The 62,237-nt window shown below is 33.7% G+C and overlaps 7 protein-coding genes, 1 long non-coding RNA gene and 1 other non-coding gene across 16 annotated transcripts in view; 5 read left to right on the forward strand and 4 right to left on the reverse strand.

Annotated features, from left to right (window-relative positions):
- The first annotated feature begins 3,235 nt into the window (after positions 1 to 3,235).
- Positions 3,236 to 5,308, forward strand: LOC107466373 (1-aminocyclopropane-1-carboxylate oxidase). The gene is made up of 3 exons (XM_016085351.3): positions 3,236 to 3,416; positions 3,515 to 4,075; positions 4,731 to 5,308. Exons 1-3 carry the CDS (start codon positions 3,312 to 3,314, stop codon positions 5,025 to 5,027), a joined length of 963 nt encoding a protein of 320 aa, XP_015940837.1. The 5' UTR covers positions 3,236 to 3,311; the 3' UTR covers positions 5,028 to 5,308.
- Positions 5,309 to 8,587: 3,279 nt separating this feature from the next.
- On the reverse strand, positions 8,588 to 11,571 carry LOC107466365 (protein CLMP1). Its single transcript, XM_016085344.3, has one exon. The coding sequence runs from the start codon at positions 11,197 to 11,199 to the stop codon at positions 8,857 to 8,859; it is 2,343 nt and encodes a 780-aa protein (XP_015940830.1). The 5' UTR covers positions 11,200 to 11,571; the 3' UTR covers positions 8,588 to 8,856.
- A 342-nt stretch (positions 11,572 to 11,913) lies between these two features.
- Positions 11,914 to 12,039, forward strand: LOC127742570 (small nucleolar RNA snoR111). The gene has a single exon (XR_008003913.1). It is a non-coding gene; the product is annotated as a small nucleolar RNA snoR111 (small nucleolar RNA).
- Positions 12,040 to 12,170: 131 nt separating this feature from the next.
- Positions 12,171 to 15,496, reverse strand: LOC107466384 (probable tyrosine-protein phosphatase DSP4). 2 transcript variants are annotated; one of them, XM_016085366.3, is made up of 6 exons: positions 15,385 to 15,496; positions 14,873 to 15,082; positions 14,671 to 14,764; positions 12,981 to 13,038; positions 12,841 to 12,884; positions 12,171 to 12,751 (listed from the first exon to the last, which is right to left on the reverse strand). In XM_016085366.3, exons 2-6 carry the CDS (start codon positions 15,043 to 15,045, stop codon positions 12,566 to 12,568), a joined length of 555 nt encoding a protein of 184 aa, XP_015940852.1. In that variant the 5' UTR covers positions 15,046 to 15,082; positions 15,385 to 15,496; the 3' UTR covers positions 12,171 to 12,565. The 2 variants fall into 2 exon arrangements, with proteins under 2 accessions (XP_015940852.1, XP_052112788.1); XM_052256828.1 differs by lacking the exon at positions 15,385 to 15,496 and having other exon boundaries at positions 14,873 to 15,352.
- Positions 15,497 to 31,042: 15,546 nt separating this feature from the next.
- Positions 31,043 to 32,983, forward strand: LOC107467193 (RPM1-interacting protein 4-like). Its single transcript, XM_016086234.1, has 3 exons — positions 31,043 to 31,048; positions 31,161 to 31,580; positions 32,741 to 32,983. The coding sequence occupies exons 1-3, from the start codon at positions 31,043 to 31,045 to the stop codon at positions 32,981 to 32,983; spliced, it is 669 nt and encodes a 222-aa protein (XP_015941720.1).
- A 748-nt stretch (positions 32,984 to 33,731) lies between these two features.
- On the forward strand, positions 33,732 to 39,133 carry LOC107466355 (EH domain-containing protein 1). The gene is made up of 16 exons (XM_016085336.3): positions 33,732 to 34,065; positions 34,150 to 34,229; positions 34,383 to 34,451; positions 34,552 to 34,609; positions 34,700 to 34,755; positions 34,841 to 34,883; positions 35,180 to 35,232; positions 35,605 to 35,718; positions 36,945 to 37,047; positions 37,170 to 37,219; positions 37,380 to 37,508; positions 37,601 to 37,852; positions 37,946 to 38,025; positions 38,244 to 38,370; positions 38,494 to 38,637; positions 38,710 to 39,133. Exons 1-16 carry the CDS (start codon positions 33,981 to 33,983, stop codon positions 38,893 to 38,895), a joined length of 1,629 nt encoding a protein of 542 aa, XP_015940822.1. The 5' UTR covers positions 33,732 to 33,980; the 3' UTR covers positions 38,896 to 39,133.
- An 11,526-nt stretch (positions 39,134 to 50,659) lies between these two features.
- Positions 50,660 to 52,084, reverse strand: LOC107467439 (uncharacterized). Its single transcript, XR_008001993.1, has 3 exons — positions 51,766 to 52,084; positions 51,437 to 51,534; positions 50,660 to 51,318 (listed from the first exon to the last, which is right to left on the reverse strand). It is a non-coding gene; the product is annotated as an uncharacterized LOC107467439 (long non-coding RNA).
- A 718-nt stretch (positions 52,085 to 52,802) lies between these two features.
- On the reverse strand, positions 52,803 to 54,488 carry LOC107467184 (protein FAR1-RELATED SEQUENCE 5-like). The gene is made up of 3 exons (XM_016086225.1): positions 53,825 to 54,488; positions 53,547 to 53,739; positions 52,803 to 53,460 (listed from the first exon to the last, which is right to left on the reverse strand). The coding sequence occupies exons 1-3, from the start codon at positions 54,486 to 54,488 to the stop codon at positions 52,803 to 52,805; spliced, it is 1,515 nt and encodes a 504-aa protein (XP_015941711.1).
- Positions 54,489 to 58,585: 4,097 nt separating this feature from the next.
- The window catches only part of LOC107466349 (tropinone reductase-like 3), a 5,269-nt gene continuing 1,617 nt past the window's right edge, over positions 58,586 to 62,237 (forward strand). Inside the window, exons 1-6 of one of the 7 annotated variants that reach the window (XM_052260675.1) lie at positions 58,630 to 58,861; positions 60,841 to 60,957; positions 61,047 to 61,181; positions 61,265 to 61,390; positions 61,495 to 61,596; positions 61,682 to 62,156. In XM_052260675.1, the coding sequence (XP_052116635.1) occupies positions 58,739 to 58,861; positions 60,841 to 60,957; positions 61,047 to 61,181; positions 61,265 to 61,390; positions 61,495 to 61,596; positions 61,682 to 61,831 (753 nt within the window). In that variant the 5' untranslated portion in view covers positions 58,630 to 58,738 and the 3' untranslated portion in view covers positions 61,832 to 62,156. Of the gene's footprint in view, positions 58,862 to 58,933; positions 59,051 to 60,840; positions 60,958 to 61,046; positions 61,182 to 61,264; positions 61,391 to 61,494; positions 61,597 to 61,681; positions 62,157 to 62,237 lie in introns of those variants that run through there. The other 6 variants (XM_016085328.3, XM_052260669.1, XM_052260671.1 and 3 more) reach the window with 6 other exon arrangements.

Consider the following 62,237-nt stretch of genomic DNA (forward strand, 5'->3'; position numbering starts at 1 on the left):
TTTAAAAAATTTAATCAATATTGACCGAAAAGAATTAGCTGGCTAATTAAACTGATCAAAATAACCATGGTAGAAAAGAGACATTTGAGATTACTTTGCTTGGTATATAATTTGGATGCCAAACATCAATAATGATGCCATCTTGAATATTTATTTATGATGGATGAGATGCAGTTATTTTTATATTAAAATTAATAATTAAAAATTATTAAATTATAATTTTATTAAATTTATTAAATTATTTAATAATTTTTAATTATTATATTTTTTTATCAAAAAATAAAATATCAACTTGAACCTTTTCATCTAATAAATTATGAAATTGATTAAAGTTAATTATTATTGATTAATTATCTGTATAAGATGTAATGATTATGGTTTGTTCTACTTGTTTTGGGTTAGGATTTGAGGCACCTAAATAAGATGTAAGGATTGTAATTTGTGCTACTTGTTCCGGATTAAGATTTTAAACTCCTACCTAGATAAGATGCAAAGATTGTGGCTTTGTCCTACTTGCTCCGAATTAAGTGGAGATGGTAATTTCGTCCCGTCGACAGTGAGGATGGTGGTGTTATTCCGTTCACAAGAAAATATAATTGATTAATTAAAAAAGAATTTGGGTTAATGAATCTAATAACTTGTAAAATTGATTAAAGTTAATGATAATAGCTGATTGTGGTCTCGACAAAGATGGAGGTTTGTCCCGCTTGTGTGGCAAGGTTGTGGGTTTTGTCCCGCTTGCATATTTAGTTTGGCGTCTGCACCCGATAGGGACAGAGGTCTCATCCCGTTTGCTCATGGTTACAGTATGACGTGGGGAAAGTGACAAGGTACTCTTCCTCTGAGACAAAATGATACTCCCAATGAGAAAGTGATAGGACACTCTCCCTCTAAGACAAGTGACAGGACACTCTCCCTCTGAGACAAGTGATAGGACACTCTCCCTCTAAATCCAGCTTGTGATAAGCTTGGAATGCTCCTTTTAGGGATGTGGTGGGTTGTTTTGCTCACGTTCTCTCTTATTATAAGGTGACAGGGCACTCTTCCTCTGAGACCGGCTTGTGATAAGTTCAGATATTTTCCTCTTGGGATGCACAATCGAAAGACAATGTCTGGGTTAGCTACTGGATATGTCGGGTTTCATGAAAGTATACTCACTTGGAATTAGAACACTCCAAGCATTTCGCCTTGGTACAGATCGAAACCTTGCTGAAAATTCATGGTGCAACTTCCAAATTGGCTTTTTCTGGAAGTTCTTCAGCCATCGACCTAACTCCGCCACACACCTTGCATCTCAACGCCAACCAATGCCCGTGTGCAATTGTGGACCCGATTGCCACAACTTATCCTTATCCATGGCAGTGCGGCAATACCATGAGGATACTTCTTGTCTTCTACGCCTTGTGCAAACCTGATTGTATCAACACATCCTTGACTTGTATTTGCCACAAGCCAAAATTGATTCTTCCATCAAATTTCTCTATTTCAAGCTTCACATCACTTGAATATCCTGACATTGTTGCAACCGTATACTGGAATAGTATAACTTAACTGTAGACCGTGCACTAGGAAGGGTCCCCAGGAAAGAGAGGTGGGTCACAATGGACACACTTAAATACCAGGTCTTTCCTTAGCCAGAACCTTTCCAAACTGCACTCTCACAGTGTCACACTGCCTTCCAGCAACAACAACAGCAACCAAAGATCAGCCTCAAGCCACAGGACAAAATTCTTTTCTGATGTGGAAGGTCAGACTAGGCTGCAACCACAGAGCATACTAAGAATAAATCCCACCAAACCGAAGCTCTGATACCACTTGTTGGGAATAAGACACCATTCCCCCTTGAGAAAACACCTTTGACAGAGAAATAAAATAGACTCCAATTACCGGAGAAAAAACCACGGCCGTTGTCAAATGACAACCAGAGAATATCACTATGTGAAAATTGTTACAACACATAGACTTCTTTCTCTCACCGGCACCCCAGTACACCCACACTCTCTCAAAGCAAATATCTAACTACACCTCACAACACTCTCTAAAAAAGAGTACAGAGGAAAAGAAAAATCAGATACAAGTTTAAAGTGTTTCTGACTGGTGCAAAAAACAAATGGAGAACTTAGCCTCATATTTATAGCCTAGGCCACCCACTCCATTTGCTATCCTAAGCAATGTGGGACTAATTCAACCAAATCCTAACACAATTTTGGTACAAATTTGAGAAAATTATTTCAATTTAAATGAATAGTATGACCATACTTTTATTTCATTATATTTTAACCTTTATAATTATTATGGTTGCACACTAAATTTATATGTATAGTTGTTTTATAGAAAAATCAAATGTTGAAATATTTTATTTTAGTTTCTAAATGAATATTTTCTATCGTACGATTTTATTTTTTTTAAAAAAAATCTAAAATAATATTTAAAAATTTAAAAAATTATAACATATATAATGTTTATAATATAAGAAAAAAATTGCAACAAAAAAAGTTTTATCTAAAAATAATGATTCATTTTCTAAAATCAAATTTTTATTTTTTTAATATTTTATTTTATTTTGTTTTTGATTAAAATAATCAAAAGTGACTATTAGTATTTTTTTTTCTCTTTCTTTAGTCAGGGACGATTGATAAAATTATAAATAATAAACTATAATAATTAATCAATTATAGTAATGAAAAGCGGGGATTTATTTAAGTCCAAACTTAAGTATGGTTTAAATTTTTAAATGGTTTGTTACAAAAAAAAATAATCCGCCTAATTAATTAACATTTGTATTCAAAAATTAATTTCAGTTGATACTTAATATAAAGAGACAAATCACTGCAAACTATCTTATTGATTAGCCAAGAAACTATAAGACTTGATTAGACATAAAAAATATAATAGATGTCTATTTTTAAAAGCTTCCATCTAAATTCTATTGATAAATTATTTTATTGATAAACCAAAAGGCTGCAAGACTTGATTAGACATAGAGAACATTACAACAGATGTCCATTTTTAAAAGCTTCCACCTAAGTTTTATATGTGTAGAAAAAAGTTACATTCTACACCATAGAATTCACCTTGTAGGAATTGTATGTGTGAATGTGAAGTAGTCCTAAACTATGATATAGGCAACATCATCATAAACTTTTCAATAATAGTTTCCTATTTTTTCAAATAAATAATAATATATTCTTGTTTCCTTAGCTAACTGATGGAAGAGCAAGGCCTATAAATTCATGAAACTGCACTCCCTCACCCTCACTCCTCCCACCCACAACACAAACCTCTCTTGATTTGTGAGACTCAGCGAAAACATGGAGACCTTTCCAGTTATTGACATGGGAAAGCTTAACACCCAAGATAGAGCTACAACCATGGACAACATCAAACATGCCTGCGAGAACTGGGGTTTCTTTGAGGTATGCATTATATATACACTACCACTACCTCCATGGCTCCATTATTATTATTATGATCACTTTTTATGTTCTGATTTGATTTGATTGTATTTGTGAAGTTGGTTAATCATGGAATCTCGATAGAGTTGATGGACACGGTGGAAAGGCTAACAAAAGAGCATTACAACAAGTGTATGGAGCAAAGATTCAAAGAAATGGTGGCGAGAAAGGGTTTGGAGTCTGCTGAGTCTGAAATCAGTGACTTAGATTGGGAAAGCACCTTGTTTCTGCGCCATCTTCCTGTTTCAAACATGTCAGAGATCCCTGATCTGGAAGATGAATTCAGGAAGGCAATGAAGGAATTTGCACTGCAACTTGAGAAGCTGGCGGAGTTGCTTCTCGATTTGCTGTGTGAGAATCTTGGGCTTGAGAAGGGTTACCTGAAGAAGGTGTTCAATGGATCTAAGGGCCCAAACTTTGGAACCAAAGTTAGCAACTACCCTCCTTGTCCCAAGCCCGACTTGATCAAGGGCCTCAGAGCCCATACTGATGCCGGTGGCATCATTCTTCTCTTCCAAGATGACAAGGTCAGTGGACTCCAGCTTCTTAAGAATGGAAACTGGATTGATGTCCCGCCATTGCGCCATTCCATTGTTGTCAATCTCGGCGACCAACTAGAGGTATGTATTCACGTGCCTCCTCTTATCAGTTTTTTATTTTTTATCGAAAATAGAGAGATTCGAACCCGCAACTTTCTAAGTACGAGGAAACTATGTCATTTGAGATATAAACGCCTTTTCTTATCAGTCTAAGATTAAAAGAAATAAGTATTTTTATAACATGATATTAAAATTTTTATAACTCAAAAGTTTAAAGTTAAAATTTTATATTAACCCCAAAGTATAACAATTCACCTCCTATAAATGTAAATTTTTTAAAAAGGTAATTTTACATGTAATACATACATTTAATTGGAGAGACACTCTACTATACAGATTGAAGTGGTATAGAGAGAGAAAATAAATTCCTTTTATAGTTATTTTTTATTATTTTATTGTTATTCAAAGTGTGGATCCTACCTTTTTTAATCTCTCTTTCATCCCATAAAAAGAAAGATCTGTAAACTTACATCTTTACCATATAATTCACCTTAATTGGATTATCTTATATTATATTAATGATTATCTGAAAATATTTGCTATCATACTTAAAAGTTTGATGTGTGATTGTAAAATTAATAAATTTATTATAGAAAATAAGTTGGACAAAAATTCCACATTAATAGGCATACAAGATTTCACCTTGTCTGAATTATTAATTTTGTGATAGTAACAGGTGATTAGCAATGGTAAATACAAGAGTGTGATGCATCGTGTGATTGCTCAAACGGATGGGAACAGAATGTCATTGGCTTCGTTCTACAACCCAGGCAATGATGCAGTGATCTCTCCGGCACCGGCGTTGGTGAAGGAAAACGAGAGAAGCGAAATAATATACCCTAAATTTGTGTTTGATGATTATATGAAGTTATATGCTGGCCTTAAATTCCAGGCCAAAGAGCCAAGATTTGAAGCTATGAAGGCTGTGGAACCAAATGTTAACAATCTGGTGGGTCCCATTGCAACTGTCTAAACCTGAACCAACCAACTTTGAAGCATTATTGTATACTATTTATGTAATGCTGCTGTCAGTGTCTTTTTTATATATCATTGGTTGATGTGGAAGCGGGATCACGCACATGTGTAGCTTATCAATATAGTACAATATTGCTTATAATAAACTTACATTGATGAAAATAAAATTATATTAGAAAAATGAAAAAAGATGGAGATATTTCCAAATTGATGTCCATCGTATAGATGTTTAATTATAGAGTTTATTTGTGTGTGATGTATGTGGTGGCTAAGTTATGTCTTGTATTATTGATGCATCGTCTTAGTTACTTGATTTACCCATTTTGTAAGAAAATCTCTCTCTCTCTCTCTCAATTTTTTTATTGGCTTTTTAATTTCTGGTCGGAAGTTTATTTTGCTGGGAAATTTCTTCTATATTACAAAAAACATCAAAATAATTTTAAAACGATACATTTTATCAGATGAAATAAATCTAAGAAGATACAATGTTATTCAATCTTTTGGAAAGTTCTTTTATTTAAAATTGAACTCTTGTTAGACCAAAATTGTGAATTTGTGATTTATTGGTTTATCTAGCCCATTCCTTCATGAAATCAAATGGTGATTATAAATCTGTACCAATTCATACTATTTTTCGGTCCTCATACTATTGTACAAATTCATATACTTAGCCAATGTATTATAGTTTAAATAACATAATTTTTTCATACTCACCTAAGAGGTTACAGGTTTGAGTCTTCATATTTTTAATAAAAAAATATACAAATTCATATACTTAGAATCCACCCTTTAATTTAAATATTTACATCACTATAATTTATTGTATAGGCAATTGGATTAACAGTTACGCTTCAATACCAATACCTACATTCACATAGACTAAATTTTAAAAAAAAAAAGGGAGACAGAGGGTAGAGAGTATATAGATCACATAGGCTGCATTTATTTATATACGCGCATTGAGACAGATGAGTGTATTTTGTATCTTTTATAACAAGAACATAAAGACATTAACAAGAGTTAAAAAAAAAGAATAAATTAAATTTTTATAATTTATTTTAATTTATCATCAAACAAAATACAAAAATTAAAAATATTAATTTTTGTGGTTCTTTCTTTTTGTGTCTTATTTTTAATGTCTTAGTTTATCTATTCTCAAAACTAAAAACAGTCATACACCAATGTAGTTACTCTCGCGTGGTTAATTATTAAATTTACTTTGTCAATTATCTGTGGAACACTCTATAAGTCACTCATCAGTGCTTTGAAACGTGTATGCCCTTATCAAGGAGTTAAATTCCCCCACTAACTTGGTTCGCATTCTAATGCAAGATCCCCTTTAATTTGAGGAACTGAAAGTCACTGAATGAAACAATATAATATAAATTAGCATTAATAAAACCCTTGATACGGGGCAGGTAGAAAGCCATAATGTTGATAATATTAATAAGATCCAAAGTTGGTGAGGATAAGAGTTGGAAGAAAAAAGTAGGCCAGCATAGTTGATGAGATAACTAGCTAATAATGGACTATGGTACCACTGATTAAGCAGATTTAAAAGAATTTGTTTGAACAAATTCAACCATTCATAAATCATAACTCATACATAACACATAGCTCTCTGTTGGGACCATCCTATTGTTATTATTGAAAATATGCCCACTACCCGGTCTATGCTGCAATAATTGCTCAGAATTCAGTTGGATAAGTTGACAAGTAAGAGTAGATAGATATATTAGAATGCAAGTCATCAACATAAAAGGGGGAAAAATTTGATGCATACAACAGTTAAGGTTGTATGTTGAACTGATTGATGGGCTAGTATCCACCAACAACACAGGAGTAAGTTTTATTACTGTAGAAATACTGATTGTAAGCCATGCACTGTAGAAGAATCTTGGGTAAGAATGACCATATATCATTTAGATTTCAATTTGCAATAGCACCATTAAGAGAAGTTCTGATTTCTCATTGTAATAATAATGCATGCATTCTCTTCACGGAAAAATTAGACAACCAAATAATTTTTTAACTAAATTTAATCAAATCATTCTAAACATTTTTTTTCTTTTCTGTATGTACTTCTTTTTCTTCACTTCGTACATAGATAACTGATGTTGCATCTTTTTCTTCCTCTCCTACTTTTTTTTCTTTGTTCTCTTTTGTCATCATTGTTGTTTGACCACCATCTCTTTCTCATTTTTCTTCTTTTATTTAATTTCTTCTATTTTTTCTTTTTCCTCCTTTTTATTCATCATCGTCATCATATCATTATTATTCCATCCTCCTCTTCTTCTTAGTTAAATATCACAAAATTAGTTTAACGATAATAAAAGTACATCATTTATTTGTAAATAACACAAAAATTTGTAGTGAATGACACAAAAATCTTTAAAAGACCACAAGTTTAAAACCGACTCATTCAATTAACAAAATATATTTAAATATGTTTTAAATTCAAAAGACGCATCAAATTATTGCAAATGATAAAAAATAGTTAAATCTCTTATATATTAGTTTAATATCCCACAATCAATTCAACATTAACAAAAATATATAATATAATTAGAGATAACAGATATTTTTAGTAAATGACACAAATTTTTAAAAATTATAAGTCCAAAATTTTAATTCACTCAACCATCAAAATATGTTCAAATGTGTTTTGGTAATATATATATCAATTTATTACAAATGGTATAAGAATGGCTAAACCTCTTATATATGAATTCAATATCACTCAATTAGTTCAATGATAAAAAGAATTACATCATTTAATTAGAAATGACATGATTAAAAAATTACTATATCACAGATAAAAAATTTTTGTCTCAAAATTAAGAAGTTTTTTTTGCCACAGTTAAAAAATTTTAATGTTATTTTTTTGATAAATTGCCTCAAAATTAAGAAGTTTCCTTTGTAACAGTTAAAAAATTTTAATGTTATTTTTTTGATAAATTCTAGAAGTGAACGCAGATCGAATCGAATAGAATATAGCCAAAATTTCTTAAAGACTTATTTAGATATATACTGTACAACTTTTTTCCAACAAAGGAAAACCGAGGTGACACGTAATCAAGTAGATATAAGCGGAAACGTGGAAGAGATTCATACCTATCTATCTGAACAGAGGCAGCCATGGAATATAACCGATCACATAGACTACTCCGATTCACTATTCATCCATGTGACATCCAATATGTCAACCAAAGCCATAGTTCTCCACTAAGTGTGAGAATCAATCCATCAAAGTAACTATTGGCCCATGTCCCTCGAATAGAGTTAGGATTTAGAAGGCAATGTATGTAGGTATTCATGTATTTTGTTGCATCATGCTTTTGCTTTACTTTTCAGGGCACTACAAATCTCTTGAGCATCTTGTTACAAATAAATAATTGAATTTACAATTGACACTTACTATGTCTCTTAAAAGAATGAATTTAAGCAAACTCATCCTATAAAACTGTCATAGAACAGGAAACCATGCAAACTATTAGCAAGACAAACGAAAGAAAGTTGTCACAGATAAAAAGAGTGAATGGGGGCAAGAACGACTGATAAGTGAAACTCATTAGTAGAACTCATCATAAATGTGTAAATAATGTTCAAAAATAATCTCCCTTCATCATATCACTGAGAAATTCAGAGAAAACAAGATGAAAAATGGCAAACCCAAACTACCTAGTTAAGGCACCCTAAGTTTTGAATTTCTATGTAAAAAAGAATTCAGATATCCCGTTTGAGCACACAAGGAAAAGGGTATTCTTTGTGCAGAGTCTTCATTGGAGGCTCCACTGAACAAGATGTGAATGGGGTTCAAAGCCATATCACTTATTGTTCTCTACTTCAGCAGTCTTACTGGGTTGCGGATTGTCAATCTTTTTATCATCTCCTTCTTTTGCATCTCCATTTGAGCAGTGATTCTTTAGAACCATTGAAATGTCCGCTTCAGAAGCTCCAGCAAGCTTAAAGCGTTCAGTGGCAGCTTCCAGTTTTTCCTTCCAACCACTCATCTCTAATTTGCATTCAACTTGGGATCTTTCGAAAAGCATATTACCCCAGAAGAGGTGAATCTGGGATCTCATTACGGCTGCTTGCTCAGCAGCTTCTTCTGGAGATATATCACCCGGACCACCAACACCGGAGGACTCAGCTTCAGCAGCCCCTCCACCTTGTTTCTTTCTTCTTCTCAACAAATCATCTTTCTTTGTCGAATTGGGGTCCTTTTGCTCATTTGCTTTCTGTTCCTCCAACTTCTCCCACATATCAGTTGCAGATTTCATCTTGGTCTCTGCACTGTCGAAAAGTTCAAGCGTCTCTGTTGGATCCCAGCTTGATAAATCTATTTTCTTAGCCAGAGCAAAAGACCAACGAAGTTTAGCCATTTCAAATTGTTGCTGCCCAAGAGCCAAAAGTCCCTCATAGAAGTCTGGTTTAATCAAGAGTGCTTCATTGTACTTATCTCTTGCCAAAGAATACTTTTCCTTGACCCAGTCATAAGCCACTTGAAGCTGTTCTGCTACCACGTCCTTCCCGGCAGACTCGTCTAATGGGATCCGCTTTCTAGCTGCACACATGTGAACATTTCCCCAGTTGAAGAATGCCAATGCGGCCACCTCCTGGAACTTCGAAGCAGCCTTGTCAAAGAGTTCCTGGGCCTCTTCACTGGTTACTGTTTCCTCAAGTGCCTCTGAACAGAGTTCCATTCCAAGCTCATGCAAATCAATATGAGCATCTGGATCAATACCAACATGTGAGCGGAAAAGTTGAGCAAACTCAAACAACCAGTCATCCATCTCCACTTCTTTGCTTTCAGCATCTTCTGTGGTTCCGGATTTTTGTTTTGGAGCCTCCTTCCCTGTCTTATCAACCTCAGTATCAGGAACTTCATGGGCAGATTCACTCGGAGATGAATGAGACCCACTCTCATCTACCTTGATCTCCTCATTCTCAACAGGTTTCTCTTCCTCTTCTTCCAGCAGAAGAGGCTCTTGCTCAGGGCTAACTTCAACAATATGTAGTCTCAGCATCCCTACGGAATCACTTTTATCTGCTTCAGGTTCTTTCAGAAGATGGCTATCAGCACTAGACTCTGCCAATCTAAGTTCATCAGTAGAGGTTATAGTAACCAGATCACCATCATTATCCTTGTACTTGATCAGAACTGAACTTGATGAAGGAAACCTTTTGCTCACTATATCTCTTAGAACCCTAAAACTGCAATTCACTGGCATCTGGGAAAGTCTAATGTCATGGTCATAAACAAGCTTCAATGGTCTCCACCGAACTCTGACCTCCGGACACTGCCCATTAATAGTGGACAAATGAGACGAGTGTTCCTTTTGGTTTTCATGTTTCATATTAGGAAGCTTCGCGGGACCATTTGAAGACTTCAACACAACTTTTGGAAACTGGGACTTGCCATCAGGACCATTTTCAGATGGTGAAACAGCTTGTGGCCGGTCTAGCTTGCTGTTAGGCGACACAACTGATGCACCTGCTGAATTTGCAGCCTTCTTTTGCACTGGCCGGGCTGGCAAACATGGCCCTAGACCAGCAATAGGGGCACCACGGACAGCAGAAGCACCAAGGGCAGCAGGGGAGGGGCGACTGTGGAGGTCCTGCTGGGCCTCCTGTCGAGGCCCCAATGCAGTCTTCAACCTCTGAGCAATCTCCAAAGCATCCCTGTGATTAGGGTCAGCTCCCAGCAAGGTCTGTACATCTAGCACAGCCATTTCATACTTGCCTACAGCCTCAAAAGCCCGGGCCCTTCGAAGGAGTGCCCGGACAAATCGAGGCTGGACCTGAAGGGCCATGGTGCACTCAGCAATAACAGTTTCATAATCTATGGGCTTCATCTGCATTAAACAAGCTGCTCTATTGCTATGGAAAACGGCTCTGTCTGGGTGGGATTTTGGGGTGAGTCTAAGAGCATTATCATACTGCTCAAGGGCGCCAGCATAATCCTTGTTCTGAAATCGCTTATTCCCTTCCTCTTTCAGCTCATGCGCTCTCTTCAAAAAAATTGAAGAATCCAACTCCACTCCTCCATTAGCCACTGGTGGTGGTGGTGGTGCCGCTGAACTATCAACAGAGGCTTGGTTTGAATTTGGGTTTGAGTTTGCGTTTGAACCACCACCCTTCTTTCTTCTACCCCCTGATTTCCCCATCTATAATCCTCTCTCTTACACCACACAATCACTCACACTCACTCCCAGACCAATACTTATCTAAATCAAAATCAATGCAAAACCAGCAAAGTGGCAATATTTCCGGACTAAACAGAGAGATGGACAAGAGGGAGTTACACTTACCGGTGAGAAGATGAAAGCTCAAGTTTTATTCCAAAAAGTTGAATCTTTGGGGCAGTAGGAGCGGAAATGTCTAGAAGAAGATGATAGTGGGGGTGATTAAAGAAAGAAAAATAAGAAAAAAGGGGGTCATTTGGGGTTTTGAGAACTCGTCAAGCTTGAAACCCTAGATTTGTTCCATCAGTTTCTTGTTATGATGTGGGTCCCACGTGGCTTTGTCATCCTAGACCGTTCGATCTAAATAATAATTCCCAACATGCGTTGACCTTCAACATCAACCATGGATATACACGTAGAGATTTAAGGGTTCATGGCTATTTCGGTAAATATAGAAAGTGGGTTGGTCATTTTCGTTAGGGAAAGTAGGGTTTGCACCAATTTGAGAACTCTATAAATAGCTTCAGTGAACGGACTCCCCCACTCCACGTTTAGTTATTCACTACCAGCCTACGGCGGAGAAATCACCCTGCGCTGGCAATTAAGGTTTTTGTTAGTTTTGTTATGTTTTTATCGTCGTAGGAAAAGTAAACTTTAGTAACTGATTTTGTTCAATAAGAAAGCCTCAGTTCGTTATAGTAGATTGAAGAGGCTGATAAGTGTCTCTGCAATCGTGTATGAACTTTGAGGCATAATAAGGGGCGAGTCATCGTTTCGGTCGTCATCTGTTTTGTTGGCGAATCGATTGTTCCTCGTCTACATTTTTTTTTTAGCATTTCTTTTTTGTTGTTAGTTTTGAAGATGGATCTTTCTTCAGTGTTTTTCTTCCCCTCCTGCGCAGTGGAGAATAAATAAAAAAAACGAATGGGGAACTGGAGAAGGAGAATCATATCTATGTGAACTCTTCTGTTCATTCCCAGATGCGCACTTCTTTTATTCATGACAATTAATCATCTATTTATACTTAATAATGTTCTCAAGATGTTCAAGGGTCTCAACACATGCTAAATTGCTACTGGATCTTGTACTAAGAAGGCAAGGCAGTAGTCAGCAGTATGCAGTCTTTTATTCATGAATTGCTAAATTTGAGATCCAGGTATCCAACAATGACACGGAAAAGCAAAAGAGAAAAAAAAACTCAGGAAGCATAACATTTCGTTAAAAATTCTAATAAAACTGCCCTGAACTTCAGCTAAAAAGGATAAAGACTGGTGACTAGTGACTTCTCTTCATCGCGGATATCTACCGCGGGAGGAAGCAGCAACTTTTTAAAATACTCTTTGAATTTCTATTTCCCGGAGCATGAAAATGAGAGCGGGTTGGACTTGAGACAAGAAATATCAAACAATTCGATGAACCTCTGATCCGAAACTCTGGCCTTGGCGCCTGCAAACCTTTGGTACTCATCAAATACAGAAGATAGGCACCATTTCTGCAATCTTCTGATGCATCCCACAAGGCAACCAGTGCGATGCTGTTCATTGTAGAAGTATAAAAGGATCAGATGCATTGATAATTCAAAACTATTATATTCAAATAAGGGAGAAAGTGATTGCGGATTACCTTCCCTCGTTTACAATGAATTAGTACTGGGTGGTTCCTGACATCTGGGCAACAAAAGCATGCAAAGATTAAGGAAACAAATTACTAAACAAGCTGTGTTATAACTACTACACAAGTAGTTTAGTTCAAGAGAGTAATACCGAGGACTACTTTCAAAGCTTCACGAACTGTGTCATCTGGGATGTTGACAAAGGGTTCCTGTCCACAGCATTTATGTTATCAATGTGTATAACTTAGTGTACTTCAGACATAAGTTAAACATTACTTTCTTAAACTTCTGCTTTTTCTCCCTTGGCATTCACTCAGGAAGAATAACAAATTCTGGGGAGGGTGTTTGTTGTAGCTTAATGTTTAAGAGATAACCACCATTTACTGGCAAAAAGTCCTACAATAGCCTCTAGAAAAATATCACTGAAGGGTGCAAAAAATTGAGTAACTCTATAATAGAATGCAGTTTAAATTTCCTGCTTTAGAATTTGATCTCATAAGGAGAGTCTGCATTAGACAAGTTAAACTGCAACAGGGGCTTAACTGGACTAATTCTTGAAAAAAATGCCACTACTCACTCCGGTGCTTTGAATCTCATTAACATTGAAGTGGACTTAATTTGAAGTGTTCCTACTGACTAAGCTACGGTCGAGTGGTTTTAAAGACCGTTTTCCATACCCAAACCTTTGCTGCTTTATGTGAAACAATTTCCACAAATAAACATCGGATTCACAAGCCTCAAAGCACCATTATGATACCAGTCCTGCAAGCTTTGGATTATCCTTCAATGACTCCACATTTGGACATTTGGTTATTGATATTGGTGGATTATTCAGCTAATAAGTGTTATTATTAGTAGGTGGTGTCGGTAAAGAGTTTAGTTTGTGATAACCATCTTAATCGCAGCACAACTTTGACAATGACATCAAATATTAATATGCTTATTCTAGATTAACCTTTTGACAGGGAATGGAACAAAGAATTAATTCCAGAACTCCAGCTTTAATTTCATTTGTTAAATAGAGATGAGATGTCTGCTAACACAAGGGACTGAAGGTGCAATTTTTTTCACAAGACCCCAAAAAAAAAAAAAGCGGTAATTTTTCCTAGATAGGCTTGAAAGATGTAAGCAAATTGAACTAAAACCATCAGTAACTTGTAATATACAACCGGTTCTTTCCAACGCAATATGGCAACAATACAACGAATTAAACATACCGTAAAAACAAATATTAAAGTTCATGAAGAGATATCAAGCTTGCAACTGAAAAATTAATTGGATATAACAAAATCCAATACTTTAAAGGAGCAATAAAATCTTTATCTATAATTATTAGCAGCGTCAGTTAAACTTCATAAGCAACTGGTTCAGTTAAACAAACAAGAAGAAATAAAAGAGGATCAGGACCATAAGGACAACTAAAAAGCAAAAGGCATACGCTTCTTGGTCCACAAGATTCTATTCCAAACCAAATGTAAATGCATATGAAAGTCAACTATCAAGGCAATTTTCCATAAATACATCTACTTACATTCGGTAAATCAATCTCCGTTTCATTTAGTTAGTATATAAAAAAGAAAGGCAATTTACCATAACTACATCAAATTCCACACACTTTGAAAATTTAATCTTCAAACTACTATTTGAATTGTACGCAGCACTGCAGGAACAGATCACAATAGCTAGATGAGACCTCAGTAAAGAGAATGAGTTGATTTGACGCACTTGGGATTTGAAAAATTACAATAAAATGAAAAGCTAGTTAGATTATTTACAACTACAAGAGGCATGAAAAACAAGTGATGGCAGGCAAGGATTGAGGTCCAGAAAAGATTACAAACCTTACATCCATCGATCCCGAATTGATAAAGCTTTATTCCGTTGGCCTTGAGAAATTCAGAAGTCACTTCTGGATACGGTTCAGGGCACAAACATCTGCGTCAAAACACAGGGATAGAAAGTCAGAAATCCCAACGATGGCTTCAAAATTCAGAATCTCAAATGCAGAGGCAGAGGCAGAGGCATATGGAATGGAAGACTCACATAACAGTGCGGAGACGAAGGGATTTTAAGAAGCTGAAGTTGGCAGAGTCGGGAAAACCAGACCTAAAAATGCCTTGATCGACCATGGCGAAGTTGAGCGGCGGCACGAATACGTCGTCGTCGGCGCCGGCGGAAATCTGGCCGTTGGAGTTGTTGGAGTTGTCGAGCTTCATGATTTTTGGCGCCAAATTGTTCAACAGTGAAAGAGCACTGAAAATTTAGAAGGAAGAAAATGTCAATAGTATTAGGTTGAGAAGCGATTCAGAGAATCTCCCGTTTAGAGGATCTATATAATTTTAGAGAGAGAGAGAGAGAGAGAGAGAGAGAGGGGAAAAGGTTAGGAGCATAGGATCTCCGATAAGATGCTTTGGTTTCAAGTGTGTGAGGTATGAGTGGGTACGAAAGAGACGGAGATGGAATATGCTATTTTATTTTTCTGCCATGTCATCCGAAACCGCACCGAAAATCCCAACCCTCCCTCCTTACCCTTCTCCTTCTTCCAATCAACTTACTATGCTTCTGTTGGTTTCCTACCGAGTCTCAACGATTTTCACTTGTGCCAGTTTTTGATCTGGCGCTTCGGACTTGGAACTGCTGAGCTGTTCAACAAACAATACAAGTTTGACCCTTCTTGCTTTCAGTGTGTGTGGGTAAGAGTTTGGGTTTGGACTTTGGACTGATCCTGTGAGTTGACCAATACTGACCCTACATGCATTGCTGGCGAGTTTATGTGAAGCCAAATCACCAAAAGAGTGCTTCGCATACTCTCTCATTTAACAAAAATGTTATTTGTACGCTAAAATCTCTCATTAAAATTAATTATTAATGTATTTGTATATAAATATATATATAATTTATTTTATTTTTAATATATATTTATATTTTAATATATATTTTATATTAATGACTAATTTTAATTGCTGATTTTAATATACACGTAATATAATTCTTTTTTTAATTCCTTCTTGTTTACGTGAATTGGCCACTCTGAAAGTTGCACCCGTCTTCGATAATGACACCAGCAAATTACTCCTAAAGGCTTTCCACGCAAACTCATTTACATGGAAAAGTAATAATATGATAATTATTAATGCGACTGACTTAGTTATATACTGTATATTAATACCAGGAAAGAAAAAGAAAAGTAGGCGAAACTTAACTTGACTTGTGCTTGTGCTTGTGCAGCTGTGCATGATTGCATGCCTTCTCTCAAGAGTTTGGCTGCTAATGGAAAAAGATTTTAACCATTCAGATTTAATTTTGGAAGAGAGAGAGTGAGAGAGTGGGAGAGGGAGATAAATGGCGACGGTGAGAGTGAGAGATGGGTGGGAAATATACAATGAGGTAGAATTGAGAAAAAAACAAAAAATTCTAGAATTTGGAATCGAAAATAAAAGCTGCTTTTGAAAAATGAGTCTTTTTTTATTTTTGTAGATAATCTCTCAAAATACATATTAAAAAGGAAATTATTCCATCTATTTAATTGGATTGAACGCATAAATGATATATATACACAAAAACAAAAAAGTGATAATATATATGTTTTTACATTCATATGTTATTCAACGAATGAAGAGGTTCTTAAAGTTATTACGAAAATGCACCGTATAAGATTGAGAGGAAAGGTTATGTTGGTGGGGGATCCTAACATATAATATCTCAGAAAAGTCGAAGACGATCCTAAAACTTTCAACAACAGATTCAAACTTAAAACTACAATTTAAGACCATAAAATAAGATGAGGTATCTAAATCTAAGGATTCTTGATTTTTATCACAGTTCTAACCTAAGTCCCTAAGTTCACCGTCTTTCCTCAAACCCTTCGAAACACCGATGCACAAACAAACTATGCATACTAAGAAAACACAAGTAGTTTACAGTTACAGCAAACATAACATATAGCAATTAAACATGAATATCAGTTACGCAAACCCACGAATGCAAAACCAAACAAGACACATATATGCATATGATGCATCCCTTTTCTACTGGTCGTGAGCTCACGTGTCAGTTACTTTGCTAGAACCCGACACACCCGGTAGCTAACCCGGATATTGTCTCTCTGATATGCCTCCACACTCTTGGGATATAGTGCCCGTAACACTCTCGGGGTATAGTGCCTACCGCACTCATGGGCTATAGTACCCGTCGCATTACCTAGGATAAAGTGTTTTCACACTCTTGGAATATAGCGCCCACCAAGCTCTCGGGATATAGTACCCCTCACACTCATGGGATATAGTACCCGACACACTTTCTAGGATAAGGTGCTCCCACACTCTTGGGATATAGCGCTTGCTACGGTCTCGGGATATAATGTCCGTCATACTCATGGGATATAGTGCCCGACACACCTTACAATAGAGAGAAAACTCAAACATACTCATCATCAACAATCTCAATTAGGCCTCAATTATCATATTCATTCATTCAAGATCATTATGGCTAAAATTCGTCAATTATATAACACTTCTCAATCATAATTAATCATATTTCAAGTTTACTTCTCCTCCAAGTTATCACCCTTCCTAACTTCACCTCATCACTAAGCATACAACTAAGGTTTAGGGGTTAAAAGAGTAAAAATAGAGGTTTAGAGGTTTGAAATTAGGTTTTAAAACATAAAATTCACTTTGCTGAAAACAGGAGTCCCGCGTACTCTTGGAAGGTTTCGCGTACGTGTGGGTGCGTTTTTTCCCTGCTCGCGTATGCACGCAACCTCTTGTGTATGCGGGATAGCCAACCCAAACCGAATGCCTGCGCTGTGTGGGAGGCTCACGTACACGAGTTATGCAGAGTTGGCAAAAATCTTGAATACTGCAAAATTTTAGCTTTACACACCAAACTTTCGACGCGCATAACTTTCTTGTTTTGAAACATTTTTCACCCGTTCTTCGAACGGCATATACTTCACGGATCTAATTTTCATATAAAACAAGTTTAAGAAAAAATTGAGGGTCCAGAAGCTGATTTATGGCTTATCAAAATTTGGTCAAAATTTAATTTTTCAGTAAAATTCACAAAGATTTCTAAACCTCAATTTTCACAACAATTCAATTTCAACCCTTTTTAACACACACACACACACACACACACACACACATACATCATCAACACCATCAACTTCCTCATGCTGAATGACAACCAACTCAACCATTCCACATTCAATTCAACACAATATACAACAATATATATCATCATTATCATATCCAACCATTCAAGTTCAATATACATCATCATCATTATCATTATCATTATCATTAACATATACATCGTCAATTATCTGTCAAACACAATACCAACACTACAACCAATATGGCACCAACAACAACCTCAAATTCACTAATCCTTATGCATATCAATCCATTACAATCATCAACAACAACAACATTTCAATCCTCTCTTATGGTTAACTAGCCAAAGTTTTTACGACATATTATATTTTAGTTACGAGAAACCAAAATCATACCTTGATCGATTCTTCCTAATTCCCAAATCACCCTCAACTATGTACTGTCCACAGCCCCAATGCCTCACCGAACTGAAATACAGCCACCAAGGTCCAACAATCAAGCACCCAACATCATCAATGTATTCCAAATCAATAATATTCAATCTAATCCCACAACATATCACTATAATCAACATTCAAGCTTACTAATTCACTAATCACCAAAAAGTTTAAGGTTCTTACCTTCACCCACTGATCCTTGAGTAATATCCACAAGGAATCAAGGCCAGTGAACCCTTAAAACACGAAAATCATTAAAGAATTGAGTTTCTCAAATCCTAAATCCAAATTTAACACACCAGTAGAAATAGAGTTAGATAAACATTAGTTACTTACAGTTTTGTTTAGATGGAATTGAAGAGCTTGACGAGTCCGATGTGTGGCCATAAACAGCACGCAATTCCGATCACCAAAGCAAAAGTTATCCCACTTTGAAGGCTAGGTTTTTATGAAACCCTCTTCCCCTCTCTCTTGCCCAGTGTGTTTCCCCCTTTCTTTTGGGGAAGAAGAGCTATGCTCTTCATTTAAGTATTGTTGGGTTGGGTCTTGGGCCCAATACGGGCTCGGTTCGGCCTGTTCGGATTAATCTTGGGCCAAATTCTTTAAAATTAGTGTCAAAATTTATATTTTAATTAATTCTACCTTATTAAACTATAAAATTTTATTTTTTAATTTTTTTATTAATTAATTTATTGGCTAATTATTCGTTAATTATGCTGGTTTACACTTGAAGAAGGCATGATTGAAGGGGTTGACGGCGCCGACCTGGTCCATATTTACGGGAGTGAAATTGCTGGAGGAGATTACCATCGTGTTATTGACGGAAATGGAGATTCAAGGAGGCCAAAAAATCATTTTGAAATGGTACCACCTTGGATAGAATCGAACGACAATAGTTGTAGGGAGGCGGGGAACCGCCTCAGAAATCTCTCTTCGGTGATGATGGATCCAATGAAGACTTTCTGTGATGTTAATGATGATAAAGATGATGGATATGTTGGGGTCAATGGTGCGGAAGGTTGCGATCTCGAAGTAAGGAAACATGACTGGGTTGATGAAGAAGAAAACGATGGAGGTGGAGACTGGGTGGTGTTGGGAAGAAGAAAATGGGTGAAAAAGAAAATGATAGAGGGTTAAGGGGTGATGAAAAATTGAGTATGGTGAAGAACCTCAAGAAAAAAATAGATTGAATATGGTAGACTTACTTGAGACTAAGAGAAAAGTTATGACAAAGTTTGACATAGCACATATTTGGGGAAGTGACGATGCAGGATAGGAATATGTAGGGTCTGAGGATGCATTTAGTGGTTTAATTTGTTGTTAATATAGGATGAAATGATATTTAAAATGAGTAATTGTTACAAAGCAGAGAGATGATTGTGTGTTAAAGTGGTTCTATTAAAAAATAATTTCAATTGTGCACTCTTTTTAGTGTACGGGGATCATACAAGAGATGAGAAACTTATTGTGTGAGAGAAGTTGAGCTATATAGTTAGATTATGTCATGTTCCATTCTATTTTATAGGGGATTTCAATGAGATTGTATAGGTGGAGGAGAGAAAAGATGCTATCAGTCTAATAGCATCCACGGAAGACTTTAAGGATTAGATACAGGATATGCAGCTTGTGGATCTACTGCTGAGTGATCGTAAGTTCACATGGGTTAAAAGTTGATCGTGCAGTCGGATTGATATTATTCTGGTTAGCATGAAATAGATTGAAGAGTTTCCAGAGACTTGACTGAAGGGTGGACCCAGGGGATTGTCAGACCATTGCCTTATGATAGTGGAGATACGAGGTTACATAGTGGGCCGAGACCTTTTTGAGGCCTTGACTCTTGGTTTACATACGAGGATTTTTTGAGAATGATAAAAGAGGAATGGAAAGGCCTAGGGGATGCACAATTCATAGATAAACTGAAGGCTCTAACGGTTCCTCTCGGAAGGTGGCATAAGGTTAATTTTGGTGACATGGACAAGAAAATCAAAAGGCTTGAGAAAGGGATTAAGAAGCTAGATGATATGGTGAGCAATGGGGGTGGGCTTCAGAGATGGATTAGTGAAATAAATAGATGAAGAAGATGCTATAGCCTTGGAGGTGATACCGTCGATTGAGGACATTAGAGAGACAATGTGGGAGTGCGAATCATCTAAGGCGACAGAAAGCAATGCGTATAACATGAATTTCATTAAGTGTTGGAATGAGATCGCCTCGGAATTCACAGTCGCTGTGATGGGATTCTTTCAGACTGCCAGGTTACCTTCAGATTCAAATATCACATAGGTGGTGTTTGCACCTAAATTTGTTGGAGCGATGGAGATTAAGGATCTTCGACCGATTAATATGGTTGGTTGTATATACAAGGTGATTTCAAAGGTTTTGGTTAAAAGGATGAGATCAGTGACGTCAGGACTAGTAAGAGATACTCAAAGTGCATTTGGTAAGGGACATGATAGGACACTTATTGCATGTGAAACTATGCAGTGGCTTAAGTTGAGAAAAAAAAGTGGCAATAATCAAGTTAGACTTCCAGAAGGCATGTGATAGGGTCAAGTGGAGTTTTGTGAACATTGTGTTGCAAAAGATGCGTTTGAGTAGGAAGTTAGACTCCCCACGTGATCACTCTAACCCTCCAGGTAAGCACTTAACGTGCCACATAGACATCTCTATTAACATCCAGAGTGAGGAGTTAACATCAAGGCCATTTTGTCAGACGGTGCATACTTTTGAGGATCATTTTGTCAGAAACAAACATTGGGTCCATTTTGACAAAACCAAAATTTTTCGGGGGCCAAATTGGTTATTTACTCTTTTTTCATTATGTGCAAAATTTATACCGACATTTATTGTTGATAAATCTTAGAGTTGAACTCTCCTAAAAAAAGACGTATCTACATCTTGAATTGTGTNCTAATGTTCAAAATGGTTCCTGAAATTTCCAACTCGCCTCAGATTGTTCCCCTACTTTTTAAAATGACCAAATGTATCCCCACCCTCAGAAATGTGAATCCCCGTTAGTCCAAAAATTACCAGACGTTTTAACGTCGCTGATGTGTATAGTTAAGTGCCAAGTTGGCACTTAACTAAACGACTTTGTTTATTGGTGAACCTCCAATTATAGCAAAATGACGCTATCTATCTTCCCCAATTGAAAAACTCCCAAATGGCCCCCCGTTAACAAAAGTTACTTTCCCACACAAAATTCCAAAGACGTTATCGTTACCTTCATCGCCTCTTCATCTTCCTCAAGTCAGCGTCGTCGTGGCACGCTGGCGCTTGTCCACTGTCCCCTTATTTGATCAGCAAAGATCTTCGTCTCTGTCAACATCATCAGACTCAAACATTTTCCACGGTGAACAATAAAGCTGCATTTGTTTATAGAGACAGGACACTGAGACATGGATACAGACACACAAAATTATGTTTGATAGAGAAGACATGGACAAAGACAGTGTGTCCAGAGACACTGAATTAGTGTATTTTGTGTCCATCCGGATAGGAAGGACACGGAGACACTAACAAGGGACATAAATTATTTTTCATTCTTTTTTTCATTATTTTTGTTAATTTTTCTTAACTATATTTTTTATTATTATATTTTTCATCTCAAATTTTTTGAGTGAGAAAAAATGAGAATAAATTAGATTTTTATAATTTGTTCTAGTTTATCACCAAACAGAATACAAGAATACAAAATTTTGTGTCTCTGTCCATCAGTGTCTTGTCCTATCCAGTTCTCAGTGTCTTGTCCTGTCCTGTTCTCAGAAATAAACGCAGCCTAAGGGTTTAGGTTTTTATTTTTATTTTTTGCACTGTGTTGGTGTTAGTTGGATGATCATCTTGGTAGATTGTAATTCTAATACTTGTATTTAATTTTTTTGAATATTTTTTGTCATTCATTTTTTTCATGGTTGTGTTCTAGGGTTTAGTGTTTCTTTTTTACCATAGTACTAATTTCTAGTGGTGATATTTTGGTTTACAAAGTTAAATGCATGTGTTAGTGTAGTTAACAGTTTGTTAGTATGGCTGTAAATATGCATTTTTTTTAAAGATGTGATTGTTTAATATTTTCTAAAAATTGAGAATTTCTATAATGGTGAACTCTAGTATATTTTATTGTATTTTTTCAGACGAGTGATCGACTGAGGCTTATTTTTTACCATGGAGGGAGGTTTGAAGCCCAAGCTTTTGATGGCAGAATTATGTACACATCAAGTCGCACCGATGAATGACTTAGAGTTGATGCAAATTAATTGGATGATTTTACCATAACTGGTTACTACAAGGAGTTGGGCTATGATAAAGATGATAGTTACTGGTACTTAGACTCTAAAAAAAGTTTAGCCTACGGTTTGAGGACGTTGAAGCTGGATCAGGATCTAAAGGACATGGTTAGCCTCTGCCACCAAAATGGTAATGTCATCTATATCTATTTTGAACACGGTCCCTCTACCCCTGAGTTTATAGATTATATGGAACTGTCTAATGATGATCAATGTGTTGGTAGAGGAGGTGACAAGGATGGCTTAGAGCAACATAATTGTGTTAAGGAAAGCAACATAATTCTAAGCTAATTGTGTGACCCTACTGAGCAAGAGACTCCAACACTACCGAATGAGCCAATTGTATAGCTGAATACCAAGTCAGCTGGACCCACACCAAAGCCCATTATTAGTGTGCCCTTATCACAGCCAATTTTCATTGCTCCAAAAAAAAATTTCATCACCCCAAGCCATTGTATCAACCAAATCCGATTACACCCACTTTTCCAACTAAGAAAAAAATTAACACAAAAACTACACAAACTGTTCAGAGAAATTACACCACCAAACCAACAAAAAATTTGGTGGCTTCAAGTTTAAACTTCAACAAAGTCACCTAGAAAACCTGTGACAAGATCTCATGACAAGAAGGAACCTCGAAGGCCAATCATGGGGCTGATGGTGAATTACCCGATTCATATGAATTTGCAGAAGATAATCTTTACAAGTCGCGTCTGCCACCTAAATTTTCAGAATTCAACATAGAATCTGAGGGAGAGACATCTAAAAAAAAGGAAGAAGCAAGTCGGCAATACTTCAAACAAGGGAAAAGAAAAATTTGTACATGGAGAAGACCTAATTCCCCAACGGATGACTCGAACTTTGAGAACAATGGAGGATATGAATCTGATAAGCAGAGTTTTGGTAATTTATTTAGTTTAGTGTAATTTATGTTTTGCTAAATCATATTTGTTTGGACTCATTTATCGTATTTTATTTAGTTTAGTTTAGTGTAATATGTAGTTTGTTAAAGCATATTTGTTTGGAGTTATTTATTTATTTTAGTGTAATCTGATAAGCAAGTTCATTTTCAGGTGACTCTTGGAAGTCAGATGAGCTGAGCACTCCACCAAATTTTGATAACGAGACAGACCTAGTCGTGAATTCAATTTTCAATGATGCTGTCAAGTTTGGCCATGTTAGTTTGGAATTAGGGATGAAATTTGCAACTACGAAAACTTTTAAGAGGGCTGTTACAAACTATACTCTGCAAGAAGGAAAGGGAGAATGTACTTAAAGAATGACACTACTAGAACTAGAATTGTTTGTAAAAATAAAGAGTATCCTTGGTTGATCTATTATTCTTATAACAGGGGCATGCATGTTGGCAGATTAAGACATTTAATGATGACCATACTTATAAGAGAAAGATAAGAAATATATGTGCAACTAGGAAGTGGGTTACTAAAATCCTAATAAAAAAATAAGGAAGCAACTTACATTTAGGCATTGTGAGGTATTTGATTATTTCAAGAAAAAAATTGGAGTTCAATTATCTAGGACCAACACTACAAAATCTTTAGGAGATGCTAGAAAGATTGTGAGAGGTGATGAAGCAGTCCAGTATGCCAAGCTTAGGGAATATACTAGATCTATTGTGAAACTTGGTGTCAGTGCACAACCTGGGAGACCTTATCTTTCATAATATGTGTCTTCATAGTTGCAAGCAAGGGTTTGTGCATGAATGTAGATCTTTGATTGGTTTGGATGCAGTTTTTTTGAAAACTTTCTATGGAGGATGGTTGATGTGTGTCATGGGACAAGATGCAAACTGTAACACCCTCACTATCAGAAGTCACGCTTCCGGCTGCGCCACTCTGATAGCAAGAAGTATTACGACTATTTTACATACTAAATACTAAAATAGGAGCTTGTGACTCGCCACTGTATCGCTGATTTCTTTGAAAACTGGAATCAACACTTTATCTTAAGAAAAATACAAACAGGCATAGATTCATATACAAGACTTCAGTCCATTTCCAAGGCTCTACAGGAAAGACCGCTTTGATACCATAATGTAATACCCTCACTATCAGAAGTCACGCTTCCGGCTGCGCCACTCTGATAGCAACAATTATTACGACTACTTTACATACTAAATACTAAAATAGGAGCCTGTGACTCGCCACTGTATCGCTGATTTCTTTGAAAACGGGAATCAACACTTTATCTTAAGAAAAATACAAACAGGCATAGATTCATATACAAGACTTCTTACATAATAACTCATAATATAGCATACATATAAAACATACAACTCATATCCCTCTTACAAACTTGTAATAACAAAGGCGAGGGAAGAAAATAATCTAATTAATACAACATATAAACCAAACGCAGTATAACTCTTCTTAAAATGCTTCTTCATCCGGTTCCTAAAAAGGTAAAGCTGTAGGGGGTGAGAACCTAACCACACGGTCTCACCACGGAGTTTTGAAGTTTTCATAAGAAGATATTTAATAAGAAAACTATTTTCAAACTCAGTGATTATCAATGCTTTATGAATCTTTTAAAAACCAATAGGAAATCGTTCAAAACCTTTTCAAAGAAACAATGTTTAATCTTTCAGAAATCTGAAACCTTTTCTTTCTTATAAGAAAATCTCAATCAGAAGCTAACCACGCAATCAAACAACACAATCATTAATTCAGCACCAAACTTCATTCTCAAATGTAGCACGCCAGAACAAACACAGGAAAGACAGACAAGGAAAGCACAAGTAGGTAGCAGTTACAGCAAATAGTTCAAGTAGCAGTTAAGAACAGTTTAGCAATTAGGCAAACCAAAACAAGTTCAAACCCAAGCAAAGCATACAGATGCATATGATGCATGCCTGTCCTATGGCTGATGAAGCTCATTTGTCGGTTATCCAGCCAACCCGACAAGTCTAAATTGTCCTTAGACTGTTCCCTGACGTGCATCCCTAAGAGTCTATGCATAGCTTTAATAAAATAATTTCCAAAGTTAAAATCTTTAACGAATAAATAAATTAAAATTAGTTCACAATAAGATTTTTTTCGGAAATTCTGAGTCTTACACAAACAATCACATCTATCCCATAACATGAGCTATTGTTGCGGTTGAAAATACAACAACTTGAAAGTGGTTCTTGAAACTTTTGCATGAAGACATCGGATACTTTAAGGAACATAACAGGTGTTTCATGAGTGACATGCAGAAGGTACGTATAATGTATATAAAAGCACAATATATGATATATTGGACCGTTTATATTTAATGATGGTTATGTTAAGGACTCTTTAGATTTAATGAGTGTATATTCAGGTTCTATTTTGAGCATTAAGCATTTGTGAATTCTGACGGTTACTATTGCAGGGACTCATACTAGCACTGCAGGAGGTTATGCCTGGTATGCATCACAGATTTTGTTTATGGCACCTGTGGCATAACGTTCAAAAGCAATGGAAGAACAAGCACCTCAAATTATTATTGTGGGCATGTGTTAGAGTACAGACAGTTCCAGACTTTAACAAAAAATGCAAAGCCTCAAGACTATCAATGTGAAGGCATGTGAGTATCTGGACAAGATTTTCAGAAAATCCTGGACCAGAGTGTATTACAAAGATAACCCAAAGAATGATAATGTATGCAACAACATGTGTGAAGTCTTCAACTCAGCCACCAAGCCATACGAATCAAAGCCGATACTTACACTGCTGAAAGAAGTTAGGAGGATTGCCATGACAAGCATGGCCAGAAACAAACTCAAGCTGGCCAGTCATATTAGGCATTTACCTCATATACAACAGAGCAGGCTTGCAAAGGAGAGATATTTTAGCAGATACCAAATGCCTATTTGGTCTGGTAATACCGTAGAAGTCATGAAAGAAGTTCATGGTGAGCCATACAATGTGGTATAGTTGATTTGAAAAATCACACATGCAATTGCAGGTCATGGTAGCTATCAGGTAATACACGTATTTTTTTATTTATTTGTTTTCTAGATACTGCAATATATTCACTTAGTTATCTTGCTTTTAGGATTACCTTGTCGTCATGCCATTGCAGCTATTGCATGTATGAATAGTCGGCCTGAGAACTGTGTTCATGCATGGTTAACAATGGGATCTTACAATAATACATATGAGTTTCATATCAACCTGGTCATAGAAAAAGAGATGTGGGACAGGTTTGAGTACTCTCACTGCTTACCCCTGGCAAGACCGAAACTCCGTCGGAGACCAAAACTCTATGCAAAAAAGAAGGATACACATGAGGTTCCTATTGGAGGCAGTTAAAAGAGGAAGTCCACAAAATTAAATAGACAATATCACAAGTTCACTTGTGGAACATGTGGCGATGTTGGTCACACTAGAAGGGGTACAAAGTTGCAAAAAATCTAAGGGCATAAGAGGCAGCAACAGCTGTAGAACAAGCTGATGATGAAGCTAGTGAAGAAGCCCCACAAACTGATCAAGTCGATGAACAAGTTTGTGATGAAGTTAATGTCCAACAAGGTGGACATATTGATACTCAAGTTGGAGATGTTGCTCAAGCCCAAGGTGCTGCTGCTCAAGGTACTGTTGTAGAAGGTGTTGTTGCTCAAGATACTACTGTAGAAGGTGTTGCTGCTCCTCAAGGTACTGCCGTTCAAGGTGCTGTTGCTCAAAGTGCTGCTAAAGTAATTTATGTTACTGATATTGTTTAGAAACCACAATTTGAACAATTTCATTGAATATTATGATTAATTATTACTATTAATATTGTAAATATTAGTATTGTGGTTGATTCTAATTGTTATGATTGACAGTAACTCAAGCAGAAGATAACTAGGTGAAACAAATTTTCAATTGCCAATTCTCCAAAGTCAAATATTGGTGTTGCTAATATGATTTTAAGAGAGACAATAGAAGGAGTAAGTACAGGAACATCTGGAAAGATAGAAGTTTTTATGAAGTTTGTTCCAACACGTGAATTTAAAGCACAAAAACAAAAAGGCTGATGATGTCATGTCATAAAGACTTTAGTTGTTACTTTATGCTAGTAGGAACAATTTGGTGTTATTGTCTTAGTTGTTACTTTTGATTTACTTTGTGACGGATTAAGTCTGAATTTGTATTTTATTGGTGGTTGTTTATGGTGATCCTAGCTATAAATTTTTTGTCTAATTTATATTTTGCATTTTGTACTATGTTGTTATATAATTGACATTATTATGTGTTTTTGTTAAGACAGTACCATTATCATGGTTATTATAATTATAATGATATATTAGAGGTTGTTTTATTTAAAGATGTATATTTGTTAGCTTTATTTTATCATTAGATCTTTTGTCTAGGTTAATGAGATACAAAATTGAGAAAATTTAACTTCATTTATAATCATAAATCATTACATAATGATTATGAACAAACTCATACTATAGCTATTTTTTAACTAAAATCCAAAACAACCAAACACCACAACCAAACCCATTATAACACACAACAACATTATCATTAGCATCTTTAATGTACTAATACCGTTCTCTAAATTTTTCATTCTCCAATTGAGCTCATTAAAAACTTCTTGTGCAACATGAATCACACCTTGTTTTTTATATCCAACAGCCCAACGAAAAAAATTACAATGAACTCCAAACTACAATAATGCAAAAAGAAACATTGAATTAACAATCATTAAATCATCCCTTTAAACCCGTATCAACTTAACAAGTCCATCAAATAAAGAATTTTATCTCATAATTGGGACATTCATAAAAGGTCTTCCTGAATTCTCTAGCGTTGCTAAATACTTAATCACCATACGCAACCCACAATTGCATAATATAATGTTCTTACCCCTGATTTGAATTTTCCTGTTATTGTAATTTCTTCCACTGGAGTTGTTTTTATTTGAGGTTCCTTGACCTCTATCACTACTGTCTATCATGCCTCACCCAAAAGAATGATTTTTCAGAGTTTCACAAGAAGATACTATGAACAACAACAGTAACGAGAAATAGAGATGAAAAATAATATATGACAAAGATGAACATTTGGGGGTTAAGATTTTATAAATGTGAATTGATCAATTTAGGTGTTTTAACTAAATTTTGTACAACAATTTGAGTTGAACTTTTTGTATGTCTACACCAACATATGGTTGTACACATTTGAAATATTTGGTGACTTTTGGACTAATGAAAATTTACATTTTTTAGAAAAAAAATACATTTAATTATTTTAAAAGGTAAAAAACTAATCTGAGACGAATTAAAAATTTCAAAAATTATTTTAAATATTACCTTTATATTTATATTATATACAAATACAGTGAGTGAATTTTTTTTACACAACCTATTGTTCTTTTCCGATAAGAAACTGTGTTTTACTACCAGCTGCAGACAAACTCTAAGGGGAGAGTGGAATATACTAACCGGCTTTTTTATTTAAATGCGCATAGAAAATTCTTTAATTCCCAAAATGTGCATATGTAAAAATGTTTCTCAAAATGCGCAGGACCATTTTTAGGATGGCTGGCACGAAATGGATTTTCACACCATTCTTGGTATGGTGACCACAAAATGGGAGGACCATTTCACTTAGTGCAGCACGAAATGGGGAATCCATTTCAAGCGTGGCAGAAGCGAAATAGATAGACCAAATCAGGGACAGTAGACACGAATTGGGGGCACGGCAGTGGTGATGCATCTCATCAATGTCAATTAATAAACAAAAATACACAACAAAGCACACAATGTAAGCAGCCTACCTGCAACTCAATAAGCTGCCTGTCTTTTTTTCTTGAATATGTTCTCGAAGATAATGTATATTATGTATAAAATTTTTTATTTTTTTATTTGATTTTATTCATATAAATTTTATTTATTTTTTATTATAATTTTTTTGTTCATATGATATATATTGTTGGTTGTAATTATTATATATCATGTTTGTATGATTTTTTTATTTTTGTTTTTTATTTTTATTGTATTTTTTTACTGTATTTTATTTTTGTTTTCATTTTTTATTTTTATTGTATTTTTTACTGTACTTTATTTTTGCTTTTATTATATACTAATTATATGTAACAAAAGAGTCATAAATAATAAAAATTTATAATCCAAAATATATTAAATTAAAGAGTACTCACGAAACTAAAATAAATTATAATTATAAGCTAATAAAAAATAAATATTGATCAAAATCAAAAGAATGATACTTTTAAATTTTGAGAGAAAATAAAATCTATGTTAAACTATTGGCAATGTAAAACATGATTATAATTTGCATTGTAAAAAAGCTCTTGAAAAATACATAAAAATTGAAAACATGATTATAGCAAAGTATCTCCACTGCATTGAGTTCGTCCATTTCATGTGCTTCATACACGAATTTTACTATTTCGTGTGTGTCATAGACGAGGTCACTCATTTCGTATCTGTTGTAGAAGATGTGGCCCGTGTCAGATCCAATGCACTATTTTGTGCTCACCATTCTTGATTTGTTGTCTAGAACCATTTCGTGGCTGACCCAAATAAAATAGCCGTGCGTAAACCATTAGGGAAATGTTTGAAAGCTGGCATGGCTTGCATAATAGACAACAAGGGCAGCAGATGTGGATGACAGTGTTTTTTGCAGTTATTTGGAACATCTGGTTGGAACGGAATGCACGAATCTTTAAGAATACAAGAGCAAGCCTGGAGGTAATCCACACAAAGACGGTGATGAGCTATACAGAATGGCGTGGTGGTGATTCTGGGGGAGGCTGTTGATAGGTCTGGGGTGTTAGGTGTTGGTTTGGTTAGTAGCTCGTTGTGTGTCTTCTTCTTTATTTTATGCTCCACTTTAATGTGTTGAGCTTTCTATGTTTCAAAAAAAAAATAGCCGTGCGTATTTGAGGAGGAAGATCAAACCGTGTGTATATTGAGAATTAAAGAATTTTACATGCGCATTTCAGTAAAAAAAGCCTATACCAACCTGACGAGAAATAACGAGATGAGAGGAGTGATTATAGTAAGTTTCAGTTTGTCAGCTCACTTCACTGCTCAGATACACGTATACTGCGTTAGCTGGTGTTGTCGTTTAGCGGGTTTTGCCATCTGGCAATATAGTTTATACTCTTTCTTGTTTGTTCTTAAATCTTAATTTATTTGCACTCTTTGAAATTCTACATGAAAGATATGATACTCACTCATGATTCATGATGATTCAACATTGTAAAAGAAGTACGTTGTATTCTAAATTAAATAGTAAAAGACTTGGTAAACATCGTGATTTGTTTTGTAAGTCTTGGTTTTGTCTTGCGATTTTGTCCACACTATTTGTAGTCGCTCCCACATTCTTAATTCTCGTCAATCACTACTTGTATTGTCTCAACCTCGATCCCAGAAACATGACGGTGAGTATTCATCATTCTCTACTCTAACTCGCTCTTTTTCATATTTTAGAATTTTTAACCTTATGGCTTCGATCAATATATGATTTTAATCCTCCATGTATATATATTCCAGCATGCGCATGTCCCAAGGTTTGGCAATTGGGATGCAGATAATGTTCCATACTCGGCATATTTTGATAATGCGCGCAGGCAAAATTCCATAACAAAAGCAAAAGATTCAGAGGTCGTCTTTAAAAAAAATAATGATGACGTGGATGCATCGAGGGCTTCTTCTCGTAATCGCTCCAGATCCTACAGAAGGCGGCATAGGGAAGGGCGAAGCAATAGTTCCAGACGCCAATTGCACCACCGCACAAGAATGACAACACAAGAAGCTAGTGAAATAAATAATTTTGATCACTCTGTCATGACGAAACTAAATTTAGGAACGCACCATGGAGGTAATGATAATAATAGTGCTCCCTTCTCTCCACCAAGACGTCAAATTAAACGCAGAGATAGTACTACAATAGGTCATCCCTTTCAGCATGCGGTAAGTTTCTCACTCTCGATCATCTCTAAATCTCTGATTAGTAATGAATAAAATGTTAGGGGTTAATACTTTTAGTATAAAAAATACAAATATTAATTAAATTGGATCGTCCAATTTGTTTGAGGAAGAAGGATAAACTATAAATTAAAAGGTTTAATTTTAATTTTTTTTAAACAAAAATCAAAATGTCCTATTTCAATGTTAATTTTTTTATTTTTAAAAATATAAATTAGACCGTCTAATTTGTGATACTTTGTTAAAAGAATTAAATAATGTAAAAAAACAGAGACACAGATTTTTTAAATCCACAGCAATGTAAAATATATTTCCTACCATATATTTTTTGTGATACACACTCCTCCAACGTAGAAAAAATAACAAGCGGAATTAATTAATATTGGTTTAAATACAAGACAAAAACAATTAAAAGGCGTTATTACCTAACATTTCATAATAATGAATATAGTCTGAGATCAACGGAGTAAAAATACATTCATGATGAGTGGATTAAGTGTGTGTTTGGATTACAGTTTGCAAACGGAAGTTTGAATAAAATTGATTTTGCAAATTTGATTTTGATGAAAAGTAAGTTTGTGTTAAATGATTTATGTTTGACAATATTTATATCAAAATGGATTATAGTAAAATAAATATTGTTTGGATTATACTATTTAAAATCATTTTTAGATACAAAATTACTAAAATAGACATCAATTTAAATTATTTTTGTATATTGTTTTAATTTAGATATTTGAATAGATCTTATTAATTAATTCTATAATAAAATTAATATTTATACAGTAAAATAAAAATAATATATAAAAATTGGCAAAATATACTTTTAATTAAAACTAACAAAATATAAATTTTAGAGAGTACTAAAAATAATTATAAAAGATAAAATTGGTAAAAGATAAATAAAGATTGAGTATTGATGGCTAAAAGTCCGTTAGTGAAACGCAGAAACTTAAAATTGTTGCTTCTTGAAAACGTGGTTTTGAATGTAAAATCACTTCTGCGTTCATGAATCAAAAATTTGCCAAACCAAAAATTGCAGCTTTCAAGATATCTAAATGTACTTTTTCTCTTTAAACGTGATTGCCAAACACACCCTAAATGAAAACCAAAGAAAACCGCTTTTAACTAATTGAGTGGGACAGAACAAGGAAGGAACACTAGTACCAGAATTCGGAGCTTGGGATGCCACGGATGCTAAATCAGCACAGGGTTATACGGCTATATTTCGGAAAATCAGACAAGAAAAGCTAACTGCAAAACGCCGCAACCACTTTCCCAATAATAATGCTCAATCAATGAACAATAACATCCAGAACCAATGTAGCAGTAGTTCTTCCTCCAGATTTTCTAAGGTAACAATGTTGAAGTTTGTGCTGTCTATGTAACTTGCGAGATTGGTTTGCATGAATTTCATCGTCGTTTGTACATGTGTGTATATATATAAGCAATTAATTTCATTGTTCGTAACTTTATTGTACGTCCAGATAATGAAGCAGTGCTGTTGCTGTTTAATTTCAAACGAAACCAAATGAACACGGAACACCTCTCGCGCATAGGGAGATCCTCAATCTTGGAACTGCAAGTATACTAAGAACTCCTCATTCGCGCTGCTGAATCCTATAAGAACTAAGAATTCATCCAGATGTTTTTAATCATTTGGAATATTACGTAATATCACTTGATATGTCTTGTATGTACTAATGTAGTACCGTACCTTTATATAAATATTTGAAAGCATCTAAAAATTTAACACTAACACAAATACACAATGATCATTAAGGAGCGAAGGAATTTATATTATGAGTAACTTTATATTTATTTAAAAGATATGCTAACAAAAGATAAAATTTTAGTTACAGTCATACGAAATTGATAGTTAAGAATTATTATATGATATTAAAAATTATTAAAAAATAATTTAATCAATCCTGTCAAATTATTTAACTATTTTCGGTTATAATTTTAAACAAAATTACAGTATGACCATTTGTGACTAATATCTACATGATATATTTGCTAAACAATTTATTCAAAATATATGGTATCTTCTAACCACTTCCAATTGTAATCGTTAGATAAAGAAATATTTATGCAAGTAACTCCCTGTTTCTTTATGCTTCATAACTTCCGAAGGAAGTCCATTTGAGTAAACTCATTAGCAAAGATAAACTATGAACTTTCCGTTGAAAGCGGCGCACGTCAGTGGCGCTGACGCTGAGGGAGAGGGTCCCAGTCAAACAAATTCAAAATTATTTAAAAAATTATAGCAGTAGCAATAGTAATTGATTTCACCACACTAACACAGTGGATCAAATCCCCGTAAATTCAACTCCGATCCGCAATACCCAAACAAGAGGAGAGAGAAAGAGAGAGAGAAACCCGATGAAGACGGTGTCGGAATGGATGGATTCCTGTTCGAAAGAGCAGATGCAGATTTACCAGCAATGGTTCAACTTGGCCGATTCAGGTTTTGCTTCAAACTTCCTTTGATTTCTGCTTCAATCTCTTCCACTCACATACCTGTTCATTCATTTCTTTAATTTCACGGTAGATGGAGATGGCCGTATCACTGGCAACGATGCTACCAAGTTCTTTGCTCTCTCCAACTTATCCCGCCCTCAACTCAAGCAGGTACATTCTATCAATTATTAAATTAAGTTACAGGAACTGTGTTTCATAAGTTATGGTGAAATTATTTGTGTTTGCTATTCTGAATTTCAATTGAACTTTTCATGTTCTTGTGGTTGCTAATGTTATCCGATCCCCTTATCTGCCTCCATGAAGGTCTGGGATATTGCCGCAAATAAAAGACAAGGATTTCTAGGTTTCGCGGAGTTTGTTACGGCAATGCAGGTTGGTAATTTGTCATCTTTGTTAACTGTTTTATGTTATTGTTGACTGTGTTCTTTCTCTGATCTGAAATCTGAAATTTTATGTGTTCTGTAATAATCAGCTTGTCGCGTTGGCCCAGGCAGGATATGATCTCAACTCGGATATCCTTAAAACTCAGAGTACGTTTGACTAGTGTGTTTATTGTGTTAGTGTTAAATGCAGTTACTTGTTTCAATCGATCTTCATCATTTCAATTTAATTGTTCACAGTTGACACTGAAAATATCAAACCTCCAGTCATGGAAGGAACTGATGCTTTAGTAGCAGTAAGTAGTGTTTTTCATCACTTTTTGCTTTGGTATATACATCATATTATTTTTACTGATGCTTTTTCTTGTTATTTCCCCCCAGAAAACTCAGAGTTTAACAATAAGTGGCCAACATGATGTAAATGGTTAGAGTTAGATATATAGAATTTGTATAAACTAGCATTTCTACCCATGAAAATTCAAACTGCTAACAAATTAACTCATGAATGAAATTAACGTTTGGGTAGTTTTGTAACACAAAGACTATCTTTTGTAGGTACAAAGTTAGTTTTATACATTCATGGATAGCCTTTTTAGCATTCAGAACTTTTATGGGTAGAAATTATAGTTACTCTAATTTCTTTCTTTCATTATTCATGATAGTGTACTATTTAACTAAATATTGATTAAATTGAATTCCTACTGTTCTGAATATATGCAGCGACTCAACTTCAGCCATCTACTTCATTCGTTTCAAAACCACCGGTAAAGAAAGTATGATTCATTCATCTTGTTAACTCTTGATAAACTTGCATAAATACTATTTCACAGTAAGCATACAGTTTTAGTCTTTACATTGATTACCCCCAGCGAGTTAGTCGTTGGATACATGTCATGGGGGTTCGACTATGTTTTTATGTTGGTTGTCGAAGACCTAACACAACACTCCTCCTTTATCCGGGTTTAGGACCGGCTATGTACCGCAAGTGTAACATAAGCGGAGTTGAGTTAGTTGTTGGATACAAGGCACTATTTGTAGGCTTATGAGTACTATGTAAAAACAAATTATAAATGTGCTTTTGTGAAGTTTTTTGTTTCTTTTAAGTTTGTTTCCACAAATCTGTAACAATAATTTGCTTTTCTTAGTTACCTCTGAATGCAGTTACATCAATAATTGATGGCTTGAAGAGGTTATATGTCGAGAGGGTAAAGCCATTGGAAGTCACTTATCAATTCAATGATTTTGTATCTCCATTATTGGTAAGTGATATTTATACCAGCCATGGTTCTTGAACTTTCCATTTGACTCTCAATTCCTAAAAGATAGGTCGGAAAGTCTAAATATCCGAGAGTGCTAAATGCCTAAACAGTACGACCCTCTCCAAGAGAGCTTCCCAATATTCAAACACTTAATTCCTAATCTACGATATTACAATTCTACTATACTAAAGCAATTCAACTTCATAGAAACTTATTCTGACAAGCACCTATAAATTTGAATAAATTCATTGTACTATGGAATTTAGGAGTTTAATTACAAATAATTGATGTTAAAAGACTTAATCTAAATTCTCAAACAATTTTTGCAAAATTTATTCCTATTTATGTTACATGATTTGAAGCTCCAAGGTAGAATACAATCCCTTTTTTTTAGGGAGGTTAAAAAAAGAGAGAGAAAAACTCCTATAATTATTTATTCTACATTTTATGATTTAACATAAAATTATCAAAGTGACCACATTAGACAAGAAAATAATAAAAAATAAAAAATAGATAACTTGAACGAAATTTATATTAGTAGGTCAATAAAAATGAAAATTTTTGTTTTGATATATTTGATTTCATTTAAATTTTTTTCTCCAGTAAGTTGACTAATGAAATTTGTATTTTCATTCTTTTGTTCTTAAGGAACTAGGAAATATATATTACTCATCATTGATCAATATTTTTATTTTTAAAATTTAACATGAATATAAGTTAAAATAAATTTTATAATTAATAACTAATACTAGAATATGTGGACACCAAAGAAAATAATACTAGAATATGTTGTTGGAAATAAAATAGTTATAATTCAGTTTCTAGTTAAAGTTGCATTATGTCACTCAAAGGAGTGATTAACTTTAAATTGAATATAACTAGATAAATATACTATTTAATTACGTTTAGTTACCAAAAACTTTTTCTTTAAAATGTACTTCATAATATGCAAGATCTTATAATCTGCGAGTACAGTTTCCATTTTGAATTTAATAGAAATTTATGAGTTTACTTAACCCTCAAGTTTATCAACTTGAACACCAACTATATGATTAAAAGATGCTAAATTCTGTTAAATGTCCAGTCTATAACATCGCATCTCATTTATGTAAATATGATGATAATGTCTTCAATTCTTTTCTTTCTTTCTTCTTTTTATTTTCTTTATTTATTTATTTTTTTTTTTTGTGGTGTAAACATAATGTTTTCAATTTGATCTTTTTCAGACAAATAGTGATTTTGATGCGAGACCAATGGTCATGCTTCTTGGACAATATTCTACAGGAAAAACAACATTTATCAAACATTTGCTAAGATGTGATTATCCAGGTTGGTTAAGTTGTCGATGATCTAGCATCCATGATATATCAATTGCTTCATGCATACTAATGATTGTAGATGTGCTTACATTATTTTGTTGATGGCATATTCTGTATAAAATCTTTATTCAGGTGCACACATTGGACCAGAGCCTACAACTGACAGATTTGTTGCTGTCATGGTACCATAAACTTAGTTCATGTATTGTCTTTGGAAGTTCTTCAAGTCCAGGATATATATATATATTGGTTGCAATAAGATCGTTTTATACTTGTAATTTGTTCTTGCACACTTGTGCTTGTGGAAGTTCAAAAATGTTTGTAATATATTTTTGTTTGTAGTCTGGACCTGATGAGAGGACTATTCCTGGAAATACCGTGGCTGTTGATGCTAACATGCCTTTTAGTGGATTGACAACTTTTGGTGGTTCATTCTTGTCAAAGTTCCAATGCTCCCAAATGCCACATCCAGTAAGCTTTTCTATATATTTTGAAATCCAGTTTTATTTGAAAGTTGATTGTCAATTAATTCTCCCCGACATTGATACAATTTACTCTTTCAGTTGCTGGATGAAATAACATTTATCGACACTCCTGGTGTCCTCTCAGGAGAAAAGCAAAGGACTCAAAGAAGTTATGACTTTACTGGGGTTATATCTTGGTTTGCTGCAAAATGTGATCTGATTCTTCTTCTATTTGATCCTCATAAACTTGACATCAGTGATGAATTTAAACGCGTAATAGCATCTCTAAGAGGTCATGATGACAAGATACGTGTGGTTTTGAATAAGGCAGACCAAGTTGACACTCAACAAGTAAGGCAATATCAAAACTTGATACGGTCTTATATAAATATAATTGTTATCCAATTTTTGGGGATTTACATGCATCATATTGTAACATTGTAGCTTATGAGAGTTTATGGAGCATTGATGTGGTCATTAGGAAAAGTTCTAAATACTCCAGAAGTTGTGCGTGTATATATTGGGTAAGTTTACTTTCAAGTACAGTTAAAGGTCCGTTGCTTAACTTACAAGGGTCCATTTAACTATTTTTTGGTGCTTGAACTCTCAACTTGCGATTGATCATGCTGAACTATTTTATGTACCCACTGTTTTAGTACTTGATTTGACATCACATAAATGTAATCCTTCCCAAGTAAGTTGATATTCTTCAGTTCTAATTTTTTGCTACTTTTCTTTGCAGCTCATTTAATGATAAGCCTATGCAAGAAGGCTTTGTTGGACCGCTAGGACAAGAACTATTTGAGAAGGAACAGAATGATCTCCTTGCAGATTTGGTAGATATTCCAAGAAAGGCTTGTGACAGTCGGGTATGGCCCATATTCTGATCTTCTTGTTTGCATGTAGCATATCACTGCAACCTTATACTCATGTTTGCTTGGAATTCCTTTTACTTTCTAGATATACCATCTGATTTCCTTGGAATAATGCAGATCAATGAATTTGTTAAACGTGCTAGAGCTGCTAAAATGCATGCATATATAATTAGCCATCTTAAGAAGGAGATGCCTGCAATGATGGGAAAAGCTAAGACCCAACAAAGGCTCATCGATAATCTCGAAGAAGAATTTAGAAAGGTGTCCTTCACTTCCTTCTCCATTGCCTATTAGATGTCTTAATTGCTTATCATTTCTGGTTTTGTAAAACAGGTTCAAAGGGAGTTTCATCTACCAGCTGGTGATTTTCCCAATGTGGAGCACTTTAGAGAGGTTTTGAGTGGTTATAGCATTGACAGATTTGAGAAACTGAAGCCCAAAATGATTCAAGCAGTAGATGACATGCTTGGATATGAAATACCAGAGCTATTAAAGAAATTCAGAAATCCTTATGATTGAATTATAATATATCTTAAGGCTTAAGGCATTTAATTTTATTTTAGAGAAATTTGTATGCTATGTCAGCAAATAGAATTTAAGAAAAATTCCAAATCATGATAGGTAATTATCATGTAAACTGTTATGTATTAACTTATAGATTATTTCTCACATTTTCAAAGTGGATCAGTAGTTGATAGTGGAAAGTTATTTTGTAATGTAATTGCATAAAGAATTGTATCCATGGACTTGTCATGAATGTCTCAAGTTGTATCTATAGTGGAAAGTTATTTTGTAATGTAATTCATTAAAAGTCACTAATTGTCCATGATCAAAGTTTGTTGAGAGTAAAATTCTAGAAAGCTCGCTTGCTGTCAGCAGACTGGCACCGTATCATACATAACAAGAATGAGTTTACAAGGGGGAAGAGATGATTCGGAAATTATGGTGAGTTATAGTCTGCACCTGGCTAAATGAGGTGAATGAAGCACTTTTTACCTCTGACACCTGTTTGGGTCTTATTGTCCGGTCTTTTGATGCTTTTCAATTTTATCCTCTAAAATGGGGTTAATACTCAAGATGGCCCTCAAATTTGACTCTTGATGTAATTTAGTCCTCAAACTTTCAATTGATTCAAATTGTATCCTGAAATTTTGACTCATGCCTCAATTTGACCCTTTCGTCATTTTCCGTCACCGAAAAATTAACCTGACGAATTTCAAGGGCATATGATCAACAATTTTTTTTTTCAGTTTTACCCTTCTTTTATATCTACCACCTATCATCACACTACTCTCTCTCCTCTCAACCATTGAAACAACCATCACTGGCCAAACAAACCATTGAAACTAAGAGTCGAATACATCACTACATCAAAACAAGAATTCAAAAAAAAAAAGAAATTTTTAAGTTTTATTTTTCCAATCTTCACCCTAATTTGTTTAGATAATAAAATCAAGTTCAATTTTTTTTCTTTTTTTTTTATTCTGGGACAAAGAATGAATGGGTTGAAAGAAAAATTATTGAGGAAGCTGAAATTAATCAAGCCAATTGGGTCTCAGGTAGGGATGAAAAAAATCAGACGGCCTGCTAAGAGCCTGCAGCCTGGCCTAACCTGTTATAAAATAGGCCCAGGCTCAGGCTCTTATAAAAGCTTTATTATGTTAATAGGTCAGACTCAAACTCACTAATTAGCCTTATTGGCCTGTCAGACTTGCTTGGGCCTGTTCATACATAATTACATATATAAATAATTTTTTTATTATTAACAAAATTATAAAATATTTTAAATTTATTATATTTAATCATAAAAATTTTGTATATTTTAAATACTTTAAAATTTAAATTTTTTTATAAATATTAAATATAACATATTACATATAACCATGTTTACTAAAAAATAATTTTTTTAAATAATATTTTTATTTTTATAAAAAAATATCAGGCCTTTTAACAGGCTTCAGGCCCGGCCAGGCCAGATTGAATAATAGGCCAGACTCAGTACTTTTAAAAAAGCCTATAACAGGCTGTAGGCCAAGCTCAGGCCAATTGATACATGACAGGTCAGGTCTGTTAAGAGCAAAATCTGACATGCCCTATTTTTACCCCTAGTCTCAGGTAAGATCAAATCCTTCAAGTGAAAGTATTAGTACATTGATTTTTTTCAAAAGATTCCAACTTTTAACCTAAGTTCCCTCTTTGTTTCCCGAAAAAATATTCCCAAGAAAATAGTTGTTGTCCCCCCTTTCTAGAGAACTTTGTTACAACGAATTTTTATGGTGGCCAATCCAATTAAAAAGAATCAGAATCCCATGACACCAAAAAAAGAGGGTTAAGTCTCAAGAGTCTAATTTTAGAAAATAGGTTTAAGTCTCCCCGATGTTGTGCGCACATGGATGGTGTTGCTGTAGGCCAAATTGAAAGCTTTTCACACTTGTTCACCCAGCACTATGTAGATCAAGGTCACCCAAAATTTCCTAGCACAAGCAACAGAAGATTCAGAAGAGGAGTGGAGGCAAACGGCCAACCCGAGCACCGCGATGGCGAAGAAGAACTAGAATACGCAGAGCCAGAGCAGAGACAGATGCTGACCCACAACGGTGACGGCGACGATGGCTCAGAGGCAGAAGCAGAGGATGGCGAAGGCTAATGAAATAAAAAAGCACGAGAAGAGGCAGATCCAGAAGACATGCTAGAGCTATTTGAGGCTTGCTCCTGCTCCCCAATTCACCAGAAACACAATGATTTGAAAGAAATGGGGTTGCTAGATTTTTTTTTCAAATTATTAGGAGCTAAATTGATGCATACAAAAATTTTGCCATGTCAGACCATCGTTGAGGCTGCCAAGTGTTAATTACACATGCCACGTCAGCTTTCCGGTGACGGAAATAGACAGAAGGGCCAATTTGAATTACGTCTTAAAATTTCAAGGTACAAATTGGTAATTTGAGAGTTAAATTAAATTGGGAGTTAAATTTCAGGAGTCATTTTGAATATTAACTCTTTGAAATGTCCTATATTATTTAGTGCCCTCTATAATATTTAATATTTACACAATTGTCCAGTTGTAGACAGATGGGCCTCCACTCTAGTATTGATTTTAATGGGTTTACAAACTTCAAAAAAATTGCAAAATAAGAATTAAAAAAATTGAAAATGTTAAAACCAATTCACAACCATCACTGACGGATCCACTGCTACCGCAAAGTGTTAAAGACAAGTGTGGAAAATTTTACATCTGCAAAATAGTATGGTACATCCAAATTGCAGAATGTAAATATAAAGTGTCTAATTTAATTATTTGTTATATTCTTATATTTTAACGTATTATATCTAAAAATTATTTTATAATTGAATCATTGTCACTTTATAAAAGTAAACTTATAAAATAAAATACTTTTTGAGCAAATAAATAATGCCCGGTTTAAATTTAATTTAAATTTAGATATATTTAATATTTAAAAAAGTTAGATAATAGAAAACCATTAGATCACGAGCTTCAGAGGCTCACCCTTGCATCTTAATGGTGGCTGAATCTCCACCATGCCCACAGTTGCTGGCTCCTCGCCTCAATAACCACACAAAGTTGTTCCTGTCAGAGGTGTCTGTAAGTTTCATCGTGAATTTTTTTTCGGTCAAGTGGATTAGACAGCTCTCAATTTTAAGGTATTATACTCATACATTACACACTCACACAACATACTCACACACACTACATGAGTACATATTATTAACATTATTCTATATTCCTCCAAAAAAAATTTGAATCCGATGCAACTCTATGTGAGACAAACAAAATTATCATTTAACCCAGGCCTCGGCTGCTAAGTTTCACCGTGAACTTAGACCTGAGTTGTTCCCTATCTAATGAGAATGGCCCCATCTAATAAGAAATTGAGAATGGCCTCATCTTCCTTCTCAATCCGCCCAAGTTGATGAGCCACTGCCCTTTTTGGTGCTTTTGACCATTACTTCGGTGGATCCAAGTCGAATTAGAATTTTTTTGTACATAGTAACTGTTAAGGGTTATATAAACCCAACTCAAACTCACAAGGATCTAGCAACAAACAAACCATGAGACTAATCTCTCCATTACTTTTCTCACCTAAACCTAACTCAATTAAAATAAACAGCAGTATTTTAGTCTCTATTGCAACTCCAATCTGCCTCTGCAATGGTCTCGATCAAAGTGGAGGTGATCGGAAGTACTGAAAAAGTCAAACTCATGGACCTGGAAGCTCTAAGTTGTCGCTGGGCTACTGGTTTTGAAGACTCCACCGTGTCCTCGGCCACGGTCTTGAGCTTGGGGAATTTTTTTTGACATAAACTTGGGGATTCTTTTTTTTTTTGTCATAAACTTGGGGATTCTTTAAGTTGCATATTAGAATAACTTTTATCATCAAATTATGGGCTTAAAAAATCACAAGACCTGAGATTGGTGTACGAGAAACTCGAATATGATACACAGAAAAAAAGAATAAAACCTTAAAAGAATGATTGAAAATTTTGGCATAATAAGATTGCATATTGACAAAGTAGACCCTAACTTGGTTAAAATTAATAATTTTAGAAGAAATCAATACCACCGCTTCAAGGTCATAAAATAAACCACACTTTGTCAGGTTATAAAAGAAAAATAACAGGTATCAATAATGTGCACTAGCCAGCAACGTGGATAAAGTGTATCATTCATCTCATTTAATTAGGTACAGACTATACTTCACCGCAAATTATACCAGAAAAGAGTGTGAAAGTACTGTGACATGCACTTTCTGCAAGACTGAAACTTGGACTATATACATTGTACACGTTACTTGAATCATTTTTAAATTTCAAAGTCAATCTAAATATAGCTATCTATTAATAATATTGGTGAGGATACATGTACAGTTATTTTTTAAACAAAATCTAATTAAGATGGTATAAAATAGCAAAAAAAAATGCACAAATATGTTATCACGTTTTTTTTCAGCAGTAGTAAAAATTTTTATTAGAGAGTACAAATTTATTGATATAGTATAAAAATTTATTTATAATACAAAAAATTTTACTTATAACACAAATTTATTAATATAATATAAAAATTTTGTACATAACACAGAAATTTTTGTACATAATACATAATTTTTTACTATAAATATATTTTGTTGGTTGTTAATATTTTGGGCATGCGGTATTTTAAAAATTTTTATATTGTGTACCAAAATTTTTATGTTGTGCATATTTTGTTAGTTTTGTGTTAATATTTTAAACATATAATTCTTTAAAATTTTGTGCTATATACTATAATTTTTATGCTGTACACCAAAAATTTATGTGATCACTTCAAAAGTTCTATATTCTAAGAGGGATAAAAAAAAGAAAAAGAAATTAAATAACAATAGTAAAATAGTGCAGCTTCATGAAGAAGAAAAAAATAGTGGCCATGGCAGCAAGGACAATGATAAAAACGTTGAAGAAAAAAGTACAAAAAAAGATTACGGTGACAACAATAACAATGTTGGAGAAAGAAGTACAGTAAAAGAAAAGACTATAACGAGGCCAATAATAAAAGAAAAAGAAAAAATAAATAAATAGTAATAAGAAAGCGAAGAAAAAATAGCAGTTCCGGGAACATGACTAGGGGAGGAGAAGAAGCAAACAATGACTTGATTAAAAATTTGGTTAAAAAAATAGTTGAGGCCTAATTTACTTTATTAAATAATAAAAGTTTCCAAATTAATAGGTATCGGATTCGATGGTCCTAGAACGTTTGGATCATTAAATGGTCCCAGAACAAAACATATTTTTTAAGTTTTTTTAATAATTGCTAAATAGCCATTTTCTAATTTTAATTACAAATTAACCCCGTATATTTTATTTAATCATAAAAACTATTTTTATTTTATAAATGATTATTTTATCATAAATCTATCATGTTTATTAACAATCAAAAACAAAAACAATAACGAATTAGATCTTCCATTGATCCTAATAAACTTTTTGGCTATTCCAATCGATTAAAAGATTATATTTGATCCGTGATGTTCGTCCAGGACCGTGAAATTGTGTTTCTCTAAAAATCAATCGATTGGATTATCAAAATAATCGATTGAATTTCAGGTTTCCATAACTCAATCGATTAGACTACAAGTTGTTATCACAAAATAATCGATTGAAAATTGCAATGCAGTATGGTTTTTGCAAAAATCAATCGATTAGTCATATTACCCAATCGATTGAACGATGACTAAAATGTGGGTTTTTTATAATTCAATCGATTGTTTATACTACCCAATCGATTGAATACTTCAAAACAACCTGAGGTTTCACAATTCAATCGATTGGTTGTGATACCCAATCGATTGAATTCATCAAAACAATATGGATTTGCCAAATTCAATCGATTGGTTATGCGACCCAATCAATTGAAGTGTGTAATAGCAACTTGATGCCTCACAATTCAATCGATTGGTCGTGTTACCCAATCGATTGAATTTTATACGTGACTTCCAATTCAATCGATTGGTATGAGAATTCAATCGATTGGGAAGTGATGTAAATATGTTTTTTTCGGCATTCAATCGATTGGTAATGTAATCCAATCGATTGAAATTTGAAATTCGCTATCTATTAAACCCAAACCATGCGTATTCACTCTCTCCCCGTTTTAAAACACCATAATACCATTTTTGCACCTCTCTCCTCTCTCATCGAATCCAGAAAGCTTCTTCTTCTTCTCTCTTCTTCTTCTCTAATCTCACCAACATCCACTCCAAACTATATACGTATTATTAATTCTCATCCAAATCCTTACAAAACTCACCAAATCAATATCCCCAAAATTACCAAAACTAAGAACGCCAAAAGAGCTAGGGTTGAGGGAGAAAGCTCTGCTTCCGCCAGACTGGTTGCTTCATCACATTACATGGCAAGGTGGCTGCCGTCTCCAAGGACACTGAACAACTATGTGAAAAAGTTTGAGTCAAGGGCAATTGTTCCTCCTAGGTACATAACAGCCGAGTTCATTCATGATAGACATTATAACTTGGTCTGAAATGCTTTGCAAACACAGCACTTGACTGATTTTGTACAAACTAAGGATGATTATTACCCGCACTTGGTTAGGGCTATTTATAGTACTTTAAATTATGTTATTCCTGAACCTAGAGAAGAGGGTGAGGAGGCAATGCCGTTGATTGAGTTTGATTTAGGGTCACGGCATTATAGAGTTACTTTGGAATAATTAGCTGAACAATAGAATTTAGTTTATTATGGGGCAAAATTTACTGGAGGTATTGCGGCAAATGAGGAATAGGGTGAATATAATAAAATGATGGATTTGCAGAGTCTACAGTATGAGAATCCACATATGGATGCTATAGGTAATATAAGTTGCAGTGATTTGGGTAATGAACAGCGTATACTGCTGTATTTGTTTTCGTACATGTTAATTCCAAGAAAACATAATCATGGAATCTTGTTTAACGAAGATATTTTAGTGCTTTGGACTATGGTGACTGGAAAGGAGATAAACTGGCCTTATTTTATGGTTCATCATATACTTGAAATGAAGAAAGGAAAATCAAGTGTTGGTTTAGGATATGCTTGCCAATGGACCAAGATTTTCACCTGGCTTGAAATTGACTTGAGTGAAGAAAAAAGTGTCATCTTGAGTAACGTAGCCAAGATTGATGACAACACTCTAAGATAGATGGAAAGAGATCCGGATGCCCAAGAACCTCAGATCCAAGGACAACCACAAGACCCTGAGGTGCAAGCAAAATCACAGGAACCCCCACTACCACCCCCTCCTTCGCCAACAATGCGAGATTTGATGGATGAATTGCGAAGAATGAGAGTATATATGGAGGGGCAATTTGCTGATATGAGGCAGCGTCAAGACAGGCAAACTGAAGCTATCAATCGTCAAGGAGAAACAATCGATCTTCTATACACTAATCTAGGCATCACAAATCCAAGGGGCATCATCCCAAGGCCTGGACCATGAAAAAATTGTTATCTAGAACTCCACATGATCCTATAATCCCCATTGATGCTTGGGTGAGAGTTAATGTTAGTGAGTTACAAAAAAATCTAGGACATAATCTAGGTGTTTTTTTCACTGTATCCTAAAATGTGTCATGTCACTTTTGAGAGTACTAGGTATTATTGTTCACTGGGTATTTTGACAATTTTAAATGATTTCATCCCTGTAAATCATATTATGAATTTTACTTTGGAATTGATTGTAACTTTTTCATTGGTTCATGAAATCCAACAGAAGCATAAGTTCTTGCAAGTTTCTTGATGAAAGTTTCTTGATACTGTTACTATTGCAACAGTTGGTGAAAGTTTCTTGATGCTGCTACTATTGCAACAGCTGGTGCCAACATGATGCTTAGTGAACACTAAAATTAATATCAATTCAATCTTTGGACTTTGTTCTGCTGATCATGAAGCATAACACTGACATTTTTGCTAGTGTTTTATTCTGCCATTTTCATACATGATGGCAAAAATTTCTTGTGCTTTTATTAGGTAGTGCAACTTTTAAGCTTATTTTGTTTTTAAAGAAAGTATTATGACAATCTAACTTTTTTATTATACAAAGAAGCTAAAGTAGCAAAAAACATCTAAACTATGCATGTAAATCTGGGAACTTAATTCACATGTAGAGTTCTTGAATATTCAGTGGGACTTTAGTACATTTTTATAATTCATATGTAGAGTTCTTAAAGGTACTAGGTTTGTTTGAATTGTAGGACCTGCTCTATCCTTCGCATGATTTTACTACATAATTTATTTAAACTCTTGGATGATGCATTAATATTAGCTGAATCCTTTTTAAGTTAATCTATATCCTTAAGATGCAATCAGTTCTTGAAACCAATTGATTGAAGAATGCTTGCAATCAGGTATTTGTATGGATTCAATCGATTGTTTTGGTAGTGAAATCGATTGAATTATCCTCAATTGCTTATTCAATCGATTGTTTTGTTAGTGCAATCGATTGAAGTACACATAATTACTGTTCCAATCGATTGTTTTGTTATTGTAATCGATTGGAATACACTTAATTACTGTTTCAATCGATTGGTTTTTAATGCAATCGATTGGATTATTCTCAATTACTGATTCAATCAATTGTAATGTTATTGTAATCGATTGTTTTTCAAGTGCAATTGATTGAAGTATCCAAAATTATTATTTCAATCAATTGGTGGGAGCTTGATTACATATAGTGCCTATCAACCAGTTTTAAAATTATTTTTATTTAATTATTAATTTGATGCGTCTAATCTTATTATTATTATTATTTGAGTATTTATCTACTTAAAAATATTTATAGATAAGATATAATCATATGAATTAATAAAATTTACTTTGTTAAATTGTAAATAAAAATCAAGATAAAATTTGATTTGTATTTGATTTTAACCAAAAGATAAGATATCATAAAAATTTTTAAAATTGTTTACTTAATGTAAAAATTTTAAAAAGATAGAATTAAAATTTGGTTATCTTTTTTGGGTGTATATATATGTGCTCAATCCGACTAATTTTTTATTCGTGGACAAATTATTTTAAGTATTTGCCTTTCAACCAAATCTACTCATACAATATTCTTGAGTTGATAATAATCATAGATATTCCTCCTAATGAAGATTTAGTCCCCAATGATGCATGTAATACATAGAATATGTCCATGGCTACAGACTGTGATCTTATCACAGTTGATTTTGATGATCAAATTAGAACTACAATTCCTAGTGCTAAGGTAAGACGTAATCAATTTTTAAATTTTAGTAGAATGTATTATGAGTAATTTAATCTTTTATGTTTTCTTTCTACAGGATGACATCGTTATCAATGACGATGTTATTCAAAACAAGGATCTGAATAAAAGTGAAGAATTATCTAGTAAAGTGGTGGAGGTCCTCCTTAGCATGGAGGTAATTTAATCTGACAACCAGTAATGCAATTTATATTATGTCATACAATCTATATAGAATAAACATTTTTTATCACTCTTTTTGTATTTCTACATTTATATGACATTATTTTACCTAAAATATTTGCAGTCAATGAGAGTTGTAAACATGGTTCGAGACAAAAAGATTGATAAAATCCTTGAATCTGCAAGCCGCATTGAGACAATGATATCACAACTCAGTCTGAACAATTATTTCGAGACTCCGACCAAGCTTTCTGTACAAAAGACACGTCCATTCTCAAATAGATTGAAGGCTAAGAGTTCATATATTGATATTCATGCTGCTATATCTGACGATGAGGATGATCTTATTGAACTGGACAAGAGGTCTTTCACTCATGATGATGCGTTCAAAATCGAGATCAATATGAACAAACCAGTATCCCCAACTATAAGAGCCGCAATAAAAAAGAAAAATATATCAAAGGTATATACATGTGTAGTAATGGACAACAACTCATATTTTTTACTAGTATATTCTTAACATGATAATAAGAATTTACTAAACCTATTTTTTTCTTAGGGTAAGACCATTATGGGGGCATAGAAAAAATTACCGTTCACTTCTCCAGGCGAAATTAGAAAGCCAAAAATTGAGCCCAAATCATCCAATAAATCCAAGGCGTCTTATGCACTAAGCCAAACCACAAATGACTATAGAAGACCTGTTTATTTCTTTTTCATTACCAACGTAATTACCACTTAGACATCAATCTTTAATTATCTAGTTTCTTATGAGTACCCTAATTAACCATATAGTTGTGTATTGTTAATACTTTTGTGTTAAACTTCGTAGTCAATGCAGTGTAAATTTATGCCAACTCCAACTATGCATCTTTTGGAAGATCAGATAAAGGCCTGTGCATATGTATTTTCAACCTCGCTAGATCCATCGTAAGTTAAGTTGATATTATCTGTATTGTCGACGAAAGAGAACCAATCTAATGTGTTTTGGTTTTTAATTGATACAGTGAAGAACTTGTGGTAACAGATACAATCAGAACAACTAGATCAGACTTTGAGCATTTTATACCTGACAGACCCATTACGGATAAGGTACCCAAATAATCTATCAATTAATATACATTTGATTTTTGCACAATCTAGTAATATATTTGGATTATAGTTCAGATTTTTGAATTAGCGGCGTTGAGATGCACTGATGAACAATCTAATGTAAGTTTCAAGACAACATGGCAACTTCCAAGATTTGTGGTATGTTATATAACCCCTAACAAGATAATTTTACTGATTATAAGTTATAAATGTAATGCTAATATAGAAACATGATTTATCATGTACTAACAGTTATATTGGTTTGCATTAATGAATTAGGTGGATGTCTTCAGCAAGATAAATTTAAAGAAGAAGATGGAACACTATATTTATAAATTTATGCAACCTACTACTGATTTAAAATTTGTACGAATTTTTTTTGGATATTCTTATCTAAATATAGTTTTTCATCATTAACATTCATAACTCATGGGCAAATTTTATGGTTTAGATATATGTTCCTGTTCAGAGGGTGACCACTGGTATCTAATGGTAATTTCGGTTGACGATCGCACAATCTATCACTTGGACACCCATTTTAATGATGAGAGAATTCACTATCGTGAACGTGTTATCAATACAATAGTAAGGCAAAAAAAAATTTTATAAGTTTATTTGCTGATATTTTATTTTTATTATTTAACTAATTAAATGAAATCAGGCAAACGTACTGGAGCAAATCATCAAGTCAAAATTTTACAAGGATGATGGCATTCAAGAGTACAATAAACAATTTTAGGACTACAAAATTAAAAGGTCATAAGATATACCTCAATGTAATTCAAGTTGAAACTCTACAACTTGGGTAATGAAGTGGATGGATATGACTTTTGAGTTTAAACCAAATGGTAACAATAAGGTGAGCATTTATAAAACAACTCTCTAATATTTAGTCCCTATTTTTTGTACTAATTTATAATAAATAAATTGCAGCTTGAGGATCACGATATTCGCATGATAATCGCTGTGCATTTACTCCGGAGTCGGATCAACCAGAAGAAGTCACAATTTATTTGGAATATGCACACAAAATGAGATGCAAAGATAATAGGGTTATTGGTATTTTATTATTGTTATGTTTGATGGACGTACTTCTTTAGTTATTTTTCAATAACTTCTTAAATAGATATTCATTGCTTGTGGCTTTTACAATTTTTCTCTACATCTATGCATATAGAGATATTTTAGTTTAAAAAACTTATATTTTTATGATAAAGTAATGTCATGTTCATTTATTATTTCATTTATTAAATGGTACATAAAAGACATATAAAATTGCTTAACCATCACTTACAATTCCTAGAACATAAGTCACAAAACTCTATTCAAATGCTCAAGTGAATAAGCTCAAGAAGACAATGTTATAAGAATGCAAAATTGTGATCACAGTTCTAAAATATGAATATAGCTAAAACTAAAAGATGGACGGGATGCAATTCTTAGTGGATTAGGACCAGTCTCAATTCTTTCCATTAATATCAAGTTCTAGATATGCAATTGCAAGATCTAGAACTATGATTTGCGTAAATTACAATTTAAAGAAATGAGATTTATTCAAATGAATATGAAAGAGTAGCACTCTGTTCTCTATAGACCGTTCTATATATGAAAAGAGGAGATTAGTATCAGCCTCAATTCTTTCCATTAATATCAATTTCCAACTAGTTATCCAAGCACTGCAATACTCCACAGTTTAGGAACAAAATTTGTTTCAACATAGCTAAAGATAATCAAAAATAATTTGCGCTGATTAGAATCAATAAGCAACATCTCATGGAAAAGTTAAAAGAATGGCGAAACAAGTATAATCTACGCCTGGCAAAGGGCTATGGCGGCTCGCGGTTCCTCCTATCGGTGCGAGAATGCACCCTCACGACATGAGAGTGGATGGCACAGGAAACACAATACTGCATCTTCAAAATAATTCAGCAACAAAAGAACACAAATCTTGAGGAACAGAGAAACAAAAAAAACATAAAAGAACACAATACTGCATCTTCAAAATAATTCAGCAACAAAAATAAAAAATACCTAGAACCTAGAAGCATAAAATAGAGCAGAGCAGATCCAAGGGGAGTAGCGCTGGTTGGTGGAACAGAGCAGGAGGCAAGCCCAGCAATTGTGCTTTACTGCAACTCACAACAAAATTCAACCAATAACAGCTACAAAATTCAACCAATAACAGCAGCAAAATTCAACAATTATTCAACCAATAACATCATCAAAACTCACAGAATAATTAACAATTATTCAACCCATAACAAGTTTACAGATTATTCAACAATTATTATATAAAAAAACCTAGAAGCTATAAGCATGAAAGTATAAAACAGAGGGGGGAATCGGTTAATAGAACTGACCGATGCAACCGAGCTGACGCCAGCGACGATGGAAGAGAGGTGTATGACAGAGGCAGGAGGCGAGTCCAACAACGGTCCTTCCAGAACTAAAACGGCGACGATGGTGGAGAGCTGCACGATCGCGACTGTAATCTTTGAGGCTCCAACTTGCGACGGTGGCCGGAGCAATCCAGCAGCTGGATGGAAGTGACGGAGACAGCTCGCTGATGGTGAGAGGAAGGACGAGCTTGAGGATGAGGGAGAAAGAGGGAGAGCTGCGCCGTTGTGTCTTGTGTGGAGCAAGGGTTAGTAGAGTGGGTTACTGAGTTGGGGACTTAGGGTTGCTGGGTTAGATGGAAAGCAGGAAAGGACCAAACGGCTGTGTTTTGGTCAAATTCCAAAAACTGGCCGGTTTACGGTTCGGTTTGACCGACCGGTTCTCGATCAGTTTTGTGGTTCGACGTTGGTTTTCTGATCCTGCGGTTTTGTCATTAGTCTTCGAACTGGGATTTTCATCGGTTCGTGATTCAACCAGTTCAACCGGCCAATTTGAGCCGATTTTTAGAACGTTGGTTGGTGGGGCAGTTTAAACCAAAAAAACTACTAAAAAACCGTCTAATTTTTTACCGATTTATGAGGTAAGCACCGGTTTGACCGGTTTTTTTACCCTACTTTTCGCTAACCGATATTTATTTGACAATTATTTCATCTAAAAAGTATAAGTACGACTATTGGAAGACTATATAAAATATCATTAATATAGTGAAAAAAATACAAATATGAAACTGATTCTCTACGCAAAAATATTAAATTTATGGAGGTTGCTAATTATCGCTATTTAAATCAGTCGTCGGTTCGATATACATGTCGCCATCATCCGAACCATTAGCATTATCTTCTATAACGTTGTTGTCAATGTCCTTTTGCCAAGGACATGATGTCTTCTTATGTCCTTCCATTTGACAAACACTACAACGTTACCGCTTCTTTTTAGATGGTTGTCCTGAGCCTATACCGCTTTGATGCACATACGGATTGCTACTTTTAGTTATGCCTGACTAAGGTTGATTAGTGCCTTCGTCTGCAGCCTTGTAATATGAGTACAATCCCATAATTTTGTCACGTGTCTCTTCATATCTCTCTGGTACTTTAGCAGCAACAGCAGCCAATTGTTTAGAAAATTCCATCAAGGTACTTTGACGACTAATAACAACAGCATTCCTAGTGAACCCACTTGGATCATTGAGTGCTGATTTCACATTTTTGTTCCATCTATCCAATACCAATGACCGGAGAATCTCACAAATGTCTTTGTCAACGAGAACTTTCACAATATGTTCGCATGGAATTCCAAATGACTCCATTCTTAAACAGGTACACATGAAGATCATTTCTTCTTGATGAAATTCAACGATCCACAGAAAATCGGGCCTCCCATGCTTACACACAATGTACTTTATGCAATCTTCGTTATTCTCTATTTTGTTTAGCACCCGCATTGATCCAGCTCTAGAGAGAAATGGCCGAAATAAAAGAAATATCTCATGAGTGTACAACTCAGCAGCAAATCTCTCTAGCAGCTCTATACAAGTTTGCATGACGGGTACCTCACGTGTAGATTCATAATCAGCATTAAATTCTTTAAAGCGCAAGTGTGCAACACACCTTTGAAAATGCTCTACAAAACTTGTCAAATCATACTGCGACCCCACATACCTTAGCACAATTGAGTGCAAACCTTCACATCTTGAGGTAGTTCTAAAGCCAGTAAAAATTTTCCTCTTATATATGCAGTAGCCCACATATGCTTCTCTTCATACATGTTGTTCACCCACGGCTTATCTTCAAGGCCAAATTCTTTAATAAGCTGAACCCACTTACGCTTAAACACGGGAATCTCGTAGTCTTCCAACATGATTTTTCTAAATTTAGATGTAAATGATGGATTTCCAACATTGCTAGTTGCATTTCGAATAAGGTGGCCAAGCGCATAATCTATGTTTGACTTCGCGAAATACATCTCTTACTGCATTCCTAATCGCCATGGCCCCATCAGTTATTATTGAGGTCGAGGTCTTACCCTTCATTGCAAACATGAGCTGACGCAGGAGCCAAATATATGTATTAGTAGTTTCGTCCACAATAAACGCAGTAGCAAAAACAATTGTTTGGTTGTGGTGGTTAACCCCGCTGAATATGACTAATGGACAACTATACTTGTTCTTCTTGTACATAGTATCAAAAGCAATAACATCCCTGAAGAGTCGGTAGTCTAGTTGGCTAATCCCATCAGACCAGAACAAGTTACGTAACAAGCCTCTTGAATCATGACATGCCTTGAAATATAATTGTGGATCCTTCAACCGCATATCCTCCAACTTCTTCAACACTCGTGCTGCATCACCATGAATTTGACGCCTTTGCCGAGCAATCTCATTGTACATATCTCTGGAACCATAGCCAACAAATTCATACCCGCCTGCTTGACTAGCTAGAAGACCAAATATCTGTGAAGTGCTAATCCCGAACTTTAGCATGTTCATCATTTGCATAATATCTGCCTCTGACATTTTTCTGTGGGCATGCAACATAGCACTGAATTGTGTATCCAATAGATCATGGTTGTGTTCGTCAGAGAAACAAAAAATATGCCACCTTCCAGTTTCTGGTACAAATTTAACATCCATTCGGGCTTCACACCCAGTTTTTGTTTCCAATCTAGGCTCCTTCTTCCTTTTTTCCATCGTGTAATATTTTTCCTCCCTAAATCATTGCCTATGACACACAAACTTTTGTTTGTAAATTTCGCCAATACTATTCTTGAAGGTCTTGCTCTCCCTTGCACTAAAACCCTTCGACTTTGAGTACTTCAGATAAAAATCAAATGCAAGTTGCAAAGTAGAAAAGTGATATTTGCCGATTTTCTCCGCAAATTTTTTACTGAAATTCAAAGTTGTAATGTCTTGCACGGAGTCAACCACATAAGCAGCTTCAAGGATATCTTCTGACTGATCAGCTTCAGAAAAATACGCTCCCTCAGTAAATTCATCTCCGAAATCTTGTTCGAATTCATTCTGTTTATCCATCATATCTTGGTCACAAACTAGCTCTTCTTGTTGGTTAATGTCATCGTCCTCCTGGTATTGCTTATTCATCTCAGTGTCTGTAAATAGACCTGACATCTTAAAAATGTCCAATGAAAAGAAAAAAATTCAGTACACTCCATCTTATAACATTACAAAACATAAATAGATTCTAATATTGCTAGCAGGGACGGATCCAGTGATTTTGATATGGAGGTGCTAATTTTTAAATAATTTTTAATCTATAAAAATAATTGGAGTTAGTTTTTTAATAGATATATTAAGATACATATAATTATAATTTTTTTCACAATTTTATTTTTAATATGATAATTACATAAAGAAAATATATCAATATCAATAGTACATTATAAAAATATAAAATACCAATAATTTATAGCGTCTTTAGCTAAAAGTTATCACATATCTTATTAATTAAAATTCATTCTTTCAAAAATTTTAAAAAAATTGAAAATAAATTATAAATTATTAATTATTTAAAAGACACAGTACCCTTATAGAATACAAAATATAAGATATCTTTATAAAATTTTTCTTTTAACAACGTAAAATTAGAAGAAAAATTAATATATTTTACAAGAAAATAATATCTAAAGTATATAATGTGATTACCAAAACATAATTACGTAAGTTATTATTAATATAAAAATATGAATGTGAAATATATTAATATAAAAAAACAAATGATTTTTTAAAAAAATAAATATAGAAATTATTATATAAAAACTAATTTAAAAAGTATAAAGACTTGAGGGTATGATATTAAATTAGTTAGGTAAAAAATATTAGTGAATTAAACAATTAAGACATAGATCTATTTCATAGTGAAAAATAATAAAATATATTTACTTTTTATATTTCTCAATGTCTGTGAATTATTAACAGATAAAAAAAATTTTCATTACACAATCAATTTCACAAATAAAGTATCGAAACAAAGAATTGCAAAATTAGAGATTCTATTCACTGACCTCGATTTTGTAATCAAAACGATGGATTGTTTTCTGAACACTACAATAAAAAAAATTGATTCGACCTTTGCTGATTGCTGCAATTGTAATTATCAATTAATGATGAATAAATAGTGGATATTAAATAGACGGATAAAAAATGAAAAAAATTGGATATTAAGTAGATGGATATCCGAAAGAAAAATAATGAAATTTAGTATAATTAAAGAGATTGATACACGATTTCAATGGTGGGATTGAATAATTGGTAATGAATTATTCACCAATTTATAATGTTAATATTAAAGAAAAGATAAGATTAGAATATCTAAATCAAAATAAAACCTTAAAAATTGAGAATAGAATTTTAAAAATAAGATAGATGAATAATAAGATAATAATTTATAAAAATGATAACAAAATTAAAATAGGCGTAGTACACACTTCAATCGATTGGGTAGCACAACCAATCGATTGAATTTGGCAAATTCATATTGTTTTGATGAATTCAATCGATTGGGTAACACAACCAATCGATTGAATTGTGAGACCTCATGTTGTTTTCAAGCATTCAATCGATTGAATTATTAAAAACCCACATTTTAGTCATCATCGTTCAATTGATTGGGTAATATGACCAATCGATTGATTTTGCGAAAACCTTACAGCCTTGCAATTTTTAATCGATTGTTTTGTGATAACAACCTATAGTCCAATCGATTGAGTTATGGGAAACCTGAAATTCAATCGATTGATTTTGAAAGAAACACGATTTCATACTCCTAGATGAACGTCACGGATCAAATATAAACTTTAATTAATTGGAATGGCAAAAAATTTTATTACGATCAATAGAAGATCTAATTCGTTATTGTTTGTGTTTTTTATTGTTAATAAATATAATAGATGATTGATAAAATAATAATTTATAAATTAAAAAAGTTTTTATAATTAAATAAAATATATGGATTAATTTGTAATTAAATTTAAAAAAAGATTATTTAGCAGTTATTAAAAAAGTGACCAACTTAGTCACAGTTAGGCTACTCATTCTGAGTAATATTATACTTATCTTCTACTTCTATTAACTTGAGCATTAGAGTGGCAGGTGCCCACCGTCACTGATCTTGGAGAAAGTCGACGCATAATCCACTTGGTTTAAGAAGAGGTGAGCTTGAACTTACAACTCAACTAACTATATCTTGAAATTGTCTATTCACACAGAAACATATTTGTTTTCTCACTTAAAAGTTTTTACACGATTTTATACTATGAATTTAATCTAGAGACTTTGAGCGTTGGAATAATGATGTTCACATGATATGGGATTATGGGTAGTTAAAACAACATGCTTACTTAGTTACTTAGATACTTTTTTATCCCTTGCATAAATCGTGTTCCCTATAAATAAATAAATAATAAATAAAATAACATTGTACATATTTCATCAATGTAGGTTTCTAAAGAAACAACAATATCACAGAAAAATAAAACTGTTCTTTTTGGTGTCGTGATATAGATTTTTTTTCGTTGCATTCATTTTTATTCTAAGCTGGCTTTCTTAGAGTTTAAATATACACCCTCAAGTCCAGAAAAAAGTTATTGGGCTTGATCAGTTATCACAACCGATCGATTTAATTGTGAGATCTCAGGTTGTTTTGAAGCATTCAATCGATTGGGTAGTATAAACAATCGATTGAATTATAAAAAATCCATATTTTAGTCATCTTTCAATTGATTGGATAATATGATTAATCAATTAATTTTTGCAAAAACTATGCTGCCTTACAATTTTCAGTCGATTATTTTGCGATAACATGTAGTCTAATCGATTGATTTTCAAGAAAATATGATTTTACGGCTCTAAACGAACGTCATAGATCAAATATAATCTTTTTATCGATTGAAATAGTCAAAAAATTTATTAAGATCAATAAACATGATAAATTTATAATAAAATAATTATTTATAAAATAAAAATAATTTTTATAATTAAATAAAATATATAAAATTAATTTATAACTAAAATAAAAAAATCAAAACAATCGATTGAAAGTTGCAAAGCGATATGGTTTGCCCAAAAATTAATCGATTGGTCTCATCAAAACAATTTGAATTTATTTAATTCAATCGATTGATTATGAGAATTCAATCTATTGGTTATATTTTAAAATTTATACGTGATTAATGGCATATTCCAATTCAATCATCGCAAAAAGGTCTTCCACTTTCACCTCCACCACCACAATCATCGCAGTAACTAATACTGTCCTTCAGCTTCTGAAATCCGTCCTTGAAAACTCCGAAGCCAAAGAGAAAACCAATGGCAATCACCACAAGAACCAGGCACATGCATAACATGTATATTCTCGCCCCACAACATATCTCTCACCGGCAAGCTGCAATCACCAAAGTTTGAATTTTTTCCTTCTGGGTATTTCGGATCTGAGAAAATTTTTGGATGGGTTGATTGAGAAAATTTGTGAAAAGATCAATCGATTGGGATTGATAAAAAGTTATTACCATCAATGAAAGATTTAATTTGTTATTTTTTTTGTTTTTTATTGTTAATAAACATAATAGATAAATAATAAAATAATAATTTATAAAATAAAAAATAATTTTTATAATTAAATAAAATATATAAAATTAATTTATAATTAAAATAAAAAAATTATTTAATCGTTATTAAAAAAATTTAGAAAATATATTTTACTTTAAAATTATTTAAGGGTACAAACATTCTGGAAGAATCGAATCCATAAGCTCCAAGAAAAAGAAATTACTTGGTAAGAAAGATGGGCATTGTAATAATAAGTAGAGTAAAGACAAAAAGGCGTTGAAAACTCCGAACTGATAATAATAATAATAAATGATAACGATTTATTGGTGATTATTATTGTGAGAGATTGTTATTGGATTGAATTTGAGATCGCAGAAATGGAAAAGAAGTTTAAGGGGAAGGTGGCCATCGTTACGGCTTCGACTCAGGGAATCGGGTTCGCCATAGCTGAGAGGCTGGGCTTGGAAGGTGCTTCCGTCGTCATCTCTTCTCGCAAGCAGGTCCTTTTCCCCTTCTCTTCCTCTTTGCCTTCAATTAATTATATTCATTACTCAATTTCCTTGTTTCTGCAGCAAAATGTTGACGAGGCTGCAGAGAAACTTAGGGCTAAAGGAATTGAAGTTTTGGCCCTTGTTTGCCATGTCTCCAACGATCAACAGAGAAAGGATTTGATTCAAAAAACCGCACAGGTCACCCTTTTCTATTCATTTTTATCGAATGCATTATCCTTTGTTAAAATTTGTTTGAATGCTGTTGAATATGCGGTTGAACATTACAGAAGTATGGAAAGATAGATGTGATTGTGTCAAACGCAGCTGCAAATCCTTCTGTTGACCCCATTTTGCAAACCAAAGACTCTGTTCTTGACAAGCTTTGGGAGATTAATGTCAAAGCCTCTATACTTCTTCTCTTATTAATTAAAATTCATTCTTTCAAAAATTTTAAAAAAATTGAAAATAAATTATAAATTATTAATTATTTAAAAGACACAGTACCCTTATAGAATACAAAATATAAGATATCTTTATAAAATTTTTCTTTTAACAACGTAAAATTAGAAGAAAAATTAATATATTTTACAAGAAAATAATATCTAAAGTATATAATGTGATTACCAAAACATAATTACGTAAGTTATTATTAATATAAAAATATGAATGTGAAATATATTAATATAAAAAAACAAATGATTTTTTAAAAAAATAAATATAGAAATTATTATATAAAAACTAATTTAAAAAGTATAAAGACTTGAGGGTATGATATTAAATTAGTTAGGTAAAAAATATTAGTGAATTAAACAATTAAGACATAGATCTATTTCATAGTGAAAAATAATAAAATATATTTACTTTTTATATTTCTCAATGTCTGTGAATTATTAACAGATAAAAAAAATTTTCATTACACAATCAATTTCACAAATAAAGTATCGAAACAAAGAATTGCAAAATTAGAGATTCTATTCACTGACCTCGATTTTGTAATCAAAACGATGGATTGTTTTCTGAACACTACAATAAAAAAAATTGATTCGACCTTTGCTGATTGCTGCAATTGTAATTATCAATTAATGATGAATAAATAGTGGATATTAAATAGACGGATAAAAAATGAAAAAAATTGGATATTAAGTAGATGGATATCCGAAAGAAAAATAATGAAATTTAGTATAATTAAAGAGATTGATACACGATTTCAATGGTGGGATTGAATAATTGGTAATGAATTATTCACCAATTTATAATGTTAATATTAAAGAAAAGATAAGATTAGAATATCTAAATCAAAATAAAACCTTAAAAATTGAGAATAGAATTTTAAAAATAAGATAGATGAATAATAAGATAATAATTTATAAAAATGATAACAAAATTAAAATAGGCGTAGTACACACTTCAATCGATTGGGTAGCACAACCAATCGATTGAATTTGGCAAATTCATATTGTTTTGATGAATTATTGATTAGTTATCACAACCGATCGATTTAATTGTGAGATCTCAGGTTGTTTTGAAGCATTCAATCGATTGGGTAGTATAAACAATCGATTGAATTATAAAAAATCCATATTTTAGTCATCTTTCAATTGATTGGATAATATGATTAATCAATTAATTTTTGCAAAAACTATGCTGCCTTACAATCTACAGTCGATTATTTTGCGATAACATGTAGTCTAATCGATTGATTTTCAAAAAAATATAATTTTACGGCTCTAAACGAACGTCATAGATCAAATATAATCTTTTTATCGATTGAAATAGTCAAAAAATTTATTAAGATCAATAAACATGATAAATTTATAATAAAATAATTATTTATAAAATAAAAATAATTTTTATAATTAAATAAAATATATAAAATTAATTTATAACTAAAATAAAAAAATTCTTCTCGCAAGCAGGTCCTTTTCCCCTTCTCTTCCTCTTTGCCTTCAATTAATTATATTCATTACTCAATTTCCTTGTTTCTGCAGCAAAATGTTGACGAGGCTGCAGAGAAACTTAGGGCTAAAGGAATTGAAGTTTTGGCCCTTGTTTGCCATGTCTCCAACGATCAACAGAGAAAGGATTTGATTCAAAAAACCGCACAGGTCACCCTTTTCTATTCATTTTTATCGAATGCATTATCCTTTGTTAAAATTTGTTTGAATGCTGTTGAATATGCGGTTGAACATTACAGAAGTATGGAAAGATAGATGTGATTGTGTCAAACGCAGCTGCAAATCCTTCTGTTGACCCCATTTTGCAAACCAAAGACTCTGTTCTTGACAAGCTTTGGGAGATTAATGTCAAAGCCTCTATACTTCTTCTCAAGGTAAATTAGTTCAAGCTGTCAATTGTTTGTTGTTATGAGCTAATGTTCTAATTGATGTGTTAACAACCTTTATGTTCTTGCAGGATGCAGCTCCTCACTTGCACAAAGGCTCATCTGTGGTTATTGTTTCCTCCATCGCCGGATTCAATCCTCCTGCTTCTATGTCTATGTATGGAGTGACCAAAACAGCCCTTTTTGGACTTACCAAAGTAGGTACTTCACTTGCCCTGCAAAGTGTTCCTTGAACATCTAACAAAACTGCATATATCTTCTTGTTTTTAAGTCTGATAATTATTTGTAATACGCTGCATAGGCCCTGGCTGCTGAGATGGCCCCAAACACTCGTGTAAACTGTATTGCTCCCGGTTTTGTGCCAACTAATTTTGCCTCGTTTATTACCAGTAATCAAGCTATTGTGAGTAATCTTTCGACTCAAATATGTGTTACCTTTTGCCTTGAGTCTCCTTCCTCACCGTGTATATCTTTGTGTGCTACTGCAGAGGCAAGAGCTTGAAGCAAAGACATTGCTTGGAAGGCTTGGTACAACTGAAGACATGGCGGCTGGGACAGCTTTTTTGGCATCTGATGATGCTTCTTATATCACAGGGGAAACTCTAGTCATTGCTGGGGGAATGCCATCGAGGCTGTAGCTTACGGTTTTCTTCTTTTTGCTGTCTGATATAATTCTGTACCCAAGGGGAAAATAAATATTCTGGTTGTGGTATTTGTATGTTTAAAAAGTGGGTGTTTATTGATACCCCAGAAAATAAGAATTTGAGTGTTAGAATAGATATCATACAAAAATTTCAAGGTAGTGAAATGCATGTATGCATGATGTATAAGAAATTAGATGAGAAAAAGAAACCCTTCTCTTGATATCAAGTGGTTTATAAGGGTTTTCCTTTCAGTTAGTCAAAAAGAGCCTAGAAATTTGTGTTAATTTTGTGTTGCAAATGGGAAAAACAAGTTAAATTATACAGTATTTAGTATTATTTTTAGTTTTAGCAACACTAACAGGATGGTTAGGTTTTTCTGTCTTGTTCTCCCTTTCTTTTT

This window comes from Arachis duranensis, chromosome 1, assembly GCF_000817695.3.
Source record: "Arachis duranensis cultivar V14167 chromosome 1, aradu.V14167.gnm2.J7QH, whole genome shotgun sequence".
Taxonomy (NCBI): Eukaryota; Viridiplantae; Streptophyta; class Magnoliopsida; order Fabales; family Fabaceae; genus Arachis; species Arachis duranensis.

What these genes read in the sequence shown, in the direction of transcription:
- LOC107466373 (XM_016085351.3), top strand. Translation starts at nt 3,312, where the DNA reads ATGGAGACCTTTCCAGTTATTGACATGGGAAAGCTTAACACCCAAGAT. An exon ending in AGAACTGGGGTTTCTTTGAG is followed by an intron (nt 3,417 to 3,514) that starts GTATGCATTATA and finishes GTATTTGTGAAG; the next exon opens with TTGGTTAATCATGGAATCTC. An exon ending in ATCTCGGCGACCAACTAGAG is followed by an intron (nt 4,076 to 4,730) that starts GTATGTATTCAC and finishes TGATAGTAACAG; the next exon opens with GTGATTAGCAATGGTAAATA.
- LOC107466365 (XM_016085344.3), bottom strand. Translation starts at nt 11,199, where the DNA reads ATGGGGAAATCAGGGGGTAGAAGAAAGAAGGGTGGTGGTTCAAACGCA.
- LOC107466384 (XM_016085366.3), bottom strand. Translation starts at nt 15,045, where the DNA reads ATGAAGCTCGACAACTCCAACAACTCCAACGGCCAGATTTCCGCCGGC. An exon ending in CTTCGTCTCCGCACTGTTAT is followed by an intron (nt 14,765 to 14,872) that starts GTGAGTCTTCCA and finishes GTTTTGACGCAG; the next exon opens with ATGTTTGTGCCCTGAACCGT. An exon ending in TCGGGATCGATGGATGTAAG is followed by an intron (nt 13,039 to 14,670) that starts GTTTGTAATCTT and finishes TGCTGTGGACAG; the next exon opens with GAACCCTTTGTCAACATCCC.
- LOC107467193 (XM_016086234.1), top strand. An exon ending in GTCATCCCTTTCAGCATGCG is followed by an intron (nt 31,581 to 32,740) that starts GTAAGTTTCTCA and finishes TGAGTGGGACAG; the next exon opens with AACAAGGAAGGAACACTAGT.
- LOC107466355 (XM_016085336.3), top strand. Translation starts at nt 33,981, where the DNA reads ATGAAGACGGTGTCGGAATGGATGGATTCCTGTTCGAAAGAGCAGATG. An exon ending in ACAGATTTGTTGCTGTCATG is followed by an intron (nt 37,220 to 37,379) that starts GTACCATAAACT and finishes TTTTGTTTGTAG; the next exon opens with TCTGGACCTGATGAGAGGAC. An exon ending in ACCAAGTTGACACTCAACAA is followed by an intron (nt 37,853 to 37,945) that starts GTAAGGCAATAT and finishes GTAACATTGTAG; the next exon opens with CTTATGAGAGTTTATGGAGC.
- LOC107467184 (XM_016086225.1), bottom strand. Translation starts at nt 54,488, where the DNA reads ATGGAAAAAAGGAAGAAGGAGCCTAGATTGGAAACAAAAACTGGGTGT. An exon ending in GCTCATGTTTGCAATGAAGG is followed by an intron (nt 53,740 to 53,824) that starts GTAAGACCTCGA and finishes AGTCAAACATAG; the next exon opens with ATTATGCGCTTGGCCACCTT. An exon ending in ATGTATGAAGAGAAGCATAT is followed by an intron (nt 53,461 to 53,546) that starts GTGGGCTACTGC and finishes AATTGTGCTAAG; the next exon opens with GTATGTGGGGTCGCAGTATG.